This window comes from Ictalurus punctatus, chromosome 13, assembly GCF_001660625.3.
Source record: "Ictalurus punctatus breed USDA103 chromosome 13, Coco_2.0, whole genome shotgun sequence".
In the NCBI taxonomy this organism is placed as follows: Eukaryota; Metazoa; Chordata; class Actinopteri; order Siluriformes; family Ictaluridae; genus Ictalurus; species Ictalurus punctatus.
The window spans coordinates 3,780,255-3,841,202 of NC_030428.2; the positions used below are offsets into that span (position 1 = coordinate 3,780,255).

The 60,948-nt window shown below is 40.9% G+C and overlaps 2 protein-coding genes and 1 long non-coding RNA gene across 3 annotated transcripts in view; all 3 read left to right on the plus strand.

The window, feature by feature from the left end:
• The window catches only part of LOC128634621 (uncharacterized), a 1,127-nt gene extending 689 nt beyond the window's left edge, over positions 1 to 438 (plus strand). Inside the window, exon 3 of the long non-coding RNA XR_008397781.1 lies at positions 383 to 438. This is a non-coding gene — a long non-coding RNA (uncharacterized LOC128634621). The remainder of the gene's footprint in view (positions 1 to 382) is intronic.
• A 181-nt stretch (positions 439 to 619) lies between these two features.
• Positions 620 to 12,479, plus strand: LOC108261292 (NACHT, LRR and PYD domains-containing protein 3). Its single transcript, XM_053685308.1, has 8 exons — positions 620 to 878; positions 1,167 to 2,940; positions 4,061 to 4,234; positions 5,449 to 5,622; positions 7,436 to 7,609; positions 9,389 to 9,562; positions 9,858 to 10,034; positions 10,157 to 12,479. The coding sequence occupies exons 1-8, from the start codon at positions 842 to 844 to the stop codon at positions 10,191 to 10,193; spliced, it is 2,721 nt and encodes a 906-aa protein (XP_053541283.1). The 5' UTR covers positions 620 to 841; the 3' UTR covers positions 10,194 to 12,479.
• Positions 12,480 to 28,612: 16,133 nt separating this feature from the next.
• On the plus strand, positions 28,613 to 60,664 carry LOC128628722 (NLR family CARD domain-containing protein 3). Its single transcript, XM_053685306.1, has 10 exons — positions 28,613 to 28,869; positions 50,375 to 50,491; positions 50,903 to 50,957; positions 51,191 to 51,395; positions 51,684 to 53,457; positions 54,556 to 54,729; positions 56,436 to 56,609; positions 57,590 to 57,763; positions 57,984 to 58,164; positions 58,285 to 60,664. The coding sequence occupies exons 1-9, from the start codon at positions 28,817 to 28,819 to the stop codon at positions 58,162 to 58,164; spliced, it is 2,907 nt and encodes a 968-aa protein (XP_053541281.1). The 5' UTR covers positions 28,613 to 28,816; the 3' UTR covers positions 58,285 to 60,664.
• The last annotated feature ends 284 nt before the right edge of the window (positions 60,665 to 60,948 follow it).

Consider the following 60,948-nt stretch of genomic DNA (forward strand, 5'->3'; position numbering starts at 1 on the left):
GTGCTCCACCTGAATAAACTCACTGGTCTCATTATGAAGCCCTTCATGAGCTTTATCAGGTGTTGAAACAGTAAAACACTAAAGTGTGCAGTGCTGCAGCTCTCGGACTGGCAGTGAGGAAAACTGCTTTAAGAGTTCAGTTCAGCCTGCAGTCCCTGAGCTGGAGGGTCTGTGGTGCTACACAACAACATTTACACCTGGGACATTAATGACTAGATCACTATTTTATTCATAAACATGTTAGTGTCAGTGAGGAAACCCTGAAATCAGCGTGTTGTGTTAAGAGGATAGTGTCAAATATCTGTCTCTGTATGTATTAGTGTGTTGTGCAGCTATGAATACATATAGTCTATATTACATCATGTGTTTTATTTGTTCACAGACCACAAAAGACGAAATCAAACATCAGCAGAAATCAGCTGGACTCCATATTCAAGGTGTGTGTGTCTTTTTAATGTGTGTAACTTGTCTGTGGGTAGGTTGCAGGTTTTTTATGTAAGATAATGACAGTTCACAGGTTTATCGATGTGCAGCAGCATTATGGGTAATGAGGCAGAATTTCAGTTGTAACTGTGGTAACAGAAAGAGACCTTTCTTCTTTTCATAAAATAAAAGCATCTCTCAGTGTGTAACATTATAATATTTAGATGTGTTCCTGTGTGTTTCTAACCAGGAGCTGGAACACAAAGTCATCACTCTGATAAAGAATGAGCTGAAGAGGTTTAGGAAGCTCCTGAGTCCAGATTACCCAGCATGCACTGAGAGGGAGGTGGAGGATGAGGAGGATCTGCACAGTGTCAGAGAGGGAGCGCTGAAGATCACACTGCACGTCCTGAAGAACATGAACCACACAGATCTCGCTAACAAACTGCACAACAGTAAGAGTTCTGAGTCATGGCTTTATTCCATCAGGTCCACTTTAGAGAGAGGAAATAGTTTTAGATATGAACATCTTTAGTTTGAAGTTTGAGTTCAGTATCATGTACATCTGGTGCTTTTCTGTTCTGTTCGTGGTCCAGTTTGTGATTACTCTGTAAACTGGTCCTGTTCCTTCAATAATATTTAGTCCGTGAATCAGGAATGAACAGCAGCATTTGAAAGAATTTTACATTTTATATTGTGCTCAGTGATTTTGCATTAAAACATGTTATTACTTTGTTTATTAGAGTCTGTGGCCTCTGTGTATCAGACAGAGCTGAAATCCAGCCTGAGAGAGAAGTGTAAAAGAATTAATGAAGGAATCTCACAGCATGGAAGCTCAGCACTTCTGAATGAGATCTATACAGATCTCTACATCACAGAGGGTTGGAGTGGAGACGTCAATAATGAACATGAGGTGAGACAGATTGAGACAGCGTCCAGGAGACCAGCAACACAGGAGAAACCCATCAAATGTAACGAGCTCTTTAAAGACAAGTCTATCAGAAGAGTGCTGACTAAAGGAGTTGCTGGAATTGGAAAAACAGTCTCTGTGCAGAAGTTCATTCTGGACTGGGCTGAAGGAAAAGCAAATCAGGACGTCACCTTCATGTTTCCACTTCCCTTTAGAGAGCTGAATCTGATGAAGCAGAGAAATCTCAGTCTGATGGAGCTTCTTCATCACTTTTTCCCAGAAATGAGAAAACTAGAATTACTAGACTCCTACACAGTGGTGTTGATCTTTGATGGTCTGGATGAGTGTCGACTTCCTCTAAATTTCCAGAAGAATGAGAGATTGTGTGATGTGACAGAGTCAGCCTCGGTGGATGTGCTGCTGACAAACCTCATCAAGGGGAATCTGCTTCCCTCTGCTTTCCTCTGGATAACCTCTCGACCAGGAGCAGCCAATCAGATCCCTCCTGAGTGTGTACACCAGGTGACAGAGGTACGAGGCTTCAGTGATCCTCAGAAAGAGGAGTACTTCAGGAAGAGGATCAGTGATCAGAGCCTGGCCAATAAAATCATCACACGCATGAAGTCTTCAAGAAGCCTCTACATCATGTGCCACATCCCAGTCTTCTGCTGGATCTCAGCCACTGTTCTAGAGAGAATGTTGGGAGAAGCAGAGAGTGGAGAGGTCCCCAAGACTCTGACTCAAATGTTCACACACTTCCTGATCTTTCAGATCAAACACAAGGACCAAAAGTACCATCAGAAATGTGACCCTGATCCTCAGCAGACCAGAGAGAGTATCCTGGCACTGGGGAAACTGGCTTTCCAACAGCTGGAGAAAGGAAACCTGATCTTCTATGAGGAAGACCTGAGAGAGTGTGGCATTGATGTTGGAGAAGTGGCAGTGTACTCAGGAGTGTGTACCCAAATCTTCAGAGAGGAGTTTGGGCTTCACCTGGGGAAGGTGTTCAGCTTTGTACATCTGAGTGTTCAGGAGTTTCTGGCTGCTTTATACACATTTCTCCGCTTTATTTTTAGAAAGACAAATGTGTTAGTGGAGCAACGCACTGGACTTTTCCATTTCTTCAGCAAGTCAACCATGTCTGATCTCCTCAGGAGTGCAGTGGACAAGGCCTTACAGAGTGAGAATGGACACCTGGACCTGTTCCTCCGCTTCCTTCTGGGTCTCTCACTGGAGTCCAATCAGGCTCTCTTACGAGGCTTAATGCCACAGACAGGAAGCAGCTCTCACAGCAAACAGGAAACAGTCGAGTACATCAAGGAGAAGATCAGGGAGAATCCATCTCCAGAGAAATCCATCAATCTGTTCCACTGTCTGAATGAACTGAATGATCATTCTCTAGTGCAGGAAGTACAGACTTACCTGAACAGAGGAGGTGACAGTCGTCTCAGTGGAACCAGACTCTCTCCTGCTCAGTGGTCAGCTCTGGTGTTTGTGTTACTGAACTCAGATCAGGAGCTGGATGAGTTTGATTTGAGGGAATATAACCCATCAGAGGAATGTCTTCTGAAGCTGCTGCCAGTGGTCAAAGCCTCCAGAAAAGCTGAGTGAGTATGTTTATTTATAAATGTATTTCTGCATGGTTTGTTATTTTAATGTAACACTGAACTGCACTGTTTGGATTAATGCTGGTTAATAGTTACTCTAATCATCTTTAAACAAACCTCTGGTACTGTTACAGAAGATTGTTTCACTTTTTACACTAACACGTTACATCTGCACTGAGATCTGGGCCATATGGACAAAACCTTATATCACCATTTATTACCTTTTCTCTAAAACTGATGAAATTGATCTCTACAAAATAACTGCATGTATTCATGACTGCTTTTTGACCATTTTGTGAACTAAACACCAGTGGAAGGCACTTTTTCTTTTCTCCTTTTACTTGAAAGAGACATTGAACAGAACTTCACAATTGAGAACAAGAAATACAGAACACTGTCACCATGGGAACAGTATGAATACAACATGTGACATTGTGTGTGTGTGTGTGTGTGTGTGTGTGTGTGTGTGTGTGTGTGAGCAGTCTGGCTTTGCAGCTACAGCACATATTAATTTATTTTAGACATTTTAAAGCTCACACATCTGATGTTGTTTTTATTTATGCTATGCTAACAGAAAGAATAAGTTAATATTACCTGTCTTACATTTTATTGTCTGTTTCTGTTCTGTTTCACCAACGAAATATTTCCAAACAAAGCCACAGCACGTCCTGCTCCTTTTTGTTCAAACGGGAGATTTCTTATTTATTTTATTTATTTTGTAGTTGGAGACCTTTTAACACATACTTTCATTAAAAAATGGTTTCAAGTTTCAGTTATAATAAAGCATTTGTTCAAACAAAAAACCATCTGTTTTCAGTCCTTTAAGTACCCCTGTGACTGATGATTTTTTATTATTATTATTATCAGTTACAACGATCCTTAAAGGAATGAAAACAGAATGGTCTTTTGTTTGAACAAATGCTTTATTATAATAAAGCATTTGTTTATTATAATAATAATAATAATAATAATAATAATAGTACTGATGTGGTGTCCTGTCCTCTGATTTCTGTGTGTAAGAGAAACACACTCACATTTCTGTTACATGGTAAACTTTAGCTGGATTATGTGTTTGTTTGTTTGAGGTCAGAGTTCTGATATTTCATCATTTCTCTTCCAGGCTGTGGGGGTGTAATCTGACAGAGGAAAGCTGTAGAGTTCTGTCCTCAGTTCTCAGCTCAACCTCCTCCAGACTGAGAGAACTGAACCTGAGACACAATAACCTGCAGGATTCAGGAGTGAAGCTGCTCTCTGCTGGACTGGAGAATCCACAATGTACAATGGAGACACTGAGGTACACACACACACCCAACAACAGTAATAATAATAATAATTATAATTCAAATAAATGAAAAAATGGCACCAATTGTAGATACTTGTAGCTTTCAAACAAGCCCAAACTTGACATGATTGACCAGTCAGAGGCTGAGAAAATCAAACGCGTAATCAGCACAACCAAACCTTTTACGCATGCATCCGTTGGTCTTGAGTTGTGGGTCAGCGGGTACAGGGCAATCAGCACAGCGCTACAGGGCCGTGCAGAGAAACTCAGTAAATGGCCGCTCCGCTCTAGCGGTCTTCCTGCAAATTTTATACAGCAGGTTTCTGCATGTTTTTCAGTTTTTGTCTGATCGCAAGTTTTCTACTGGTTACTTGTGTGTCTATCATTTGAGCCATTAGGAGAGCAAGTGTTCCTTCACCTGGGGCTCTGGCAATATTTTTAATAAACATCATATTTTATAAGTATGTTTCAGACTTTTTGTGTGTGTGAAATTACACATTGTGTAACAGAGTTCATACTACTACCATTTGTTTTCATTTTCTGCCATTTGGAGAGGTTATTTCGTGCCCTTAAAATTTTTTTTTTGCTATTTCTAGAAGTCTGCCATTTTTAAAGGCTTTGTGTCATTTAGAGATGTTTGGTGCCATTTAGAGAGAATTTTTACCTGTGTTTGGATAACCTTACACAGAATTTTAGTGGTTAGAGATAACTTCCTCATATTTTGGTTTTCATGGACAAGTACTTGGGGCATCTTTGAGACCAGGAATGAGGTTGATATCAACATTTGCTGTGAAGATATAACAATTGTGTTCAAAGTAAATATTTTTTTTATAATTAAAAAAAAAAGAAAATTCTGAATATATTTCCCCAGGTAGGCTAGGTAAAAGAAGAAATACTTGAAATAATTGCTAATTCTTATAGTCTTAAGTGTCTACTTTCATATGAGCCATTAACCACTACTGTGTTGTGTGAGATCATAAAACAAATCAATGCTGAACTCAGGTATGTGTTCATACCTGCCGGTGGAATGAACACAAGTGTCAGGGCTTAAGGGGTTAATAAGATGCCAATACTAGTTTATTGTTTATACACACGCTGTTCATTTTATATTTTTATCCTGACATTAGAACCTTGTATTCAGGTAAACACTTTATGTCCCACCTGATGGAAACACCTCATTTCACAATCAGATAAATAAATCTAGCACTTCATCATTTCTCTTCCAGTCTGTGGAGGTGTAATCTGACAAAGGAAAGCTGTAGAGTTCTGTCCTCAGTTCTCAGCTCAAACTCCTCCAGACTGAGAGTATTGAACCTGAGTGACAATAAACTACAGGATTCAGGAGTGAAGCTGCTCTCTGCTGGACTGAAGAATCCACAATGTACACTGGAGACACTGAGGTACACACAGACACACACCCACAACAGTAATAATAATAATTATTATAATTCAAAGAAATGAAAAAATGGCACTGAAAGTTCACGCCCATACGATTAATCGATTATTAACAATAAATAAATAAATAAATAATCGACTAACAAATCGATTGTGAAAATAATCGTTAGTTGCAGCTGTGTGCTTAACTGCTGGTGAGCAGGGGGATGGCAAAGGGGCGGAGTTTGAGCTCCCTGCTGGGCAAACAATTCACACCTCTCCACGAAAACATTGAGACAGAGATAAATCAGAGCAGGACTAAAGCTTTTTTGATAGTAAAACACCGTATACAACTGCCACAGTAAAATTATAACATTTAACCCAAGATCGGACTTGTATCAACGTTTACTACCTTACATTACCTACATAGACGGAAATCCAGTTCGCTCGCGGTTTTATAAATCATGTACATTTCCATCAGTATAAAGTCCATCAGCTTTATTGTAGAAAACAAATGCAAAGTTCCATATTTAATCACAAATGTCCTCTTCAAAATGCCTTAAGTGTTTTGATATCCCACTCCTCTGGAATTTAGTAATTAACCATAAACTGAACTGAGACACATTCTAAAAAAGCTCATCTTCTTTGGCTATGCTGAGCAACCCGCCTCCTAAATTTTAATCGGGCAATCTAACTTGATTGTCACCCACAGGGACCAATTGTAGATACTTCTAGTTTTCAAACAAGCCCAAACTCGACATGATTGGCCAGTCAGAGGCAGAGAAAATCAAACGCGTAATCAGCACAACCAGACCTTTTATGCGTGCATCCGTTGGTCTTGAGTTGTGTGTCAGCGGGTACCGGGCAATCAGCACAGCGCTACAGGGCCGTGCAGAGAAACTATCAGGAAATGGCCGCTCCGCTCTAGCAGTCTTCCTGCAAAACTTTATACAGCAGGTATACTGGTCACTACTGGTCACTTGTGTGTCTATCATTTGAGCCATTAGGAGAACAAGTGTTCCTTCACCTGGGGCTCTGGAACTATTTTTAATAAACATTATATTTTATAAGTATGTTGCAGACTTTTTTGTGTGTGTGTGAAATTACACATTGTGTAACAGAGTTCATGCTACTGCCATTAGTTTTCATTTGTGCCATTTAGAGAGGTTATTTTGTGCCTTTAAAAAAAAAGTTTGCTATTTCTAGAAGTCTGCTATTTTTAAAGGCTTTGTGCCATTTAGAGAGGTTTTATGTCATTTAGAGAGAATTTTTACCTGTGTTTGGATAACCTTACACACAATTTTAGTGGTTAGAGATAACTTCCTCATATTTTGGTGTTCATGGACAAGTACTTGGGGCATCTTTGAGACCAGGAATGGGGTTGATATCAACCTTTGCTGTGAAGATATAACAATTGTGTTCAAAGTAAATAGTTTTTTTATAATTAAAAAAAAAGAAAGAAAATTCTGAATATATTGCCGCAGGTAGGCTAGGTAAAAGAAGAAATACTCGAAATAACTGCTAATTCGTAAAGTCTTAAGTGTCTACTTTCATATGAACCATTAACCACTACTGTGTTGTGTGAGATCATAAAACAAATCAATGCTGAACACAGGTATGTGTTCATACCTGCCGGTGGAATGAACTCAAGTGTCGGGGCTTAAGGGGTTAATAAGATGCCAATACTAGTTTATTGTTTATACACAGGCTGTTCATTTTATATTTTTATCCTGACATTAGAACCTTGTATTCAGGTAAACACTTTATTTCCCACCTGATGGAAACACCACATTTCACAATCAGATAAATAAATCTAACACTTCATCATTTCTCTTCCAGTCTGTGGGGGTGTAATATGACAAAGGAAAGCTGTAGAATTCTGTCCTCAGTTCTCAGCTCAAACTCCTCCAGACTGAGAGAACTGAACCTGAGTCACAATAACCTACAAGATTCAGGAGTGAAGCTGCTCTCTGCTGGACTGAGGAATCCACAATGTACACTGGAGACACTGAGGTACACACACACACACCAACCAACAACAGTAATAATAATAATAATAACTTTATTTATATAGCACATTTCAAACATAAAATGCAGCTCAAAGTCCTTCACAATGGAAAATAAAATAAAATAATAAATATAGTATTAAAGGAGATCTATTTTAAGCCTTTTACAAGATTTAATATAAGTCTCAGGTGTCCCCAGAATGTGTCTGTGAAGTTTCAGCCCAAAATACCCCACAGATCTTATACCCTGCTGTAAATGCCCCTTTTTGGGTGGAAGCAAAAACAGGCTGTTTTGGTGTGTGTCTCTTTAAATGCAAATGAGCTGCTGCGCCCTGCCCCCTTTCCGGAAGAGACCAGCTCCTGCTTCTGATACTACATTAGCTGTGGAATCTGCTAACAACCTTATTCACAAAACAGCCTGGTGTAAAATGATTCACAGAAAACCTGCACAATATTCAAAAAGACAATCACCTTACTGTGTTGTGCATAATAAAGGTGTGTTTTCGGGTTGAAAATAAAAATGACGACATAACTCTGGCACTTTAGCCACATTAGCCATGGAATCGGCTAACAAGCTCATTCGGAAAATCGATTTGCAAACATTCCCAAAATATAAAGTGCAATATTTACGTCTTCTGGATATGAAGCTGGATCACAAACAGTGGGTACTGATCCATGCTTGAGAATCAAGTTTTTATCAAATCCTGTTTTGTATTGACCCTCGTTCACAAAGCAGTCTGGTGTGAAATGATTTTAGGTATTTTTGGGGCACATTTCCTTCAAAAATAAAACTTCACTGCGTCTTCAGTGTCTCTGATGCCGGGAGTACATGAAGACTCTCGTGTTCATTCTTAGCGTGGAGAACATGGCCGATTGTGTGCAGCTCACTCAGGGGAGGAGCTATGCGAATAGGGCAGAGTCCCTGGGCGGGGCTTGTTCCAACGTGATGTCACGTTAGGGCGAAAACAAAAACGGCTCATTTTGCGACTTTGTTTATGATTTATTGGGAATATAAAAAAGGAGTTGGTGGATTTTTACCATCGTAGGGTGGTTGTGTACACATTCTGCCGACACACGTTTATGTTCAAACACCATTTAAAAGAGAGAGAGAGAGATCGACTGTAAAGCCTGCCTGACAAGAAAAGTGATAGGTTAGTTAGCACAAAGAGAGACCAATCAACACCCATTTAACGCTGATCCAACACCTCATCAACCTTTTCTCTCAACATCCTGTAAATGTTCCATAACATTACAATTTAATTTGCACATTAAAGAGTTCTTGTGTAAATGCTCCTACACACTGTTTATGAAGAAATTAATTCGTATCCAGTGTGATAAATGAGGCCCAGTGTTTTATATGAGTAAAACATTAAAGTGTATATTTTATATGGTGTGGATTAGCATTATTTCTGCTGTTGAGCTTTGTTTTTCTCTGTGTGTTTGTGTGTGTGTGTGTGTGTGTGTGTGTGTTGTGTGTGTTATGTGATTTGTATGTGTGTGAAAGTTAGATTAAGCTCCAAAGAACAATGAACTCCAACAGTTTTAGCGCCTCTGTGAAACTCAGCTTTGTGTTAATGCTGAAATATCTACATCACTTCTCACATCAGAACAAAGTACATTTATTTCTACAGCGTGTAGATCAGTGTGCATTACACACACATTTACTTTAATAATATGCCAATACTAGTTTATTGTTTATACACAGGCTGTTCATTTCCCACCTGATGGAAACACCTCATTTCACAATCAGATAAATAAATCTAACACTTCATCATTTCTCTTCCAGCCTGTGTGTGTGTAATCTGACAAAAGAAAGCTGTAGAGTTCTGTCCTCAGTTCTCAGCTCAAACTCCTCCAGACTGAGAGAACTGGACCTGAGTAACAATAACCTGCAGGATTCAGGAGTGAAGCTGCTCTCTGCTGAACTGGAGAATCCACACTGTACACTGGAGATACTGAGGTACACACACACACACACACACACACACACACACACACACACACACACACACACACACACACACACACACACACACACACACACACACACACACACACAGAGAACAGAGTTTTAATAAACACAGCTACATCCAGTTTCCATCTGTGGTGATTGTAATTGTAGTGATGTGATACATTGTCATTGTTGTGTGTGTGAGATGGAGAGTAAATGTTCTGTATATAAAGATTTTGTGTAGTTGATGTTTTCAGAGCTAAAACTGAGTGTGTTAAGTGTGAGGAGGTTTTCTTTCTTGCAGGATGTATAACTGCAGTATTACAGATGAAGGTTGTGCTGCTCTGGGTTCAGCTCTGAGGTCAAACTCCTCGTCACACCTGAGAGAACTGGATCTGAACGGTAATAATCCAGGAGAATCGGGAGTGAAGCTGATCTCTGATCTACTGAAGGATCCACACTGTAAACTGGAGACATTATAGTGAGTTAGTGACTTACTGTCTCTTTACTCTACTCTACTGTATCATACTGAATAATGTGTGTGTGTGTGTTGGTGTTTATGCTGCTGATGTGTGTTTACACTGATGCTCTTCTGTCTTTCAGCATTAACTATAATAAATTCACCCGAACAGGCGTATGACAGGAGTCTCACCTCAAACGTCTTCTCCAGGATAAAGCAGTTTTGGTGAAGATTTAGAGCCCGTCCCACATTTCCAGCAGTTTGGGTGCTGAATCATTAAACGTAAAGGGACAGAGCAGTTACAAAGTCAAGAACAGGCAGAAGGTCATACACATGAGAAATCAACACACGTAACAAAATATCTGCTGTACAAAACAATGGCAACGATCTGCCCCAGGGATGGAGACTGATGAGGCTTAAGTACACGTCTGGAAATGTACAGTCGACTGATCCCAAAGCACGAGGCAGGAGCAGGCATGTTAATGGTAAATGGTCTGCACTTATATAGCGCTTTTTTAACGGTAGTGGTTCCAAAGCGCTTTACACTGTTTCACATTCATGAGGTTTGTACCAAAGAATAGATGTGAAAATACAGTGGAAAATTTCCCTTGCAACCTGCCAACCGTTGCTGTGACATGAATATAGTGTCTTGGTCAACCTAGGAGATGATTTAGAAAATTGCCTATGCAACAGTGTGTGTTCAGCATGCATGGAGGCACTGGTTCTGTACACAGTGTTGCATGAAATAAGACCAGAAAAAGAAAAATCAATACGCGCATCTCTCTAATGGCCTGATGAGGTCCATGTCAATTGTTTCAGCTGGGACCTTGAATAAAGGTAATGGGCACAATGGTGCTATTGGGGTGGCCAGTGGATTTGCAGCTGAAATTAGTAGCCTGGTAACAATTGCTTCTACAGCTCCTTTTTGATGCACCAGTCGACTTAAGACTACCCCTATGAGTTGATGTTTGGCCATAAACCTAAGCTACCAGTGGATAGTTTGCTTGATGGTAGTAAAGAAGATGGTGCCCATTCAGATTGGGTGGACCAACAGCAAAAGTTTTTGACCTCCATTTATACCAGTTCCCGAAGGCACTTGGAGACTGGTCATTCACCATAGGACCAATTGCCCTGACTCAGTAGCAATATTACCCCCTCGCACTTTAGTGTATTGTAAGAATCATTTTCATGGTTGCCGTAAGACTCAGGATGTCTGGCACTCCATTGTGTTTGAGATTGTGGCCTACATTGATGAAGTGGGAACGCTGTATAAGATCAGACCACATGGAGAAGATGGACCCATTAAAACTGTCCATTGCTTAGAACTTAAACCTGTTCTTACCTGGCAACAATATACCAGGTTAACCAATGGGTCAGGTCTACTGGCCCTTTCCATCCCCAGTAGTGAGTCGAGCCAGAATTGGAGATTATTCACAAGTGGCCATAGTCCACACGAGAACGGGTGTAAGGAACTCTGAGGGTCAAGTCCATGTTGATTCTAGTTCTCAGCCCTCAGTGCTTCAGTCTAGTCCAACAGGGGTACAAAATGATTGTAGTTTCATCTTTAGCGTCTCAACCCCAGGTGACCACACGAGCGCAAGAGTTGAATTTAGAAACTTCTCTAGATCTTCATATAGCTCAGTCAGTTGATCAGACAGGAATGGGTTTAGTTTCGAGGACATCCTTTAGGTGTTCTACTCATGGGACTCTCAGTGTTCACCGGGATGGTGACCATTAAAGGTTATGGTGAATTTGGCAAAGTTGGTTGGAGGCGCTGTTGCACATGCCCACTAGAGGGTGCACTGATTCGTTATACACATCACTTCCTGTCTATAGAACCATGTCCAGTGCTTGAATCCTTTGCTACACTGTGATTGTTGGTTGCTGGAAGAACAAGTTCTGTTGACAGCAAATGTGTGTTATAAATGTGCCAACGCCATTTATACCTACCTGGACAGGCTATTATTTCAGGGGCTTGGTAGCGTGTGGTCATAATTTGTCTGCATCGCAGCGATTGTGTGTTGGTGTGAAGATGGAAACAAAACCCAACAATACCACCAACCCCTTATGTGCTTGTTGAATATCCCATTACAGATTTAGTCCCCCTTTGCTGTTATTATAACCTCCACATTCTAGGTAATATTTCCACTTTATTTTGGGATTTGTGTATTTGAGAATGCATTTCACCTCCTGCAGAAGAGACTAAAGGGGGAAACCCCTCAAAACAAACAACAATTGAAAGAAGCTGTGGTAAAAGCCTGGAAAAGCACCACAAAAGAAGAGTGTAACAATTTGGTGATGTCAGTGGATTGGTGCTTGATTATTTAGTGCAAGGTAGGGATATGCAACCAAATAGTCTTATTTACTTTGATTTCCTTGAAGACTATCTGTTCCAATATTTTTGCTCACTACAAAAATGTTCTAAGCTGTTTAACACATCTAGATGTGTATGTCAGGAAATTAAAGCTTCAATTTTGATCTATTGTCTCATATTCATCTTTTGAACTCAAACCCAAATGTCTTCAGAGTATAGCAAAAGCAAACGAATTCCAATACTTTTGAAGAGGACTGCATGTATGGCAAGGTTGACTGAAGACAGGTGGGGCTGATGGCCCCTGATTATGATTAAGACAGTGCTCTCTGCCTCACTCTATTGATGTAACAAGTCAGTTGTCTACTTACACCACAATCCATTACAAAACTACAGACTCTCATTCCCATTTGGTGTTCAAATCTTCACAAGGAAATGTGCAATGACTTTTTACAAGTATGGATTCACCACAAGAACATCATAGATCTCCCAACATGCTTCATGGCCTACAGACATGGCCGCCATGAGCTACAGTTCCCAGAACGCACACACACACACACACTCTGCCTCTTTCTCAATCACCGGACTTCTGATCAGGCACACCCAGAGGCGTATCTACAGGGCAGGCAAGGTAGGCAATTGCCTGGGGCCCCACATACTGAGAGGGCCCCTGAGGGTTGATCATATAAATTAGAAATCAGAAATTTTCATCTTAAAATAATGTGCAGCAACATCCCAGCATCCCCCTTAAATGGGGCCTCTTTGTGGGGTGCTGTCACATTTGATGACTCGCTTATGCTCCGCCACCCGTTCACACTCGAGTTGCACGAGCTTAATTCCTGAAAATGAATCTAAAAAATGAACCTGTTAACATTTTGCTGATACTGGAATCAGAATTAAATTCTTGGACCCATACTACTGTTACCTTCTCAGTGCCGAGTTTGGGAAGAAGTCACACAGACACAGAGTTCAGTGAAAGCTTCTTAGTTTAATGCTGAAATTATCAGAATAAATATATACAGAAAGGTGGAAGAGCTAGATCATTGCTTGATTTAACTAGGAACAGAGAGCTTATTGTGTCAGATCAGGGACAGGGACTTCTGTGTACTCAAAAGGTGAACCCAATTGCTGGAGGGATCCTCTAGGAAGGCGCCTTAGGGAGGAGATTCTTGTTGGTACGATTCATTCTTTTCACGATCCCTGAACTTTGTGGATGATGTTGGATGTGGAAGTGCCAATCAGTCTTTAGATATTTGCAATGTTTCTGTGTTACCTTAGAAACAAAGGGTCATCATTATCACAATCAATAATCAGAGGAATACCATAGTGCAGGATTATTTCTTTGGCTAGAATTTCAACAACAGTGTTGGCATTTTCTTTTGAGTATGGGAAAGCTTCTACCCATTTGGAGAATTTGTCCACAGTAACTAAAAAGTATTGGAGACCTCTGACAGTTGGCATGTCTGTGAAGTCAATTTGCAATGCCTGAAAGGGGCCACTAGGTGGTGGCAATGCATCATGTTTGGTGTTTTTTCTTGTATATTTGCTCTAGCACAGGTCAGACGATGATATAGCCAAGCTCACCACTCTTCGTGCAGCATGAGAAACAACATGAAAACGACGCAAAATAATTTTGCTTACAATAAATGGGCTGAGTAGTCTTCAGATTTGCAGTATATGGGGGTAACTGTATGTGACCCTCTTTATTAGAATACTGAGCCCACAATGTTTTAGGGACTGAGGCAAGTGCATCAAGCAGTGGACACTCGGTGCAGTCAGGCTCATGCTCATCATCAGCAACATGACAAACAGAAGAGAGACAGAAGTTAGATGGAGTGAGCAGTGTAAACTGTCTGTATTGTGAGTGAACATGTCAGTTTCAACATTAAATCCTGACCTAGTAAGTTGAAAGGAGATGAAGGGATGACGACAAACCTGTGAAAAAAACTAAATGTCAGGGTCGTCAGGGGAAGTAACATGTAGTAACATGTAGACAGTGCGGTACACTGCCACTTACTGTGCCTATTGTCCTGTTTTAGTAGTATTGGAGAGAGAGTATCAGTTTAATGTCCTGTGTTGTTAGCACACGTCTGCACGTGCACTTTGTGTAGAATGTGTAGATCATATTTAGATCTGTGTCATCTCATGTGGTTAGTGTCTTGTTTTATGTAGCACCATGGTCCTGGAGGAGAATGTTTCATTTCACTGTGTACTGTACCAGCTATATATGGTTGGAACGACAATAAAAAGACTTGAACTTGAACTAGGGAGTGTATTTTTGGACCCCCATCTATTCCCAAAGAGTTAATGCTAGAGAATACAATGAAAATCAGGACAGGTTAACTGAGCGTATCTGGTGTGATGTTTAAGTGAGTTAATAAAATGACCAGGTTTATCAGTCAAAGGCAGAGCATCATAAATGACTTATTTCCATAACACTAGGTGGTTTCAGGGTATAACATTTACCAACTTGTATGAAGCCAAGCTTGCATGTCTGACTCTGTTCCAGCGCTCGCGGTGGCGCCCTCGAACTTTTCTACTTGGTGAATCAGAGGACGGACAGCTACGTGCTACACGGTTCATGGTTAGTTTTTGTGAAGTCTGTTGAATTGCCCTTTTCTTGGTAGGATATTCTGCGACCGATTTAGGTTTAATATCTTCCCATGCACTTAATGCCCGCTTCATGTATTCATAATCCCATCTAGGGTCCCCCAAAGTGTCTCGAATGCATAATGCCACCATTAATAAATGAGCTTAATTGAAAGTACTTTCAGTGAAAGTCTCTACGATGACTGCGTTTGCAGAAAACATCACAGATTAAAATGATGTGATATTTTCAACATACACTTCAAGAATACAAGGACATCTACATGGAGGCAGAAAATAAAAGATCACATACCTCCATCCATATGTCCCACTCCTGACACCATTAAACTGTTAAGATTTTGCTGATACCAGCCTCAGAATTAAATTCTTAGACCCACACTACTATTACCTTCACAGTACCAAGCTTGGGAAGAAAACACACAGACACAGAATTCAGTTTCAGTGAAAGATTCAGTTTCAGTGAATTCAATCTTTCAGTGAAAGATTCTTAGTTTAATGCTGAAATTAACAGTATATATATATATATATATATATACAGTGAGGGAAAAAAGTATTTGATCCCCTGCTGATTTTGTACGTTTGCCCACTGACAAAGAAATGATCAGTCTATAATTTTAATGGTAGTTGTATTTGAACAGTGAGAGACAGAATAACAACAAAAAAATCCAGAAAAACGCACGTCAAAAATTTTATAAATTAATTTGCATTTTAATGAGGGAAAAAAGTATTTAACCCCATCTCAATCAGAAAGATTTCTGGCTCCCAGGTGTCTTTTATACAGGTAACGAGCTGAGATTAGGAGCACACTCTTAAAGGGAGTGCTCCTAATATCAGTTTGTTACCTGTATAAAAGACACCTGTCCACAGAAGCAATCAATCAATCAGATTCCAAACTCTCCACCATGGCCAAGACCAAAGAGCTCTCCAAGGATGTCAGGGACAAGACTGTAGACCTACACAAGTCTGGAATGAGCTACAAGACCATTGCCAAGCAGCTTGGTGAGAAGGTGACAACAGTTGGTGCGATTATTCGCAAATGGAAGAAGCGCAAAAGAACTGTCAATCTCCCTCGGCCTGGGGCTCCATGCAAGATTTCACCTCGTGGAGTTGCATTGATCATGAGAACAGTGAGGAATCAGCCCAGAACTACACGGGAGGATCTTGTCAATGATCTCAAGGCAGCTGGGACCATAGTCACCAAGAAAACAATTGGTAACACACTACGCCGTGAAGGACTGCAGCGCGTGCAAGGTCCCCCTGCTCAAGAAAGCACATATACATGCCCGTCTGAAGTTTGCCAATGAACATCTGAATGATTCAGAGGACAACTGGGTGAAAGTGTTGTGGTCAGATGAGACCAAAATGGAGCTCTTTGGCATCAACTCAACTCGCCGTGTTTGGAGGAGGAGGAATGCTGCCTATGACCCCTGGAACACCATCCCCACTGTCAAACATGGAGGTGGAAACATTATGCTTTGGGGGTGTTTTTCTGCTAAGGGGACAGGACAACTTCACCGCATCAAAGGGACGATGGACGGGGCCATGTACCGTCAAATCTTGGGTGAAAACCTCCCTCCCTCAGACAGGGCATTGAAAATGGGTCGGGGATGGATATTCCAGCATGACAATGACCCAAAACACACGGCCAAGGCAACAAAGGAGTGGCTCAAGAAGAAGCACATTAAGGTCATGGAGTGACCTAGCCAGTCTCCAGACCTAAATCCCATAGAAAATCTGTGGAGGGAGCTGAAGGTTCGAGTTGCCAAACGTCAGCCTCGAAACCTTAATGATTTGGAGAAGATCTGCAAAGAGGAGTGGGACAAAATCCCTCCTGAGATGTGTGCAAACCTGGTGGCCAACTACAAGAAACGTCTGACCTCTGTGATTGCCAACAAGGGTTTTTAAGCCAAGTACTAAGTCATGTTTTGCAGAGGGGTCAAATACTTATTTCCCTCATTAAAATGCAAATCAATTTATAACATTTTTGACGTGCGTTTTTCTGGATTTTTTTGTTGTTATTCTGTCTCTCACTGTTCAAATAAATCTACCATTAAAGTTATAGACGGATCATTTCTTTGTCAGTGGGCAAACGTACAAAATCAGCCTTACCTGCATTTGCATCAGTCTCAGCTCTCATTACCTGACATCATGATTAGCCTAATATCTGTGACACTCAATGATTAGCCTAATATCTGTGACACTCTTGCAAGCAACCGTTCTAGATGGTTCACATGTAAATGTATTAAAAAAAAAATTGAAAATAAGAAAAAATGTATTACCCATAACTCCTTATGCATCAGAAGAGGGTTTTTTTGTTTGTGTGTTTGTTTTTACAGGAAATTGTGTTTCCTGTAAAAGAAGTAATGAGCTATACACTGGAGACACCAAGAGATGACTGGCCAGTGGTTTGCCGTGCACATACATAACATCAGAATGAAGAATTTTTTCTTGACAGTGGCAAGACACTTTAACAGTGCTGGATATAACTATAATGACATCTGTATGTGCATCACCAGATGTTGTCATGGGGCAACTAAGTAAGAACAATAACAATAACTGCAACTAAATGTTTCTGTTAACTGTTGATCAGTCCTGTACATCAGTTTGGAGGAATTTTTCATCCCATGATGCACTTCCACAAGCATGTGTTAAGATAAGACTGTGATAGATCCCTGTTCTTTAAATACAATCGGGTGCTCAGTCACCTCTCATCACATTTATTAAAAACACCTGATTCTAATTTCACCTTCAAATTAAACTGCTAATCCTAGAGGTCCACTCACAGATATGTAATATTGGATCATATTCCTCAATAAATAAATGACAAATTAAACTAAACAACGTAAATTAAACCCTATCGTTTGCTGTACTGAATACCCCGCAGTGTTCGGCAGAGACTCGGCTATCGCTTCTAGATCAGGACACAACGTGGATGTATACAATGGGCCAGACAGATTGCAAAACACAGATTCTTAGATATATTGTTGGGGCAAAACAGATTTATTCTTTTTCTGGCAATTACTTCGTTATGGGCTAGATCACGTATCTTTTGATAAGCACAACCGTGTTTACCACGAGCTATAGACACATTTAGATCCAGACAATCATCAGCCCGCATGTTAGAATTGCTTTGCATATAGGCCTGGACAATAGTTCAATATCAATATATATCGCGATATAAATTTTTTCAATTACGGTGATATGGTTTTTAAACACATTTCCGATATTTCGACATACATTAAAACATTAGTCACTGACTGACGTTCATGACACAAGCGTCAGTTCCTTGTATTCAAGCTGAGCAGAAAGAGCAGAACACAATTAGCTACGTGCGTGATGACGTACACCACAGGCATGCAGCCAGTGCTCGGCAGTGTTAGGCTAAGCTCCAACGCGGCATGTTTTAGCTACAAAATGAGTACCCCCGATCACAATACAAATGCGACTGAGCGAGCTTCCACAAGTGAAGAGAAAGCAGACGAAATAGTTGATAATAGAGGAAAGACTAATTCAGTGGTAGGGAATTGGTTTGGCTATCTAAGCTCTGATACCCTTCAGGTTTCAGTGCGCTGCAAAATGTGCTGGAGAGTGGTGCCGACTAGCAGCAGGAACACATCAAATCTGTTCCCCCATCTGAAGCAGTTCCACCCGATAGAATATTCTGAGAGTCAGAAGATGTGGCAGCATAAAGGTTTAAGCCAACCTGTCTCTGAAATATCACCGCCACCCCCATCCCCATCACCAGCTGTGTCAAAAGAGAAACCGATGCAGCAAACCCGGATCGCTGTATTCATGCCTTATGACAAGCCGTCTAAACGTTATAAAGACATTACTAAGGCTCGTCACAAACATTTTGGCTAAGGACATGATGCCGTTTAGTATGGTAGAAAATGTGGGCTTCAGGAAAATTATGTCAGTCATCGACCCCAGATACGAGCTCCCTGGCCGGAAATATTTTTCCCGCACAGCTATACCTACACTTTCCGGAGAAGTTAGGGAAAGGGTGGAGGAGCAACTGCAGTCAGTGTCACATTTTGTGACCACAGCTGACCTGTGGTCAAGCCGAACCTCGGAACCATACTTGAGCCTGACAGTCCACTTTATTGACCAAGATTGGAAGCTTGTCAGCTTATGCCTCCAGACGGTGTACTTTCCCGAGGATCACACAGGCGGAGCAATTGCAGCCGGACTTACGGACGCGCTTGCCTCCTGGGGGCTCAGCGAGGACCACCAGGTCTGCATCACCATAGATAGCAGGATACATAGGCACAAATACTTTGTATGGATTTATACATACAGCAGTTCTATCAATTAAATTCAAAGATGTTTTACTGGCATGGAAACAGATGTTTACTTTGCCAAATCAGGTGTGAAATAAAAACAACAAAATGTACGTAAGCAGAAGAATTGTGATTTTGAGTTAATAACATAAATAAATCAAATTTTGTAGTTAAAATACAAATGAGAACTATATATTGCAATATTTTTTTCTCTCTCTGTCTACAGAGAAATTTCACCAAGACAAGCGAGTGGACAGAGCAGTTGGGGTCTGTAAAAAGGTGGTGGTTGCCTTCTCCTACTCCTGGAAGAAGAAACAGGACCTTGCAGCTGCTCAGGAGGAGTATCACTTGCCACAGCACAAGCTCATCAGTGAAACCCCAACAAGATGGGGCTCCCGTCATCAAATGGTGAAGCGGGTTCTGGAGCAGAAAAGGGCCATCACAAAGGTCCTCTCAAAAGACAAGAAGACCAGGTCGCTGGTTCCTACTTGGCAAGATGTGGATGTTTTAGAGTCTATAGATGCAGCTCTAAGCCCGCTCCTCGAATTCACGGATGCCTTGTCCGGTGAGTCCTATGTCTGTGTGTCATTCGTAAAACCAGTGATGCATCTGCCATGGATGATCTACTTGACATGGCATGCCTCGTTGACCCAAGATTCAAGCTTCTGTACACTCAGGAGGAGAAGAGAGAATACATCAAAGAGAAAGCTGTGTTGGAGATGCTGAAGGGAGAGAGAGCTGTTGTGGTAAGGGAAGAGGAGTCCAGAGAAGAAGCCATGGGAGATGCTTCTGCAGCAGTGACACTAGCCAAGAAAACAAAGCGGTTGTTGGCTAGCTTTTTTTCCAAACAGGTCCACCAGTACCAACACAGAAGACTTGAGTGTACAGAAGGCAGTTGAGAGGGAGCTCAGCAACTACCTTCTGTCTCCAGATGCTGACAATGACTCAAATCCTCTGGATTGGTGGAAAGTCTCTCATAAGAACTTCCCCAGAGTAGGACAACTGGCAAAACATTACTTGTGTATTCAAGCCACAAGCTCCCCCTCTGAGAGGGTTTTTAGTACAGGTGGCAACATTGTCACATGTAAAAGGGCATCTTTGAGGCCAGATAATGTAGACCAGCTTGTATTTCTTGCCAGAAACCTCTAGAGCCTGTCATAGGGTGTCATCAACGCCAAACAATGTCCCTGCCCCAGCGACATGTGTTCTTGTTATTGCTCACACTTTTTCTGTTTTCTTCAGCAACTCTGAGCATTTTTCATATTTTTTATCCTGGCTGAAGCACTTTTATTTCAATCTATAAGAATAAAATAATCAGCCTATGTTGTTTAAAGTTAAAGATATTAATATTGACAAAGGTGAGAGTTTTATGTTTATTTGACGGTGATTTCACATTTCTTGTTTGTATGACGGTTAAATACAAATAAAAGGTGAACATTAATTTATTTGTGCCGTTTTTATTTCTAAATTATTATATAATTTTAGAAGAGGAGGTTTCATAGACTTGGCAAATTCATTTTACAGAAGTTTGAAGGTACAGACATCCGTTGTGGGCGTCCTTGGCAGTTTTTCTGAGGATTTATATTGTTCATATCGATATCGGAGTTATATCGTATCAACTGAAATTAAGAAATATATCATGATATACATTTTGGTCATATCGTTCAGCCATATTTGCATAATGTTTTCAATCTGGCTTGCGAACACGTACACATCGTAATCGTTGTCAGGTGACAAGACATCAGGTAACATCAGGTAACATCAGAGGGTAGACTAGGGCCTCTCAAGGTAACGTTGATTAAACCCCCATCACCGACCAGCAGTCTGGAAAACGACACTATTTCAGACATGATATCATGCAGAAATATAGTGTACGCAGCCAGGTCTGGAGCAGTTATTACACACATATTTATACAACACCGTATCTCCAAACTATTCAATCTGACCACCGACATCTCCACCCTCTCTTACAATAGATTCAGTAGACGATTCGGATAACCCAAAATTTTGCTCTGAAGGATTAAATGATCGATACGATTCGCTGTTCGACCCCCACCCCACCTGTTGTGAATTTGAATCATGGTCTAACGACGAAGTTGGAACTGATTCTGCTTGATCGTCAGCCATTGATCTAGCCATGTTTAATAATTCCAACAAGGTATCAGTGGTAGACTCAGATCTATTCTGATTCTCCATTGTCCGAATTAAATAGTGTAATGTCTCTGTGTTACCGTGCTGTTCAAAGGAACAAAAACCGCCGTGGTCGCGTTTTCTAGATTTAATTACTGCTCCCTGATTACAAACTGTTTCACCACAACGCTTTGACATTTTTAAAAGATTTTTTATTTATTTAAACAAAACTAGTAAAAAAAAATCACACACAGTAAATGTAATAAGTTAAATAGTCAAATGTTTTTTTTTAAAAAAAAAAAGAGTTAAAAGAGTGTTTATTTTACGCTGTTGTTCCATTTTAATGTGTTAATACATTGATGATTCAAGTGAGTATAACGCTGATCAGTCATCTATTAGGATGGTCTGAATCCTGCACTCTGGGATTGATTGCTTTAGTCTCCGCCCACATACCTGGAGGAAAAGCGGTAATTTTCCACTCGAGTAAAGCTCTCGTGGAAGTAACATCGACCGTCATGTTTGTGACTTATTTCTCCTCTATATAGGTATGTTGTGCATGTTTTACCCATCTGTTTTATCTGTGTTAACTTGCTGACATTTTGAGACGTGCTTATATTTTGTTTCTGATAGTTTTTGAGTAGAGATAAATAAGTTGTCGTGTGTCTCTCAAATATTTGTCAGTCGGAGCATGGACCTGAGCGACCGTAACTGTTTTACGCTTGTTCTTTCTAGGCTTTGTTGACACAAGCTGTTCAGTAGAACCCACAGCACGATTTTTGAACACGGGTGTGTTGATCTTGTTTACAAGATTTGATAATCCATGAGCAGTAAACAAACAAACACAAAAAAACATAAAACCACATTTAAATATAACCGTCAAATATCTAATTATTACAAGGCTTACTGAGCACGGGGTTATCCGACCTGACTCGCGGAGCTGCACCGCCTGAGTTCGATCCTTTGTGTAAAATAAAAAGTATAGGCTAATCATTCTACACATACACAACACATCATACATAGGCACAAATACTTATAAAATACGATGTCCGGAATAGACACAATGTCAGCATCACCTGTAGCGTTAGATATCTGTTTAACCATTACAGCAGACCCATAAATTTGTTTATAAATAAACATTCTTAATAATGCATAATAATAATAATAATAATAATACACTTACTGTTATGATACACAGCCATCTTCTCTTTGAAGTATTGCTCAAAATAAAAACAAAACTTTAGCGGTGAGCTAAAATGAGAACCCACCAGTTCATCTAAATTACTCAGCGCAAACACTGGTACACAGCCGAAATCTTAAACTTCTGCGTAACTGACTCCGCTTTTAAGCACAGTGCTTACCTATTTGTGGGGATTTCGTAAAGCCATTAACACCCCAAGACGCTAACTCATTATCATAAACAAACTGATAGGATTACACCATGACCCCTGGTCATAAAATAAGTGTCTCCCCCACAAAACTCCTGGTCAGGAAAAACACAGAGTAATAAATTAGATGCACATAGAAAACAGAATTGTAGAGTCATAAATTAGATGCACATAGCCTACAGAAACTGTCTGCAGGTGAAACACGTGTATGGGCGTGGGTTTAGAGAGTGAGAGAGAGGTGTGTCTGAAACACGTGTGTATGGGCGGGGTTTAGAGAGAGAGGTGATTCGGTTTTAATATCATTACTGTGTTACCCCAGCGCATGGAAGACATCTCGCGAAAAGTTATCTTCTAGTTTAAACGATATGGCGATTCTTTTAGCCAACACTTTGACATTTTTACCTCATAAGGATCTTTGTTTAGAAGTCATGTAATATGCGCGATTCTTTTTAAACAGCTCTTTTAATAACTTTTACCTCCTAAAGGTTTATGTTTGAAAGACACGTAATACACACGATTCTTTTAAACAGATTCTTAAAAAAAAGCTTTTTTATTCAAAGGAAAACCGGGTCCCCTGAAAACGTAATCAACATTTGTTTTCATTTATTTTTCAAACAAATTTTCTACTCATATATGTACACATTCAAACATCATGCTTTTATGTGTTTACACAAATGAAATACCCCCACACAGCAACACAAACACATACCCAATATTAATCATTGACAGGCTTTTTCAGATGTATTTTGCCCCCCCCCCCCCCCCCCCCCCCCCCCAAAACCGGACTCCTTAACATAAATACCTTTGTTGCTGTCACCCCCACCGCCCCCTCCACACACCTCCACCACAGCCCAGACACACACAGGGGCCAGATTGACCCAGTGATGCCGTTGATACCCCCACCACTAGTCATAAAATTAGGTTACCTACCAAAATGGCAGTCATGGAAGCACAAAGGGCCATAAATCAGCACAGACTACTTTGATTGACAATTTGACAGAAAGTGTATGATATAACAACTGCCACTGAAGTTGACAGCTGGAGAAGGCAGCTTGCAATATATAGTGGTCATATTGACTAGAATGCGATCGTGTAGAAAGGACCATTGGCTAGCCAGCACAAGGTCTCCTATGTAGGTAGTCACCATAGTCTGAAAGTAGGTTTACTTCCCAGACTCAGGTCTCCATCAGCCTCCTGCTGAGGTGTTGGAAATGTGGAAAGGAACACCCACCAGCCTAGTGCAAACAGACTTCCTGTCTGTGGAACAATGGCAGCGCTTGAATTGTTTGCCTCAATTTGGTTGTTAGTCACTGGATGAACAACTTCATCAACTTGGTGCATCAACTTCAGGCAGAGAATGCCAAACTTAGATGAATGGTAACAGGGTTTTTCCTCAAGATCCTACCTTGAGTTTCCTAGAACACTCTGGGGTGCAGCAGCCTTGTGCACAGTCTTGTGGTATTAATATTAAGAGTTTTCTGTTGATTCTAATACTGTCTCTGTCAAGCCTGCTGATGAGTTAGCTGAGGTTAAAGAAAGCCTCCGTAAGAAGCAAGCTCATTTAGAGCTTGGAGTTTCCTGTCCCCCAAACTATAATAGGATCACCTGTGCCCCCAAGTGTTGAGACTTGTAGCTCATGGTACCATTTCCAGCCAGACAAAGACGAATATGTTTACATATTCGAATATAATGAGTCTTTATTTTATTAATCACATATACATTACAGCACAGTGACATTATTTTCTTCGCATAACCCAGCATGTCAGGAAGCTGGGGTCAGAGCATAGGGTCAGCCATGATGCAGTTCCCCTGGAGCAGAGAGGGTTAAGGGTCTGGAGCAGTGCTGCGGCTTGAACCCACGACCTTCCGATCAGTAACCCAGAGCCTTAACCACCAAGATATGATGTTATAACGATTTAATTTGGCTTGTGAAATCGACAGAAAAAAGAGACAATATACAGACAGGGGAATAGGTGTTATTCTGCAGGTTTATAGGTAAAAATTCCCAAAGCTGAATATCAAAACTTTAGCTAGCACATTAGCAGAGGTCTAAAACCAAGCCCTGGGCCACAACACAAAACTCAATAGCAGATAAAAATCTAAAATCATTTTAAAAGATAAAATAATCAAACATACTTACAGGTTCTGATTCAGAAGCACAAGATTGTCAGAGCAAAGTGGGAATCGTCCCACTTTTCAGGAGTAGCCTTGGTGTGTAGCCTGCTGTGTACTCGCCCAGGTTCAGGAAGCTGTCCTCAGTAACGTGGGACATGCACAAGCAAACGTTTAGGTTTTACTGCTCAGGAACAGAGTAATAAATAATCAGTAACCACCGATTCCTAATTTAGTCCAAATACTTTATATTTGTTTGAATGCAAACCAAAGTTTTTTCTATATTTTTACATTTGGACTTTTTGTAGCAGAAAACAATACACTGTATGTCATTTGTTATTTATCTTTATATTCTTGTTGAAACATGTCAGTAACATGGACGTAGGAGCCATTATACATTGGGGGACATGTCCCCCACATTTCAAAATCTATTTTTTGTCCCCCACTTTTTCCTCATATCAAGTTTTTTTTTTACATTGCCTGCATTCTCTCAGGATTTCTGAGTTGGAGTCTCCAAATTAAACAATTCCACAGCTTTTAGAAACACAGTTCAATAAATAAAATTTCTCTATAATAAGCACAGGGTTCAGACTCCAGTAGCTAGGGGTCACTGAACTGTTTGCCTCTTGCCAAGCTTGACGAGAGCAAAGTGTCTGTCACTGCAGGGCAACAAACAAAACCTGGTATGGAATTTCAGAGAGAGTTTTCCCTCTTCAAATATTGAAGAATTCTCATCTCTGTGTGAACATTTTGACTAACCATACCATTAAATCATTTATGCACACGTAGCAATGGCACATACACACAATTTTGGTGTGCTAGCTAACTTGCAAATGTATGCATTTTTGACAGTTTCATAGCTAAATAATTATTTTGACAATAAAATCGTCGATCAAAACCAGCAAAAAATTTCATGGGCTGAAATAGCTACGATATTTAAATTCCTACCTCAAATACAAATTGGTAAATCTTACATCTATACAGTGAGGGGAAAAAAGTATTTGATCCCCTGCTGATTTTGTACGTTTGCCCACTGACAAAGAAATGATCAGTCTATAATTTTAATGGTAGATTTTTTGAACAGTGAGAGACAGAATAACAACAAAAAAAATCCAGAAAAACGCATGTCAAAAATTTTATAAATTAATTTGCATTTTAATGAGGGGAAAAAAGTATTTGACCCCCTCTCAATCAGAAAGATTTCTGGCTCCCAGGTGTCTTTTATACAGGTAACAAGCTGAGATTAGGAGCACACTCTTAAAGGGAGTGCTCCTAATATCAGCTTGTTACCTGTATAAAAGACACCTGTCCACAGAAGCAATCAATCAATCAGATTCCAAACTCTCCACCATGGCCAAGACCAAAGAGCTCTCCAAGGATGTCAGGGACAAGATTGTAGACCTACACAAGTCTGGAATGGGCTACAAGACCATTGCCAAGCAGCTTGGTGAGAAGGTGACAACAGTGCGATTATTCGCAAATGGAAGAAACACAAAAGAACTGTCAATCTCCCTCGGCCTGGGGCTCCATGCAAGATCTCACCTCGTGGAGTTGCATTGATCATGAGAACAGTGAGGAATCAGCCCAGAACTACACGGGAGGATCTTGTCAATGATCTCAAGGCAGCTGGGGCCATAGTCACCAAGAAAACAATTGGTAACACACTACGCCGTGAAGGACTGAAATCCTGCAGCGCGCGCAAGGTCCGCTGTTCAAGAAAGCGCATATACATGCCCGTCTGAAGTTTGCCAATGAACATCTGAATGATTCAGAGGACAACTGGGTGAAAGTGTTGAGGTCAGATGAGACCAAAATGGAGCTCTTTGGCATCAACTCAACTCGCCATGGGTCATGGATGGATATTCCAGCATGACAATGACCCAAAACACACGGCCAAGGCAACAAAGGAGTGGCTCAAGAAGAAGCACATTAAGGTCCTGGAGTGGCCTAGCCAGTCTCCAGACCTTAATCCCATAGAAAATCTGTGGAGGGAGCTGAAGGTTCGAGTTGCCAAACGTCAGCCTCGAAACCTTAATGATTTGGAGAAGATCTGCAAAGAGGAGTGGGACAAAATCCCTCCTGAGATGTGTGCAAACCTGGTGGCCAACTACAAGAAACGTCTGACCTCTGTGATTGCCAACAAGGGTTTTTAAACCAAGTACTAAGTCATGTTTTGCAGAGGGGTCAAATACTTATTTCCCTCATTAAAATGCAAATCAATTTAAAACATTTTTGACGTGCGTTTTTCTGGATTTTTTTGTTGTTATTCTGTCTCTCACTGTTCAAATAAATCTACCATTAAAATTATAGACTGATCATTTTTTTGTCAGTGGGCAAACGTACAAAATCAGCAGGGGATCAAATACTTTTTCCCTCACTGTACGTTTGTGTGCTCGAGCGTCCGAATGCTGTGTCGTAACCGCCCTCACCTCAGGATGCAAGGTGTTCTTTGACTGAGGGTCATGGAATATCTCACTCTCAATTTCTATATACACTTTTGGGTCGTTTTAAAGATCCATTTTTTTCTTATGTTAAAAGAACCAACAGATAATATGACATCCTTCAATTTGGAAACATTATAGAATCTCGTTATGAAAATTCAAATAGGTCAATCTCCTTACCAGGAGGTACCTCACCCCGATTTATCATCACACGTGGGGTTAAACAAGGCCCTATTTCTCCAATTCCCTTTGTAATGAAAGAAATTATTTACAGAAATGCTTTCTATTTTTATTACAAATTCAAACATGGCTCCGTTAAAGGTACTTGGGCAACCAGTAATCACCAGCCAGTTAGCAGATGATACAAGCATCTCTATGAAGCAGCTAACGGAAGTTCCCAAGATATTACATACAATTCAAATTTTCTCCAAAGCCTCCGTTCTAAAGCTAAATTTGAATAAGTGTGAGCTAATGCCGGTTCAGCAAAGACGCTTAACAGAGGCTTACAGCGTCCCCATAAAATCCACAGTTAAATACTCGGGCAAGTAAATATCCAAAGACTCAACTGAAAGTGAAAATATGAATGTGTGGAAAGTAGTAGATGAATAAAGTAAACATTGCTCATGGTTATTAAGAGATATTAGCTTATTGGGTTGAATATTTTATCTATCCTGCATACTCAAAGTAGAGCTATTAATAAAGATAAATCAGGTTGATTTTGATTATATCTGGATCAGGAAAATTCATTACATTAACAGAGCAGAGATGACCAAAGAATTTAAAGATAGAGGCCTACAAGCCATCGGTTTTAATTGTATAAATGGGACCTTGAAAATTAATTGGTTAAAACCTTTCCTCAACAACAACTTCTGGTTCCATATTCCCAGAGAAATATTTAAGAAATTGGGAGGGATCAGATTTTTACTTGGATATGATTTCAATATTCAATGTTTACTGATTAAATTATCGCAGCATCACCAGCAGGTCATGTTATATTGGAAACAGTTGCACCTCCAGGATTATTTTCTATGCTGTAATTACAAAACTAAAAGATCGGAGACCCCCACTTTGAAGATAAAACCTTTCGTAGCATGTGAAAATATGCTGTTATATTTTTACTGTTTAATGTTTTACTGCAGAATCACATAAAATCCACCATTAAATATTGTTCATTTACACACACACACACACACACACACACACCAAGGCCCTACCTGCTTTGCAGAATAAACCAGTTAGACGGTGTCAGTAAAACTAGACGGCTCTATTTTGTGTCGAGGGGAAAATAAACCATTTCAGGAGTAAAAACACAGTGAGTATCTAAATCTAAAGCTATAATATATGAACACACTGAATGTACACCAGATGCAGAAGAGTTTTGTGGGTTTGTACTGAAGTTTGAATGTACACAGGTTGTTTTATGACTTGATACCGTGACTATTTCCTGTAAGTGAACTCTGTGCTGATACAGGGTTTGATTTAACACACCGATGTTGGAGTGAAGTAAACGTGTGTCCTGCTGTAATCTGGAGGAGACATGACCTCCAACATGAGTGTGTCTGGAGACCAGGACTTAAAGAAAGACGAGAGGTGAGTTACTTTTCCATTCACCAGCAATAATTACACACCGTCTCATGGGAACAGATCTGTGTCTCTAAACACTCACTAGTTTACAGAGGAACTAAACTTTGGTTTAAGGTGTTTAATAGCAGTGAATATATCACTGATCTGATCTAAGAACAGTTTAGAGAAATCATTCACTGAGAGAAGAGTGAAAAGGACTGTGTAATGTGGAGGAGAAGTGCAGTGTAGCTTTGGGTCAGTGAACTCTACAGGCTTTAAGACCCAGCTGAGTCAGTTATCTGTGATTGGGACTCCTGACATCAGTGTAATTCCTGAGGTATGAGGCGTGTCTCCTGTTTGAATAAGTGTGCAGACTGTAGCTGAATTAAAAAGATGGAATTATTGGTGTTTAATGATGAACACATTGTGTAACAGTGCTGAGACAGCAGAGTACAGTCAAACCTTGGATTGCGAGCATAATTCGTTCCGGAAGCGTGCTCGTAATCCAAAGCGCTCGTATATCAAAGCGATTTCCCCATAAGAAATAATGGAAACTCGGATGATTCGTTCCAAAACCCAAAAATATTCATATACATAATAATGATTAACACAAAATACCATTTTATATTTTTACTATTTAAATTTAATATAAAGTAATCCAATTTATTAATTATTGTGTAGGACGACATTCACTGTTACTAATGGAATCACTGCTGTCTGTTGGCTCGCCGGAATCTTTTTCTTTTTGTACGACATTAACAAGGAACCTATCCAGTGACACTCGCTTTTGCCTCCTTTTAAGGATTCCTCCTTCGCGGAAATGTGACATTGCATTGCCGTTAAACAGATTCATCGCTCGCACTGCTACAGTCTTACTCGGGTGGTGCTTTTCTACAAAATTTTGCGCTGTTTCCAACATTTTACACGCCTCCCTAATCTCATTTGAAGTGAGGGATTTTCTCTGTGTTTTTCTCCTCCCTGATCAATGGGCTGCAGTAATGGAGTGGTGTTGGGAGGAAGGAACTTGACCTTAATGAACTCAAATTCCTCCAGTATGTCATCCTCAAGGTCTGGAGGATGAGCAGGGGCATTATCCATAACCAGCAAGACTTTGAGTGGAAAAAGGGAAAAAGTTCTAAAAGGTATTTCTTCACTGCATGACCGAAGACCTCGTTGATCCACTCACCGAACAAGATACGAGTGACCCAAGCCTTGCTGTTGGAACTCCACATAACGTTTAACTGGCTCTTCTGCACCCTTGCATTTCTTGAAGGCTTGTGGATTCACGGAATGATACACGGGCAGGGGCTTGACTTTGAAAGCGCCACTTGCATTAGCACAAAACAAGAGGGTGAGACGGTCTTTCATGGGCTTCTGACCAGGAATTGCATTCTCTTCTGCTGTAATGTAGGTCCTCTTTGGCATCTTTTTCCAAAAAAGCCCCGTGTCATTGCAGTTGAAAACTTGTTGCGGCAGGTAACACTCGTAAACCATGAGCTTCTGGAAATCGGCAACGAAAAGAAAAAAAGAAAAGCAGCGTATACGTACCACTCGTATTGCAAGACCTCGCTCGTATATCATGTTAAAATTTATTACAACTTTTTGCTCGTCTTGCGGAACACTCGCAAACCAAGTTACTCGCAATCCAAGGTTTGACTGTATTAATTATTGCTGATATTTCTGTTCTAATTACAGAATGATGGAGGGAAAGAGATCAGACTCACCAGAATCCAGCTGTGTGTCCATGAAGAGTGACCGGTCAGTGGGTGTTCCACTTAACTTCAGAGACGGAGCCAGTTCTCCTGATATGAGGTCAGTACAGTGAGGTGTTTTACAGCAGTGTTCCACCTGATCAAACTCACTGGTCTCATTATGAAGCCCTTCATGAGCTTTATCAGGTGTTGAAGCAGTAAAACACTAAAGTGTGCAGTGCTGCAGCTCTCGGACTGGCAGTGAGGAAAACTGCTTTAAGAGTTCAGTTCAGCCTGCAGTCCCTGAGCTGGAGGGTCTGTGGTGCTACACAACAACATTTACATCTGGGACATTAATGACTAGACCACTATTTTTTCATAAACATGTTAGTGTCAGTGAGGAAACCCTGAAATCAGTGTATTGTGTTAAGAGGATAGTGTTAAATATCTGTCTCTGTATGTATTAGTGTGTTGTGCAGCTATGAATACATATAGTCTATATTACATCATGTGTTTTATTTGTTCACAGACCACAAAAGAAGAAATCAAACATCTGCAGAAATCAGCTGGACTCCATATTCAAGGTGTGTGTGTCTTTTTAATGTGTGTAACTTGTGTGTGAGTAGGTTGCTGTGGTAATAGAAAGAGACCTTTCTTCTTTTCATAAAATAAAAGCATCTCTCAATGTGTAACATTCTAATATTTAGATGTGTTCCTGTGTGTTTCTAACCAGGAGCTGGAACACAAAGTCATCACTCTGATAAAGAATGAGCTGAAGAGGTTTAGGAAGCTCCTGAGTCCAGATTACCCAGCATGCACTGAGAGGGAGGTGAAGGATGAGGAGGATCTGCACAGTGTCAGAGAGGGAGCGCTGAAGATCACACTGCACGTCCTGAAGAACATGAACCACACAGATCTCGCTAACACACTGCACAACAGTAAGAGTTCTGAGTCATGGCTTTATTCCATCAGGTTCACTTTAGAGAGAGGAAATAGTTTTAGATATGAACACCTTTATTTTGAAGTTTGAGTTTAGTATCATGTACATCTGGTGCTTTTCTGTTCTGTTCGTGGTCCAGTTTGTGATTACTCTGTAAACTGGTCCTGTTCCTTCAATAATATTTAGTCCATGAATCAGGAATGAACAGCAGCATTTGAAAGAATTTTACGTTTTATATTGTGCTCAGTGATTTTGCATTAAAACATGTTATTACTTTGTTTATTAGAGTCTGTGGCTTCTGTGTATCAGACAGAGCTGAAATCCAGCCTGAGAGAGAAGTTTAAAAGAATTAATGAAGGAATCTCACAGCATGGAAGCTCAGCACTTCTGAATGAGATCTATACAGATCTCTACATCACAGAGGGTTGGAGTGGAGACGTCAATAACGAACATGAGGTGAGACAGATTGAGACAGCGTCCAGGAGACCAGCAACACAGGAGACGCCCATCAAATGTAACGAGCTCTTTAAAGACAAGTCCATCAGAAGAGTGCTGACTAAAGGAGTTGCTGGAATTGGAAAAACAGTCTCTGTGCAGAAGTTCATTCTGGACTGGGCTGAAGGAAAAGCAAATCAGGACGTCACCTTCATGTTTCCACTTCCCTTTCGAGAGCTGAATCTGATGAAGCAGAGAAATCTCAGTCTGATGGAGCTTCTTCATCACTTTTTCCCAGAAATGAGAGAACTAGAATTACCAGACTGTGACTCCTACACAGTGGTGTTGATCTTTGATGGTCTGGATGAGTGTCGACTTCCTCTAAATTTCCAGAAGAATGAGAGATTGTGTGATGTGACAGAGTCAGCCTCGGTGGATGTGCTGCTGACAAACCTCATCAAGGGGAACCTGCTTCCCTCTGCTTTCCTCTGGATAACCTCTCGACCAGGAGCAGCCAATCAGATCCCTCCTGAGTGTGTAGACCAGGTAACTGAGGTACGAGGCTTCAGTGATCCTCAGAAAGAGGAGTACTTCAGGAAGAGGATCAGTGATCAGAGCCTGGCCAATAAAATCATCACACGCATGAAGTCTTCAAGAAGCCTCTACATCATGTGCCACATCCCAGTCTTCTGCTGGATCTCAGCCACTGTTCTAGAGAGAATGTTGGGTGAAGCAGAGAGTGGAGAGGTCCCCAAGACTCTGACTCAAATGTTCACACACTTCCTGATCTTTCAGATCAAACACAAGGACCAAAAGTACCATCAGAAATGTGACCCTGATCCTCAGCAGACCAGAGAGAGTATCCTGGCACTGGGGAAACTGGCTTTCCAACAGCTGGAGAAAGGAAACCTGATCTTTTATGAGGAAGACCTGAGAGAGTGTGGCATTGATGTTGGAGAAGTGGCAGTGTACTCAGGAGTGTGTACCCAGATCTTCAGAGAGGAGTTTGGGCTTCACCTGGGGAATGTGTTCAGCTTTGTACATCTAAGTGTTCAGGAGTTTCTGGCTGCTTTATACACATTTCTCCACTTTATTTTTAGAAAGACAAATGTGTTAGTGGAGCAACGCACTGGACTTTTCCATTTCTTCAGCAAGTCAACCATGTCCGATTTCCTCAGGACTGCAGTGGACAAGGCCTTACAGAGTGAGAATGGACACCTGGACCTGTTCCTCCGCTTCCTTCTGGGTCTCTCACTGGAGTCCAATCAGGCTCTCTTACGAGGCTTAATGCCTCAGACAGGAAGTAGCTCTCACAGCAAACAGGAAACAGTCGAGTACATCAAGGAGAAGATCAGGGAGAATCCATCTCCAGAGAAATCCATCAATCTGTTCCACTGTCTGAATGAACTGAATGATCATTCTCTAGTGCAGGAAGTACAGACTTACCTGAACAGAGAAGGTAGCAGTCGTCTCAGTGGAACCAGACTCTCTCCTGCTCAGTGGTCAGCTCTGGTGTTTGTGTTACTGAACTCGGATCAGGAGCTGGATGAGTTTGATTTGAGGAAATATGACCCATGAGAGGAATGTCTTCTGAAGCTGCTGCCAGTGGTCAAAGCCTCCAGAAAAGCTTTGTGAGTATTTTTATTTATAAATGTATTACTGCATGGTTTGTTATTTTAATGTAACACTGAACTGCACTGTTTGGATTAATGCTTGTTAATAGTTACTCTAATTAGCGTTAAACAAACCTCTGGTACTGTTACATGTCAGGATTTCCCCTTGAAGCAGCGTGCTCTTAGCACAAATGCGCTAGCACCTGCTTTTATGTTGTTGACAGTAGTGACATTTGAACACATGTGTTTGTTTATGTTTCTGTCATGTCTCCTCCCTGTTCTGTCATTGGCTGGGATTTCACATGTGTCTGAATCGCCCTCAGCTTTGAGCATTTACGACACCGATCATGTCTACACACATATACCGTGCACCTCCCAGCACACAACGCGGAATATTATAGTAGAATAGAAAAGAAACTACGATAGATAACCATAGTCATAGTTCAGGTCATGTTTCATGGTTCATGTTTAGATTCATAGTCATAGTTCATGTCATGTTTCATGTTTAGGTTCGTTAGTTTAGTTCACGCTGGTTTCTCCGCTGCCAGTCCCTCGCTGTAGCTTATGTTTCATGTTTTGTATCTCGACCCTGTTTTCCGTGTCCACGACCTTGATTCCTGCCTAGCCCTGTGTATGCCTGTTTGCCGATCGTCGGACCTTTTGCCTGTTTTTGGATTACGTTTTGGACCACGTTTTGGATTTGTCTGCCTGTCTGTCTCCTAAATAAAACTGTTATCCTGCGCTTGCATCCGTCTGAACTTCCTCACGTCACGATACGTGACAGAATATTCTGCCTATCATGGATGCAGCAGGAGAACGGAGAGGATGCAGAACCCGGAAGTCCATGCCAATCATCCCCGCCTTGGACTCGATACAGTTTCCACAAGAGACTTTCGTGGTCCTTCCCGATCGGTATGATGGGTTCTTTGGCTACCCGGACTATTTTTTGGTAGATTGTCAGTTCTATTTCTCCAGCCTGTTTGACCCGAAGCCAGAGAAGAAGCAATGGATAAGGTTCATGGTGTCCCGGTTTTTTGGCCCAGCTCGCAATTGGGTGCAGCGATTAGCAGCTATGAGATCCCGGGAACTGGAGAACAGTAGGCAATTCATGGACCTGTTTTTGAAGGAGTTTGGAGAACCAGGGCAGAGCTACAACCTGGATAAGCTGTTGAAGGGAGTCAATGTGGCGAACAAGGCTGACCTACCGTTCCACATGCATCATGAGTGGATGAACCACCAAGTGTATGTTAACACGGACAACCGAGCTCTGCTCATGTCCAAGCCTGCTGACCCAGTTGACCAAGTTCCGCTTATGTCCAAGCCTGCTGACCCGGCCAACCAAGTTCCATTCACGTCCAAGCCTGCTGACCCAGTTGACCAAGTACCGCTCATGTCCAAGCCTGTTGACCCGGCCGACCAAGTTCCGTTCATGTACGAGCCTGCCGACCAAGTTCCATTCACGTCCAAGCCTGCCGACCCGGCCAACCAAGTTCTGCCCATGCCCAAGTCTGCTGACACGGCCGACCAAGTTCTGCCCATGCCCAAGTCTACTGACCCAGCTGCCCAAGCTCCGCTCAAGCCCAAGTCTACCGACATGGCTGACCAAGATCCGCTCAATCCTGAGGTTAACCTGGTGACCTCAGTGCCCCCGTATGAGGTAATCTCCCACCCTCCCTCCCCTGTAATGGATCTTGTTCGGTCTGCCCGCTCTGCTGAGGACACTGCTCGGCACCCCTGTTCAGCCAAGAGCGTCACTCAGCACTCCTGCACCACTGGGTACGGCACTCTGTTTCCCTGCTCAGCTGAGGTCGTCGCTCTGCCTTCGTGCTCGGCTGAGGTCGTCGCTCTGCCTTCCTGCTCGGCTGAGGTTTTCTCTATGCCATCCTGCTTCGCAGAGGACGTCGCTCTGCCCATATGTTCCGCTGAAGACGTCGTTCCTCTTAGTTGCGGCGCGCCATGTGTCACTCCCCCTTCCTGCTCCACGGAGGACTTCGTTTCCCCCTCCTGCGTTGCGGAGAGCTTCGTTCATCCCTTTGGACTCACAGAGACCCACGCTCTTCTCCCTGGCCTCGCAGGGGACCTTGCTTCGATTTCCTGCACTGCTGAGTACAGCGCTCTGTTTCCATGCTCCGCTGAGGACTTCGCTCGGCCTGCCTGCTTGGCTGTGGTCATCACTCTGCCTTCCTGTTTCGTCGGGGACGTCGCTCCGCTTCCCTGTTCCGCCATGGATGTCACTATGCTTTCCTGCTCTGCTGTGAATGTCGCTCTGCTTTCATGCTCCGCTGAGGACGTCGCTCTGCTTTCATGCTCTGACGAGGACGTTGCTCTGCTTCCCTGCTCTGCCGTGTACGTCGCTCTGCTTTTTTGTTTTGTCAAGGATGCTGTGCGGTCTCCTGGCTCTGCTTGGGACATTCTGCCCAGGGGACCGGGGCCGCCAATGGAGATGAATGTTTCAGGGCACTCTGTGAGGAGTGTCCTTGGGGGGGGTTCTATCACGATTTCCCCTTGAAGCAGCGTGCTCTTACAGTGAGGTGAAAAAAGTATTTGATCCCCTGGTGATTTTGTACGTTTGCCCACTGACAAAGAAATGATCATTCTATAATTTTAATGGTAGATTTATTTGAACAGTGAGAGACAGAATAACAACAAAAAAATCCAGAAAAACGCATGTCAAAAATGTTATAAATTGATTTGCATTTTAATGAGGGAAATATGTATTTGACCCCTCTGCAAAACATGACTTAGTACTTGGTGTTAAAACCCTTGTTGGCAATCACAGAGGTCAGACGTTTCTTGTAGTTGGCCACCAGGTTTGCACACATCTCAGGAGGGATTTTGTCCCACTCCTCTTTGCAGATCTTCTCCAAGTCATTAAGGTTTCGAGGCTGACGTTTGGCAACTTGAACCTTCGGCTCCCTCCACAGATTTTCTATGGGATTAAGGTCTGGAGACTGGCTAGGCCACTCCAGGACCTTAATGTGCTTCTTCTTGAGCCACTCCTTTGTTGCCTTGCCCGTGTGTTTTGGGTCATTGTCATGCTGGAATACCCATCCACGACCCATTTTCAATGCCCTGGCTGAGGGAAGGAGGTTCTCACCCAAGATTTGACGGTACATGGCCCCGTCCATCGTCCCTTTGATGCGGTGAAGTTGTCCTGTCCCCTTAGCAGAAAAACACCCCCAAAGCATAATGTTTCCACCTCCATGTTCAATGGTGCGATGGTGTTTTTGGGGGGTCATAGGCAGCATTCCTCCTCCTCCAAACACCGCGAGTTGAGTTGATGCCAAAGAGCTCCATTTTGGTCTCATCTGACCACAACACTTTCACCCAGTTGTCCTCTGAATCATTCAGATCAATGCAACTCCACGAGGTGAGATCTTGCATGGAGCCCCAGGCCGAGGGAGATTGACAGTTCTTTTGTGTTTCTTCCATTTGCGAATAATCGCACCAACTGTTGTCACCTTCTCACCAAGCTGCTTGGCCATGGTCTTGTAGCCCATTCCAGACTTGTGTAGGTCTACAGTCTTGTCCCTGACGTCCTTGGAGAGCTCTTTGGTCTTGGTCATGGTGGAGAGTTTGGAATCTGATTGATTGCTTCTGTGGACAGATGTCTTTTATGCAGGTAACAAACTGAGATTAGGAGCACCCCCTTTAAGAGTGTGCTCCTAATCTCAGCTCGTTACCTGTATAAAAGACACCTGGGAGCCGGAAATCTTTCTGATTGAGAGGGGGTCAAATACTTATTTCCCTCATTAAAATGCAAATCAATTTATAACATTTTTGACATGCCTTTTTCTGGATTTTCTTGTTGTTATTCTGTCTCTCACTGTTCAAATAAATCTACCATTAAAATTATAGACTGATCATTTCTTTGTCAGTGGGCAAACGTACAAAATCAGCAGGGGATCAAATACTTTTTTCTCTCACTGTTGCACAAATGCGCGAGCACCTGTTTTTCCGTTGTTGACAGTAGTGACATTTGAACACGTGTGTGTGTGTTTGTTTCCGTCATTAGCTGGGATTTCACATGTGTCTGAATCGCCCTCAGCTGTGAGCATTTACGACACTGATCATGTCCACATATATACCGCGCGCCTCCCAGCACACAATGTGGAATATTATAGTAGAATAGAAAAGAAACTACGATAGATAACCATAGTCATAGTTCATGTCATGTTTCATGTTTAGGTTCGTTAGTTTAGTTCACGCTGGTTTCTCCGCTGCCAGTCCCTCGCTGTAGCTTATGTTTCATGTTTTGTATCTCGACCCTGCTTCCGTGACCACGACTTTGATTCCTACCTAGCCCTGTGTATGCCTGTTTGCCGATCGTCTGACCTTTTGCCTGTTTTTGGATTATGTTTTGGATCACGTTTTGGATTTGTCTGCCTGTCTGTCTCCTAAATAAAACTGTTATCCTGCGTTTGCATCCGTCTGAACTTCCTCATGTCACGATACGTAACATTACAGAAGATTGTTTCACTTTTTACACTAACACGTTACGTCTGCACTGAGATCTGGGCCATATGGACAAAACCTTATATCACCATTTATTACCTTTTCTCTAAAACTGATGAAAATGATCTCTACAAAATAACTGCATGTATTCATGACTGCTTTTTGATCATTTTGTGAATTAAACACCAGTGAAAGGCACATTTTCTTTTCTCCTTTTACTTGAAAGTGACATTGAACAGAACTTCACTATGGAGAGCAAGAAAAACATAACACTGTCACCATGGGAACAGTATGAATACAACGTGTGTGTGTGTGTGTGAGTTAAAGGTACAGGAGCAGTGTAACTGTGTAACTACAGTGCATATTAAATTGTTTTAGACATTTTAAAGCTCACACATCTGATGTTATTTTTTTATTTATGCTATGCTAACAGAAAGAATAAGTTAATATTACCTTTCTTACATTTTATTGCCTGTTTCTGTTCTGTTTCACCAACGAAATATTTCCAAACAAAGCCACAGCACGTCCTGCTCCTTTTTGTTCAAACAAAAAACCATCTGTTTTCAGTCCTGTAAGGATCATAGTTACTATAATAATTTATTATTATTATTATTATTATTATTATTATTATTATTATTATCAGTTACAACGATCCTTCAATGAAAACAGATGGGTTTTTTGTTTGATCAAATGCTTTATTATGATAAAGCATTTGTTTATAATAATTGTAGTAGTAGTAATAATAATAATAATAATAATAATAATAATAATAGTAGTAGTAGTACTGATGTGGTGTCCTGTCCTCTGATTTCTGTGTGTAAGAGAACACACTCACATTTCTGTTACATGGTACACTTTAGCTGGATTATGGCTGTGTTTGTGGTCAGAGTTCTGATATTTCATCATTTCTCTTCCAGGCTGTGGGGGTATAATCTGACAGAGGAAAGCTGTAGAGTTCTGTCCTCAGTTCTCAGCTCAAACTCCTCCAGTCTGAGAGAACTGGACCTGAGTCACAATAACTTGCAGGATTCGGGAGTGAAGCTGCTCTCTGCTGGACTGGAGAATCCACACTGTACACTGGAGACACTGAGGTACACACACACACACCCCAACAATAGTAATAATAATAGTAGTAGTAATAATAATAATTGTACTGATGTGGTGTCCTGTCCTCTGATTTCTGTGTGTAAGATAAACACACACATTTCTGTTACATGGTAAACTTTAGCTGGATTATGGCTGTGTTTGTGTGTTTGAGGTCAATGTTCTGATATTTCATCATTTCTCTTCCAGGCTGTGGGAGTGTAATCTGACAGAGGAAAGCTGTAGAGTTCTGTCCTCAGTTCTCAGCTCAAACTCCTCCAGACTGAGAGAACTGAACCTGAGTAACAATAACCTGCAGGATTCAGGAGTGAAGTTGCTTTCTGCTGGACTGGAGAATCCACACTGTACACTGGAGACACTGAGGTACACACACACACACACACACACACACACACACACACACACACACACACACAGAGCAGAGTTTTAATAAACACAGCTACATCCAGTTTCCATCTGTGTTGAGTGTAATTGTAGTGATGTGATATATTGTCATTCTTGTGTGTGTGAGATGGAAAGTAAATGTTCTGTATATAAAGATTTTGTGTAGTTGATGTTTTCAGAGCTAAAACTGAGTGTGTTAAGTGTGAGAATGTTTTTGTTTTGCAGCATGTATAAATGCAGTATTACAGATGAAGGTTTTGCTGCTCTGGCTTCAGCTCTGAGGTCAAACTCCTCATCACTCCTGAGAGAACTGAATCTGAAGGGTAATAATCCAGGAGAATCAGGAGTGAAGCTGCTCTCTGATCTACTGAAGGATCCACACTGTAAACTGGAGACATTATAGTGAGTTACTGACTTACTATCTCTTTACTCTACTCTACTGTATCATACTGAATAATGTGTGTGTGTTGGTGTTTATGCTGATGTTGTGAGTTTACACTGATGCTCTTCTGTCTTTCAGCATTAAGAAGCACAAACTCACCAGGACTGTTGTATGACAGGAGTCTCATCTCAAACCTCTTCTCCAGGATAAAGCAGTTTTGGTGAAGAGTTAGAAGCCGTCCCACATTTCCAGCAGTTTGGGAGCTAAATCATTAAACTTAAAGGGACAGAGCAGATACAAAGCCAAGAACAGGCAGAAGGTAATACACAGGAGAAATCAACACACGTATTGAAATATCTGCTGTACCAAGCAACAGCAAGGATCTGCCCCGGGGATGGAGACTGACGAGGCTTAAGTACACGTCCGGAAATGTACAGCTGACTGATCTCAAAGCACGAGGCAGGAGCAGGCATGTAAATGGTAAATGGTCTGCACTTATATAGCGCTTTTTTAACCTTAGTGGTTCCAAAGCACTTTACACTGTCTCACATTCATGAGGTTTGTGCCAATGAGTAGATGTGAAAATACAGTGGAAAATTTCCCTTGCAACCTGCCAACCTTTGCTGTGTCATGAACACAGTGGTCAACCCAGGAGAAAAGTGCCTATGCAACAGTGTGTGTTCAGCATGCATGGAGGCACTGGTTCTGTACATAGTGTTACATGAAATAAAACCAGAAATAACACAAATCAATACCCTTGTGCGCATCTCTCTAATGGCCTGATGAGGTCCATGTCAATTCTTTCAACTCAGACCTTGAATAAAGGTAATGGGCACAATGGTGCTATTGGGGTGGCCAGTGGATTTGCAGCTGAAATTAGTAGCCTGGTAACAATTGCTTCCACAGCTCCTTTTTGATGCACCAGTCGACTTAACACTACCCATATGAGTTGATGTTTGGCCAAAAACCTAAGCTACCAGTGGATAGTTTGCTTGATGGTAGTGAGGAAAGGGAAGGAGATAGTGCCCATTCAGATTGGGTGGCCCAACACCAAAAGTATTTGACCTCCATTTATACCAGTTCCCGAAGGCACTTTGAGACTGTGGTCATTCACCGTAGGACCAATTGCCCTGACTCAATAACAATACTACCCCCTCGCACTTTAGTGTATTGTAAGAATCCTTTTCATGGTTGCCGTAAGATTCAGGTTGTCTGGCACTCCACTGTGTTTGAGATTGTAGCCTACATTGATGAAGTGGGAATGCTGTATTAGATCAGACCACATGGAGAAGATGGCCCCATTAAAACTGTCCATTGCTCAGAACTTAAGCCTGTTCTTACCTGGCAAAAATATACCAGGTAAACCAATGGGTAAGGTCTACTGGCCCTTTCCAGCCCCAGGAGAGAGTAGAGCCAGAAGGACCTAGAATTGGAGATTATTCACAAGTGGCCATAGTCCACACGAGAATGGGTGTAAGGAACTGTTGGGTCAAGTGTATGTTGATTCTAGTTCTCAGCCCTCAGCGCTTCAGTCTAGTCCAACAGGGGTACAAAATGATTACTTTCTTATGAGTATAGGTTTATCTTTTGTGTCTCAACCCCAGGTGACCACACGAGAGCAAGAGTTGAATTTAGAAACTTCTCTAGATCTTCATATAGCTCAGTCACTTGTTACGGCCCAGTCTAGGTTGAGTAACCAGCTCAGGATTCAATTGGATTGATCTTTAAATAAGGGGAAACCAGGAATTACAATGCAAACAAGGTTTTGTGAAAAAGGTTGTGGTATATTGTAACAGACAATATATACATATAATGGTACAAATGAACCAATCCAGGTGTATCTTCAGGGTGCGCCAAGGCCAAAATAATAAGCAAAAGTATTCTGTTGTTTAGTTAGCTAGCTTACCTAAAAGGAATATAAAGAAAATACATGTATACTTCCCTAACTACCTAAGCAAAGAAACAGAGAAAAAAGGACCCTCTCCCAAAAGAAATGGCAGCCACACCCCTACTGCCAGTGAACCAATTGAACATGTATACAAAGGTGAAGAGAATGTACAATAATTGGGTGAGACATGAGGACTGCAGATGTGTCCAGAGCAATAAACTGCAATGTCTGTAATGTAAGACACCTAAGAAAGTGCTGCGGGGAGACAGGAGGACAGCTGATTGTCCTTGCATTGGAAAATTACACGTAACCATCTGTCCTCCCCAGATGTGATCTAGAACTTGCAAATGCCTTGATGGAAGAGTGGAGTAACATCTCACAGAAAGAATGGACAAATCTGGTGCAGTCCATGAGGATGAGATGCACTGTAGTACTTAAAGCAGCTGGAGGCCACCAAATACTGACTGTTACTTTTAATATTGACCCCCCCCCCATGACATTTCTGTTCATCAAATGTCTGTTAAACATGTTCAGTTTATGCATCAGTTGTTGAAATTGGAAATAAATTTGCTGTAAATAAAAATATTTTAATTTGAGAGGATGTTTCTTTTATTGCTGAGTATATGTATTTCCATATCCTTCCTGACGGCTATATATATATAGGCTCTATTTCACACTCTGATAACTTACACATTTGAACGTCACTATTTAATTTAAAAAGAGAGAGAGATTACAACTAGGTTTGTCATTTTAGCTGTTATTTATCTATTATCTATATCAGAACCAATGGCACCAAAATAGACAATTTCCTAAAATAGGGCTTACAGTAATATTGTTGTCATAATTACCAGTATGCAGAATAACGGCATAAATGATGAAGAAATGCCAGTATAGAGTGTTAGATGCTCGGGATTACAATTATATTTAGCTGCGTTTTGGGTACAGTGTTGCATATAAAAATAAATAAAGGTCAACTCAAAGATTTTTAGACTTGCATAACGTCTTGCATAGGTGTTGCTTTGCTGGAACTCTTTAGCGTTGTCTCTCTTAGTCCAGTCCCGAATCGTGTGGGTAGATTCGGTTTAGCTCAGGTTAATGCCGCGCGACGTGCGCAGCAACACGAGAGGTTTAAATAACTAGTCACCACTCTCTTAATTGCTGACAGCAGGCAACACTTGACTCAATGGTAGTGTCCATGCGCATCTCAAGCTCGTGTTCGTGCACGCTGTCGCCTCAGCGCCCTCTGCTGGCGCTATCGTGACAGTTTGTTTTAAATTGTTTTTAAACTGTGTAAATTTTGTATGCTCAGAAAGGATATTTTCTAAAAATGTTGTCTTCAACCTGAATGTATTTTTTTCCAACATTCATACATCATACAGAATTCATACAAGAGGAAAATATGTGAAAATATAAAACAGTCTGGATATATTTACATTTATTCATTTAGCAGACGCTTTTATTCAAAGCGACTTACAAATGAGAAAATGTGACTGAATGTGGCAGATGTGTTAGAATTGTAGACATTTTATGTATGTGTACATATGTGCATGATTAATGTGTAATCCTTCTGTCGAGAAATGAGCAGACTGTTGTCTGTGAAATAATCGATACATTTATTGCATATATGGTTGAGAAAAACACTGTGATGTGTATAAAATTTCTACACTCCCTCGACAATGCATGATAACGTTTGTGTTCTTTTACTGAAATAAATATTATGACATTTAAGACCATCTGAGTTATTCTTTTGTGGAGGCTAAAGTGTCGATGAAGAAAGTGTATTACACACCTTCAAATGCGGGGTCTTTTGGTGGTAAAAACGTTTAAAAGACGCTTTACACGCTACACAGAACTGCACCGTTAAAATACAAAAGAAATCGTGTTTTTGTTTATGGTATTGATATGCAGTTTCAGGCCGATCTGGTCGATATGTCTGCATACGCCAAGGAAAACGACAACGTTCATTTTCTGTTGACGCGCATAGACATGTTTAGTAAATATGCGAGGACTCAGGTTTTAAAAAAAACAAATCCGGTGTCGAGGTGTCTAAAGCGTTCCAATCTATACTGGATGAGGGCAGGGTGCCCCGTAAACTACAGACAGATAATGGGAAATAATTTTTTAATGAACATTTTCAAAACATGACAAAAAAGTACACCATTCACACATTTTGCAACAGCCACCGATTTAAAAGCGTTCATCGTCGAACTGTTTAACAGAACCTTAAAAGGGCGGATGTGGAGATATTTAACTGCTACAAACTCCAAACGCTATATCGATATTCTACAAGACATCACGGATGGATACAACGCCAGCTATCACAGGAGCATTAAGATGAGACCTATTGATGTGAACAAAGAAAATGAATCTGCCGTGTATAAAAACCTATATGGACCTAAAGACGGGTCCACCGTAACCCCCAAATTTAAATATAAAGTCGACGACATGGTTAGAATTTCTAAAGTAAGATGTCCGTTCAGAAAAGGTTATAAAGAAAACTATACACACGAGTTTTTCACTATAACAGAATGCACATCACGTGAACGTCCCGTCTATAGGTTGTGTGATTATGACGGCGATGTCATCGATGGTGTTTTTTATGAAGAGTAATTACAAAAAAAAAAATTGTGAATGTTTTGAAAACAAAACATTTAAAGTGGAAAACGTTTTAGACAAGAAGAAACAAGGCAGAAAAACATTGGTTTTGTCACAATGTAGCTGCGGCGACGACGTGCACGTAGAGCTGGAGAGCACTCGTGTGCACGAACCAGAGCGAGCACATGCTCGCGCGTTACATAGAGACTTTGTTTACAAAGAACATGCACGTTTATTTCGGTTTGGTTTCCACCCTGTTCAGTCATTGGTTGATTTTCGAGGGAGTGTAATGATTGGTACCAGCTGTCAGCACTCGAGGAAATCACAGCTGTTTTTTAAACCCCTCGCGTTGCTGTGCACTTGGTGCAGTATTATATATTGATTGGGGGTAATAATGCCTCGTGGTAATGTTTCCATGTTCTGCTCTGGTTTTGTGTTTCCTGTCATAGTCCTAGTTAAATGATTTCCATGTCTATTTTCTTGTTTCCTGCCATAGTTAAGTGGCAGATGAGTATTTGTTGAAGTGGGTAATTGTGATAAGCAGTAGTGGTTCCAAGTCTTGTTCTAAGTTTCAAGTTTCATGCTTCAGTTCGAGTTCTTGTTTAGACCTTGGTTCCTGTTTGCTTGTACACTGACTGTAGTTAGAAGACTTTGATCCTGCACTTACTTCCAGTCCCAGTCTCGTTGCGTAACAGGTTTTGGTTAGATAGCTCGGATGTGTGACTACCTACCAAAAGCTTCCTTAAGAAAATTACCGTCAATGGTGATGATCAACATGCATAATTCAAGACTCCCGGGTGAACACTGGTTCTCCATCTACATAAACGAGATCGGCATGGGTTGTTTTTTTGACAGCTTTGGTAATAAACCGATGACTATCGTTTTCTGCAGAATATCAAAAGCTCTCTAAACTGCAATTCTAGAGTGGTTCAGCAGTACAAGTCCCAAGATTTTTCATTTTTCATAATTGTGTGTTTTTTCTCAATCACATGGTAAAGGGGTATGATTATGACCATGTGATTTTTTTATACTGGTGATCTTATTAAAAATGACCAGATATCTGTTTTTATGAAAACTAAAAGTTCATTGTAATAAATGTTTTCAAATGTATTCATTGTGTTCAGACAGGTGAAATGTTTGTCTAATACTAGATTTTTTTTTTTTTCAATAAAAAACATTTCTTATTCTTTTGACTTTTTATTATACATGTGTCACATCCAGCTATACAGATAATATCATAAACATTAGATAACTCATGGATTTAAAAACTTAGCCACTGACTCACATCAAGAGCGGGTTATTTGAATACTGGGCCATCTGAATAATTTGATTGTGTGCTCTGCAGTATTTTCTGTTTTTTTATGCTTCTTAGACGAGATGGTTATAGGGAAGTCAATTTGGTTTTGAAAGAGATAACATAACGTATCTGACATAATGGTTTGGTACCCTTGAGTATGGTATGTTTAAAGTAGCAAAAGCCTCCAGAAATTCGAGCCAGCTGACAGGTCTTCGGGCATCAGAAATCTTTTGCGGTGCCATGATGACTTTAACTAAATCGAGCATGTGTGAACCAGGGGTTGTTTTGCCTTTAAACACAAACTCCCCTGAATCATCCCAATATGTGACCTCTTTCGTTTTAGATATTTTATCTAAAATGTAGTGAGTGGTTTTTTTTTTTACACACCTGTGGAACATTCTTCAAAACACCGTCCACCATGTTATCTAAAGCGTCGTGGGGGTTTACGCTGGGCGGTGCAGATGGCTTTTCTTTTTCAGTGTGATCAGTCTGCGGAAGTGTTAATGTGCTGTTTTCACGGTCCCCTTGTCTGGCAAGTGTTAAAAAGCGCTGTAAAACACTTGTGTACAGCTTCGTGTTTTTCATAATTGTCCAAGTCAGATTGGTGCAAAGTATTTCTTATAGCTATGTCCAAATCATTCTCCACAACCTGCTGAATAGAATCACGGGGGTTTCCAGTCTTTAGTTTATCCAACTGATGCTGTGGGACTAAAAACATCTATGAATACTCCATTCCTGTTATCTAGAAGCAATCAGGTTGGAGATGAAAGGAATAGCGATGCTTAAGAGCGGTAGAAGAAAGCCCCCCTGTTGGTTTAATACATATCTCTTTCTTTTAACACCAATCTTCTTATCTGCAACAAATTTGATCACGCTTTTCCTTTTTCTGAGTTTCTGGTATTGTTGTGATGTGAGAGGTATATTACCATAGAGAACATTAAGAGCTACTTCACACAATGTCGCAATGAGTTTGTCTGTGACAGTTTGTAAAATAATCCGTCTTTGTTTAGGTGTTGCTTTTAATATTTTTAAAAGCAGCAGGTTTCTACAAAGTCTGGCCGACATTTTCGCCATCTTCTTTTCTGGAGATATACCCAGGGGGTGGCGCAAGTAAATCTGTTCTGAGCCAATAGTGTTTGGGTGTTTTTGTTTTATAATCAATCAGCAGATACCCAAAAGTTTTGCTGGTTGCATCTTGGTAACACTCCATAAAAAATTTTGTGTTACAAAATTACATTTGTCTTCCTAGAACACTGACCTGATTGGCATCTCTGGGGTTTTTAAACAACATCAGATCATTTGTGTTTAAGCTGATGGTCCTGGTGGATTTCCCTTGGCAAAATAAATTCTGCACAATATAAATAAAAGATTATTGTGATGTACATACTGGGTGAACACTTTTTCCACCTCGTTGCTCCCGCTGGCCTCTTTCATCAGACCATCAAGGATCAACAAATTAGTTGTGTTGGCGGGAAACAGAGCATCATCATTCAGTCTGTGGTCATCCTTCAACAAATTTTATTTTGTACATTTTCAAGAATTCATCATACAACGGTTGCCAACAATTATAAATATACACAATATTTTACATTTTTTTAGAAATCAACTGTACAGCATTTTGCAACAACATTTTTACAAAATATGACTTTGCATCTGTGTCTCAAACACCCCTATTTCCAAAAAGACTATCCAAAGCCATTTGGGGGCGTTGTAACATCAGGGAGCAGCAGGCATTTGTTGTACAACATCTAAAATTTTTTAATGACTGACCTATTGTGCAGTGTGAAATGTTTTTTATTATGTACAATGGTGTCTGTGTATGCCAGTATATGATGACTATTATCCGCCACACGACGTAGTGATCTGCAAGTCCAATCAGGGTGTCTAATCTAATGGCTTTTGAATTTACTGCGTTGAGTGTGATACCTTTGGCTTTCATACAAACCTTGCCCTTGGCAGTGCAGTAGCTGTATGTTTTTGGCCCGTCTGAGCAAAATTCGATAATGTGATCACCATCCCCAACCTCATCAGTTGAATTGCCGAGATAGGGCCCCAGCGGAGGTTCCCAATCGTCCTCTATTGATGTACAGTTCATGCTGTCTAAGTCACTGTACAACAAACTTTCGCCCAATTTGTGCATCAACTTATACAGCTCTAGATGTGAATGAGCTGTTGTAAAAGCCCCAAGAAAGATGTTGATGTCACGAGTCTGACCCCCTGTCCTATCCGCATAACACCACCGAATTAGTACTACGCTGTCTGACACGAACGAAAAGTGTTTACTATCGTAACCATCGCTGAATATATGTTGTGTAAACTGGTCCGGATCCGAAATTAGTTCTGTACACGGCAAGTTTTCACGCATGGAGAAACGACCCCAAAGTGAGTTCAGCAGAAGTTTGTTAATAGAACGCTGTGCTGGGTTATCTTATCAACATCCATCTTAATCCCCTCTTTCTCAAAGTAATCTGAGATGTAGGATTCCTTGTCTGCATCTGTCACAATGTGTGCGGGGAACTCACTGGCCTCTTGTTTGTATTGTAAAAATGTTTTAACATAATCACAAAACAAAGTTTCTGACCATTGTGGAAAATGCCACACCTCGTCCACTTTTGTAACAACATAACCCTTTTCCACACCTTTCATCAGCTCAATGCTGACCCAACAGCGTGAAATCGCTCTTTCCTCATCAGTATGGCCACATGGGTCTGTCTGATTCTGATGTTCGGCACATGTACGACAGAGTGGAAATATAAGCTTACCACCGGTCCTATAGGGAAGGACAGGGTGAAGCAGTTTTCGTGGTGGCAGCACTGTAGCTTTGACAAACCCATAATAATTTTCAAGAGGTTCAAAATCCTTGAAAATTATTTGTAGATGTCCTATGGGGTAACATTTTTTGGCCTGGCAAAAGGGATACAAGCTTGTAAAGTCGACATATCTTATTTTTTTTTTTTACCAATGTCGGCTTTGTGATACAATTTGTATTCGTTAGTATGACCACCAAATAGAGCGTTGCACGGATTCAATCTTTCAGGATGTGTGTAAATCGACATAAAGGCCATTACAGCGACATCGGTCAGTTTAAGGTTATTCTAATCACACTCCCACATTACCTCAACATCCAGACCATACGCTTTTTCCAGTATTTCGACTTTGTAATCAAATTGTCTTCTGAGCAAGCCATAGGGCACTTTTGATAATGGATGTAAATGTTTGGGGTTATAACGACAATCATGCCCCTGAAAAATACAACTGTTCAATTTGAAAGCGTATTTGACCCCATCCTTTTCAAAATAACCATCGAGATGGTATTTTCCAATCACCAGCTCACCGTGGTTTAATGCATGCTGAATGTTTATGCCACGTGTTGTTTTGACATATTCAAGCCATTCAATGGAAACGATTGAGTATGTCTTATTCTTTTTTTTGTGTATGCGTTGTTATGGGTCAGAGCTAGGGTGTCTTTTGATAGGAAGCGGGTTTTATACATGGCCATGCAACACACTGCAAAAGTGGTGAGAGAGGAATAGTTTGTATATATTGTAACCTTATTTTTGACAGATCTCGGTGACCTGATAGGTCAAAGGGTTCAGGATGCACGTTGGTTTAGTGGTTAGCACGTTCGCGTCACACCTCCAGGGTCCGGGGTTTGAGTCCTGCCGGGGCCGTGTGTGTGGAGTTTGCGTGTTCTCCCCGTGCTGTGGGGTTTCCTCCCCCAGTCCAAAGACATGCATGGTAGGCTTATTGGCATGTCTAAAGTGTCCGTAGTGTATGAATGGGTGTGTGTGTGATTGTGCCCTGTGATGAACTGGCACCCTGTCCAGGGTGTACCCTGCCTTGTGCCTGATGCTCCCTGGGATAGGCTCCAGGTTCCCCATGACCCTGAAAAGGAGTAAATGGTAAAAGATGGATGGATGGATGTATATTTATGTTGGCATCATAAAAAATAGTTATGTTAAATCCAGTTCCCATGCATTCCAGATACACACACACGTATTCTCATATATAGTGTGGTCATGTGTATTACTTACACACACACACACACACACACACACACACACACCTCTAACATTCCTGAGCCAGGTCAAAGATCATCATCAACCGTCATTATCTTAACAGGTGTAGGTCAAAGATTAATTTCAGTGGTCCCCACCCTTAGTGTACTGTGACAAATGTACAAACCCACCCCCTCTGCCAGAACCGGAAGAAGGTGAAGTTGAAAGTCAGCAGCTCCATTTTGTGTCGAGGAGAAGATAAACCATTTCAGGAGTAAAAACACAGTGAGTATCTAAATCTAAAGCTATAATATATAAATACACTGAATCTGATCTGTATGTAGATCTGTATCTCTAAACACTCACTAGTTTACAGAGGAACTAAACTTTGGTGTAAGGTGTTTAATAGCAGTGAATATATCACTGATCTGATCTAAGAACAGTTTAGAGAAATCATTCACTGACAGAAGAGTAAAAAGGACTGTGTAATGTGGAGGAGAAGAGCAGTGTAGCTTTGAGTCAGTGAACTCTACAGGCTTTAAGACCCAGCTGAGTCAGTTATCTGTGATTGGGACTCCTGACATCAGTGTAATTCCTGAGGTATGAGGCGTGTCTCCTGTTTGAATAAGTGTGCAGACTGTAGCTGAATTAAAAAGATGGAATTATTGGTGTTTAATGATGAACACATTGTGTAACAGTGCTGAGACAGCAGAGTATTAATTATCGCTGATATTTCTGTTCTAATTACAGAATGATGGAGGGAAAGAGATCAGACTCACCAGAACCCAGCTGTGTGTCCATGAAGAGTGACTGGTCAAGGGAACTTCCATATAACTTCAGAGACGGAGCCAGTTCTCCTGATGTGAGGTCAGTACAGTGAGGTGTTTTTTACAGCAGTGTTCCACCTGATCAAACACACTGGTCTCATTATGAAGCCCTTCATAAACTCTATCAGGTGTTGAAGCAGTAAAACACTAAAGTGCGCAGTGCTGCAGCTCTCTGACTGGCAGTGAGGAAAACTGCTTTAAGAGTTCAGTTCAGCCTGCAGTCCCTGAGCTGGAGGGTCTGTGGTGCTACACAACAACATTTACACCTAGGACATTAATGACTAGATCACTATTTTATTCATAAACATGTTAGTGTCAATGAGGAAACCCTGAAATCAGTGTATTGTGTTAAGAGGATAGTGTTAAATATCTGTCTCTGTATGTATTAGTGTGTTGTGCAGCTATGAATACATATAGTCTATATTACATCATGTGTTTTATTTGTTCACAGACCACAAAAGAAGAAATCAAACATCAGCAGAAATCAGCTGGACTCCATATTCAAGGTGTGTGTCTTTTTAATGTGTGTAACTTGTGTGTGAGTAGGTTGCAGGTTTTTATTTAAGATAATAATAGTTCACAGGTTTATCGATGTGCAGCAGCATTATGGGTAATCAGACCGAATTTCAGTTGTAACTGTGGTAATAGAAAGAGACCTTTCTTCTTTTTATAAAATAAAAGCATCTCTCAGTGTGTAACATTATAATATTTAGATGTGTTCCTGTGTGTTTCTAACCAGGAGCTGGAACACAAAGTCATCACTCTGATAAAGAATGAGCTGAAGAGGTTTAGGAAGCTCCTGAGTCCAGATTACCCAGCATGCACTGAGAGGGAGGTGGAGGATGAGGAGGATCTGCACAGTGTCAGAGAGGGAGCGCTGAAGATCACACTGCACATCCTGAATAACATGAACCACACAGATCTCGCTAACACACTGCACAACAGTAAGAGCTCTGAGTCGTGGCTTTATTCCATCAGGTTCACTTTAGAGAGAGGAAATAGTTTTAGATATGAACACCTTTATTTTGAAGTTTGAGTTTAGTATCATGTACATCTGGTGCTTTTCTGTTCTGTTCGTGGTCCAGTTTGTGATTACTCTGTAAACTGGTCCTGTTCCTTCAATAATATTTAGTCCATGAATCAGGAATGAACAGCAGCATTTGAAAGAATTTTACGTTTTATATTGTGCTCAGTGATTTTGCATTAAAACATGTTATTACCTTGTTTATTAGAGTCTGTGGCCCCTGTGTGTCAGACAGAGCTGAAATCCAGCCTGAGAGAGAAGTTTAAAAGAATTAATGAAGGAATCTCACAGCATGGAAGCTCAGCACTTCTGAATGAGATCTATACAGAGCTCTACATCACAGAGGGTTGGAGTGGAGACACCAATAATGAACATGAGGTGAGACAGATTGAGACAGCGTCCAGGAGACCAGCAATACAGGAGACACCCATCAAATGTAACGAGCTCTTTAAAGACAAGTCCATCAGAAGAGTGCTGACTAAAGGAGTTGCTGGAATTGGAAAAACAGTCTCTGTGCAGAAGTTCATTCTGGACTGGGCTGAAGGAAAAGCAAATCAGGACGTCACCTTCATGTTTCCACTTCCCTTTCGAGAGCTGAATCTGATGAAGCAGAGAAATCTCAGTCTGATGGAGCTTCTTCATCACTTTTTCCCAGAAATGAGAAAACTAGAATTACTAGACTCCTACACAGTGGTGTTGATCTTTGATGGTCTGGATGAGTGTCGACTTCCTCTAAATTTCCAGAAGAATGAGAGATTGTGTGATGTGACAGGGTCAGCCTCGGTGGATGTGCTGCTGACAAACCTCATCAAGGGGAATCTGCTTCCCTCTGCTCTCCTTTGGATAACCTCTCGACCAGGAGCAGCCAATCAGATCCCTCCTGAGTGTATAGACCAGGTAACTGAGGTACGAGGCTTCAGTGATCCTCAGAAAGAGGAGTACTTCAGGAAGAGGATCAGTGATCAGAGCCTGGCCAATAAAATCATCACACGCATGAAGTCTTCAAGAAGCCTCTACATCATGTGCCACATCCCAGTCTTCTGCTGGATCTCAGCCACTGTTCTAGAGAGAATGTTGGGTGAAGCTGAGAGTGGAGAGGTCCCCAAGACTCTGACTCAAATGTTCACACACTTCCTGATCTTTCAGATCAAACACAAGGACCAAAAGTACCATCAGAAATGTGACCCTGATCCTCAGCAGACCAGAGAGAGTATCCTGGCACTGGGGAAACTGGCTTTCCAACAGCTGGAGAAAGGAAACCTGATCTTCTATGAGGAAGACCTGAGAGAGTGTGGCATTGATGTTGGAGAAGTTGCAGTGTACTCAGGAGTGTGTACCCAAATCTTCAGAGAGGAGTTTAGGCTTCACCTGGGGAAGGTGTTCAGCTTTGTACATCTGAGTGTTCAGGAGTTTCTGGCTGCTTTATACACATTTCTCCACTTTATTTTTAGAAAGACAAATGTGTTAGTGGAGCAACGCACTGGACTTTTCCATTTCTTCAGCAAGTCAACCATGTCAGATTTCCTCAGGAGTGCAGTGGACAAGCCGTTACAGAGTGAGAATGGACACCTGGACCTGTTCCTCCGCTTCCTTCTGGGTCTCTCACTGGAGTCCAATCAGGCTCTCTTACGAGGCTTAATGCCACAGACAGGAAGCAGCTCTCACAGCAAACAGGAAACAGTCGAGTACATCAAGGAGAAGATCAGGGAGAATCCGTCTCCAGAGAAATCCATCAATCTGTTCCACTGTCTGAATGAACTGAATGATCATTCTCTAGTGCAGGAAGTACAGACTTACCTGAACAGAGGAGGTGAGCGTCGTCTCAGGGGAACCAGACTCTCTCCTGCTCAGTGGTCAGCTCTGGTGTTTGTGTTATTGAACTCAGATCAGGAGCTGGATGAGTTTGATTTGAGGAAATATGACCGATCAGAGGAATGTCTTCTGAAGCTGCTGCCAGTGGTCAAAGCCTCCAGAAAAGCTGAGTGAGTATTTTTATTTATAAATGTATTACTGCATGGTTTGTTATTTTAATGTAACACTGAACTGCACTGTTTGGATTAATGCTTATTAATAGTTACTCTAATAATCTTTAAACAAACCTCTGGTACTGTTACAGAAGATTGTTTCACTTTTTACACCAACACGTTACGTCTGCACTGAGATCTGGGCCATATGGACAAAACCTTATATCACCTTTTCTCTAAAACTGATGAAAATGATCTCTACAAAATAACTGCATGTATTCATGACTGCTTTTTGATCATTTTGTGAACTAAACACCAGTGAAAAGCACTTTTTCTTTTCTCCTTTTACTTGAAATAGACATTGAACAGAACTTCACAAATAAGAAAAAGAAATACATAACACTGTCGCCATGGGAACAATATCAACGTGTGTGTGTGTGTGTGTGTGAGTGTGTGTGTGTGTGTGAGTTAAAGGTACAGGAGCAGTCTGGCTGTGCAGCTACAGTACATATTAATTTATTTTAGACATTTTTAAACTCACACATCTGATGTTACTTTTATTTATGCTATGCTAACAGAAAGAATAAATTAATATTACCTGTCTTACATTTTATTGTCTGTTTCTGTTCTGTTTCACCAACGAAATATTTCCAAACAAAGTCACAGCACGTCCTGCTCCTTTTTATTCAAACGGGAGATTTCTTATTTATTTTTTAGTTGTAGACCTTTTAACTTGTACTTTTATAAAAAAAAATGATTTCAAGTTTCAATTATAATAAAGCATTTGTTCAAACAAAAAACCTTGTTTTCAGTCCTTTAAGGACCATTGAAACTGATAATTTATTATTATTATTATTATTATTATTATTATTATTATTAGTTACAACAATCCTTAAAGGATTGAAAACAGGTTTTTTGATAAAGCATTTGTTTATAATAATAATAATAATAATAATAATAATAATAATAATAATAATAATAGTAGTACTGATGTGGTGTCCTGTCCTCTGATTTCTGTGTGTAAGAGAAACACACTCACATTTACATGGTAAACTTTAGCTGGATTATGGCTGTGTTTGAGGTCAGAGTTCTGATATTTCATCATTTCTCTTCCAGGCTGTGGGGGTGTAATCTGACAGAGGAAAGCTGTAGAGTTCTGTCCTCAGTTCTCAGCTCAAACTCCTCCAGACTGAGAGAACTGAACCTGAGTAACAATAAACTGCAGGATTCAGGAGTGAAGCTGCTCTCTGCTGGACTGGAGAATCCACACTGTACACTGGAGACACTGAGGTACACACACACACACACACACACACACACTCCCCAACAACAGTAATAATAATAATAATAACATTAATAATAATAATAATAATAATAATAATAATAATAATAATAATAATAAATGAAAAAATGGCACTGAAAGTTAACCCCCATACGATTAATCGATTATTAACAATAAATAAATAAATAAATAAATAAATAAATAGATAGATAGATAAATAATCGACCAACAAATCGATTGTGAAAATAATCGTTAGTTGCAGCTGTGTGCTTAACTGCTGGTGAGCAGGGGGATGGGAAAGGGGTGGAGTTTGAGCTCCCTGCTGGGCAAACAATTCACACCTCTCCACGAAAACATTGAGACAGAGATGAATCGGAGAGCAGGACTAAAGCTTTTTTGATAGTAAAACACCGTATACAACTGCCACAATAAAATTATAACATTTAACCCAAGATCGGACTTGTATAAACGTTTACTACCTTACATTACCTACATAGACGGAAATCCAGTTCGCTCGCGGTTTTATAAATCATGCACATTTCCATCGGTATAAAGTCCATCAGCTTTATTGTAGAAAACAAACGCACAGTTCCATATTTAATCACAAATGTCCTCTTCAAAATGCATTAAGTGTTTTGATATCCCACTCCTCTGGAATTTTAATAATTAGCCATAAACTGAACTGAGACACATTCTAAAAAAAAACTAATCTACTTCGGCTATGCTGAACAACCCGCCTCCTAAATTTTAATCGGGCGGTCTAACTTGATTGACACCCACATGGACCAATTGTAGATACTTGTAGCTTTCAAACAAGCCCAAACTCGACATGATTGACCAGTCAGAGGCTGAGAAAATCAAACTGTAATCAGCACAACCAAACCGTTTACGCGTGCGTCCATTGGTCTTGAGTTGTGTGTCAGCGGGTACAGGGCAATCAGCACAGCGCTGCAGGGCCGTGCAGAGAAACTATCAGTAAATGGCAGCTCCGCTCTAGCAGTCTTTTAAAAAAAATTGTTTGCTATTTCTAGAAGTCTGCAATTTGTAAATGCTTTGTGCCATTTTTATAAGCTTTGTGCCATTGAGAGAGGTTTTATGTCATTTAGAGATGTTTGGTGCCATTTGAAGAGGTTCTGTGCCATTTTGGAGAGTTTTTTTTTTGTTTGGATAACCTTACACACAATTTTAATGGTTAGAGATAACTTCCTCATATTTTGGTGTTCATGGACAAGTACTTGGCGCATCTTTGAGACCAGGAATGGAGTTGATATCAACATTTGCTGTGAAGATAGAACAATTGTGCTAAAACTAAATAATTTTTAAATATAATTTAAAAAAAAAATCTGAATATATTGCCCCAGGTAGACTAGGTAAAAGAAGAAATACTTGAAATAACTGCTAATTCTTAAAGTCTTAAGTGTCTACTTTCATATGAGCCATTAACCACTACTGTGGTATGTGAGATCACAAAAAAATCAATGCAGAACTCAGGTATGTGTTCATACCTGCCGGTGGAATGAACGCAAGTGTCGGGGCTTAAGGGTTAATAACATTCCAATACTAATTTATTGTTTATACAAAGGCTGTTCATTTTATATTTTTATCCTGACATTAGAACCTTGTATTCAGGTAAACACTTTATTTCCCACCTGATGGAAACACCTCATTTCACAATCAGATATATAAATCTAACATTTCATCATTTCTCTTCCAGGCTGTGGAGGTGTAATCTGACAGAGGAAAGCTGTAGAGTTCTGTCCTCAGTTCTCAGCTCAAACTCCTCCAGACTGAGAGAACTGGACCTGAGTAACAATAACCTGCAGGATTCAGGAGTGAAGCTGCTCTCTGCTGGACTGGAGAATCCACACTGTACACTGGAGATACTGAGGTACACACACACCATCAACAGTACTAATAATAATAATAATAATAATAATAATAATAACAACAATAACTTTATTTATATAGCACATTTCATATATAAAATGCAGCTCAAAGTGCTTCAGAGTGGAAAATAAAATAAAATGACAAATATAATATTAAAGGAGACCTATTTTAAGCCTTTTTACAAGATGTAATATAAGTCTCAGGTGTCCCCAGAATGTGTCTGTGAAGTTTCAGCCCAAAATACCCCACAGATCTCATACCCTGCTGTAAATGCCCCTTTTTGGGTGGAAGCAAAAACAGGCTGTTTTGGTGTGTGTCTCTTTAAATGCAAATGAGCTGCTGCGCCCCGCGGCCCTTTCCCCCTTCCCTTTTCTACGCCTCTACGCCTACTGGTCTCTTGATCGCTCAAAAAAAAAATCGATTTTCGGGATATTATATATAATTTGCGGCCGTCAGGGAGCCGCTATCAGTATACGGGAGACTCCCGGAACTTCTGGGAGAGGTGGATGTCTGTTTATGATGTTATTTATTTTTTCATGTTACACATGACGTGGACTCGACTGTACTCAGAAAAACTACCGAGTCCGTGTCAAGTTTGAGTACAAATTTACTTGAGTGTGTGACGAGGTCGAATTCGTTCACTTGAGTACCCCAACTCCAATATAATTCACCTTCCCACAATTACCGCAGGTTATAACACAAAACAAGCCTAACATACTGTTAGATTTACGGGAAATCTCAGATTAGGTCCGTCAGTCCCCCACCATGCCTTCTTCAGCCTTTATCGTCTACGTTTAATGAACACACACTGACACGTTTAACTTCTACGTTTAACTTCTAGGTTCTACTTCTGTTAATTTTATATTTATGTCCTGACATTAGAACCTTGTATTCAGGTAAACACTTTATTTCCCACCTGATGGAAACGCCTCATTTCACAATCAGATAAATAAATCTAACACTTCATCATTTCTCTTCCAGGCTGCGGGAGTGTAATTTGACAGAGGAAAGCTGTAGAGTTCTGTCTTCAGTTTTCAGCTCAAACTCCTCCAGACTGAGAGAACTGGACCTGAGTAACAATAAACTGCAGGATTCAGGAGTGGAGCTGCTCTCTGCTGGACTGGAGAATCCACACTGTACACTGGAGACACTGAGGTACGCACACACACAAACTCACACACACAGCAGAATTTTAATAAACACAGCTACATCCAGTTTCCATCTCCGGTGATTGTAATTGTAGTGATGTGATATATTGTCATTGTTGTGTGTGTGAGATGGAGAGTAAATGTTCTGTATATAAAGATTTTGTGTAGTTGATGATTTCAGAGCTAAAACTGAGTGTGTTAAGTGTGAGAAGGTTTTTGTTTTGCAGCATGTATAAATGCAGTATTACAGATGAAGGTTGTGCTGCTCTGGCTTCAGCTCTGAGGTCAAACTCCTCATCACACCTGAGAGAACTGAATCTGAACTGGAATAATCCAATAAAATCAGGAGTGAAGCTGCTCTCTGATCTACTGAAGGATCCACACTGTAAACTGGAGACATTATACTGAGTTACTGACTTACTGTCTCTTTACTCTACTCTACTGTATCATACTGAATAATGTGCGTGTGTGTGTGTTGGTGTTTATGCTGATGTTGTGTGTTTACACTGATGCTCTTCTGTCTTTCAGCATTAACTATAATAAACTCACCAGGACAGGCGCATGATGGAGTCTCACCTCAAACCTCTTCTCCAGGATAAAGCAGTTTTGGTGAAGAGTTAGAACCCGTCCCACATTTCCAGCAGTTTGGGAGCTGAATCCTTAAACTTAAAGGGACGGGAGCAGATACAAAGCCAAGAACAGGCAGAAGGTCATACACAAGAGGAATCAACACATGTAATGAAATATCTGCTGTACAAAGCAATGGCAACAATCTGCCCCGGGGATGGAGACTGACGAGCCTTAAGTACACATCTGGAAATGTACGGACTGATCCCAAAGCACGAGGCAGGAGCAGGCATGTTAATGGTAAATGGTCTGCACTTATATAGCGCTTTTTTAACCTTAGTGGTTCCAAAGCGCTTTACACTGTTTAACATTCATGAGGCTTGTGCCAGAGAGTAGATGTGAAAGTACAGTGTAAAATTTCCCTTACAACCTGCCAACCTTTGCTGTGTCATGAACACAGTGTATTGGTCAACCCAGGAGATGATTTAGAAAAATGCCTATGCAACAGTGTGTTCAGCATGCATGGAGGCACTGGTCCTGTACATAGTGTTACATGAAATAAGACCAGAAATAACACAAATCAATATGCTCGTGCGCATCTCTCTAATGGCCTGATGAGGTCCATGTCAATTCTTTCAACTGGGACCTTGAATAAAAGCAATGGGCGCAATGGTGCTATTGGGGTGGCCAGTGGATTTGCAGCTGAAATTAGTAGCCTGGTAAAAATTGCTTCCACAGCTCCTTTTTGATGCACCAGTCGACTTAACACTACCCATATGAGTTGATGTTTGGGCAAAAACCTAAGCTACCAGTGGATAGTTTGCTTGATGGTAGTGAAGAAGGGGAAGGAGCTGGTGCCCATTCAGACTGGGTGGCCCAACACTAAAAATATTTGACCTCCATTTATAGCAGTTCCCGAAGGCACTTGGAGACTGTGGTCATTCACCGTAGGACCAATTGCCCTGACTCAGTAGCAATACTACCCCCTGGCACTTTAGTGTATTGTAAGAATCATTTTCATGGTTGCCGTAAGATTCAGGATGTCTGGTGCTCCAATGTGTGTGAGATTGTGGCCTACATTGATGAAGTGGAAATGCTGTTTAAGATCAGACCACATGGAGAAGATGGCCCCATTAAAACTGTCCATTGTTCAGAACTTAAACTTGTTCTTAACTGACAACAATATTCCAAGTAAACCAATGGGTCAGGTCTACTGGCCCTTTCCATCCCAGGAGTGAGTAGAGCCAGAAGGACCTAGAATTGGAGATTGTTCACAGTGTGGCCATAGTCCATATGAGAACGGGTGTAAGGAACTCTGAGAGTCAAGTCCACGTTGATTCTAGTTCTCAGCCCTCAGTGCTTCAGTCTAGTCCAACAGGGGTACAAAATGATTATAGGTTCATGTTTAGCATCTCAACCCCAGGTGACCACAAGAGAGCAAGAGTTGAATTTAGAAACTTCTCTAGATCTTCATATAGCTCAGTCACTTGATCAGTCAGGAATGGGTTTAGTTTCTAGGCCATCCTTTAGGCGTTCTACTCATGGGACTCTCAGTGTTCACCGGGATGATGGCCATTAAAGGTAGGAGTGAATTTGGCAAAGTTGGTTGGAGGTGCTGTTGTGCATACCCACTAGAGGGTGAACTGATTCTTTATACATTTATACTCATTTTTTATTCTTTATCACTTCCTGTCCATAGAACCATGTCCAGTGCTTGAATCCATTGCTACACTGTGATTGTTGGTTGCTGGAAGAACAAGTTCTGTTGATGGCAAATGTGTGTTATAAATGTGCCAACACCATTTATACCTACCTGGACAGGTTATTATTTCGGGGGTTTGGTAGCATGTGGTAATATGTCTGCATCGCACTGATTGTGTGTGGGTGTGAAAATGGAAAAAAAAAAAAAAAACAACAATACAATCAAACCCATATGTGCTTGTTGAATATCCAATTATAGATTTAGTCCCCCTTTGCTGTTATAATAACCTCCACTCTTCTAAGTAATCTTTCCACTTTATTTTGGAGCATGGCCTTTGGGAGGGCATGGCCTCCTGAAGAAGAGACTAAACGGAGAAACCCCTCAAAACAAACAACAACTGAAAGAAGCTGTGGTAAAAGCCTGGAAAAGCACCACAAAAGAAGAGTGCAACTATTTGGTGATGTCAGTGGATCGGCGTTTGATTATGTATTGCAAGGAAGGGATATGCAACCAAATAGTGTTATTTACTTTGATTTCCTTGAAGACTATCTGTTACGATATTTTTGCTCACCTCAAAATGTTCTAAGTTGTTTAACACATCTAGATGTATATATCAGGAAATTAAAGCTTCAATTTTGATCTATTGTCTCATATTCATCTTTTGAACTCAAACCCAAATGTCTTCAGCGTATAGCAAAAACAAAAGAATTCCAATACTTTTGAAGAGGGCTGCATGTATGGCAAGGTTGACTGCAGGTGGGGCTGATGGACACTGATTATGATTAAGACTCTGCCTCCCTCAAGGGATGCAACAAGTCAGTTGTCTACTTACACCACAATCCATTACAAAACTACAGACTCTCATTCCTATTTGGTGTTCAAATCTTCACAAGGAAATGTGCAATGACTTTTTACAACTATGG

What these genes read in the sequence shown, in the direction of transcription:
- LOC128628722 (XM_053685306.1), top strand. Translation starts at nt 28,817, where the DNA reads ATGACCTCCAACATGAGTGTGTCTGGAGACCAGGACTTAAAGAAAGAC. An exon ending in GCCAGTTCTCCTGATGTGAG is followed by an intron (nt 50,492 to 50,902) that starts GTCAGTACAGTG and finishes ATTTGTTCACAG; the next exon opens with ACCACAAAAGAAGAAATCAA. An exon ending in TGTACACTGGAGACACTGAG is followed by an intron (nt 54,730 to 56,435) that starts GTACACACACAC and finishes TTTCTCTTCCAG; the next exon opens with GCTGTGGAGGTGTAATCTGA.
- LOC108261292 (XM_053685308.1), top strand. Translation starts at nt 842, where the DNA reads ATGAACCACACAGATCTCGCTAACAAACTGCACAACA. An exon ending in TGTACACTGGAGACACTGAG is followed by an intron (nt 5,623 to 7,435) that starts GTACACACAGAC and finishes TTTCTCTTCCAG; the next exon opens with TCTGTGGGGGTGTAATATGA. An exon ending in TGTACACTGGAGACACTGAG is followed by an intron (nt 7,610 to 9,388) that starts GTACACACACAC and finishes TTTCTCTTCCAG; the next exon opens with CCTGTGTGTGTGTAATCTGA.